The following is a 72,089-nucleotide window of genomic DNA, read 5'->3' as shown; positions in this document are numbered from 1 at the left end:
GTCGACCTAGCGAGCCGGCGCACCAGCCCATTCATCAACCTGCCCAGGTCAGTGATGCCCATTTGTTCTTCCCGGGTAAATATGATCTAAAGGCCGTGGCTTTCTACTACAGTGCTGCCTCTACTTTGCGCACCAGAGGGGAGCTCCTACTACGAGAGATCCAAGGTTGCCACGGTTCATTTTTCTGCTGACTGGGCGGGCATTGGAATGGGCCAAGTCTGGGAGAGAGGAGAGGAGGAGCTGGATTGTATGCATACGAATGAGGGGTTCATGGCTCAGTTCAGAGAAGTCTTCAATCATCCACTGGAGGGCAGAGAGGGGCAGAAAGGGGGTGAGCATCTACTTCAACTACGGCAGGATGACCAGACTGCTCCTGTGGTTCCACGTCGGTTGAGAGTCCTGTAGTTGCCCTTCAGCCTAACATCCCGGTGGTATACCATGACCTGCGGAAGGGTATTTTCCAAAACCCGCGCCACCTGTCTCTCTTCTCATCGACCCTGGCGCTGCACCATTGACCTGCTTGCAGGCTCTGCGCCCCTGCGCAGATGCATCTACCCTCTGTCGGTGGCTGAAACCCAGGCCATGGAGGAGTACATCCATGAGGCGCTTCAACAAGGTTTCATTCGCACATCGGCTGGTTTCTTCTTCATGGCCAAGAAGGATGGAGGGTTACGCCCATGTATTGATTACAGAGGACTCAATGAAATCACCACCAAGTACCGTTACCCTCTCCCGTTGGTGCCGGGAGCCATTGAACATCTCTGCGGGGCCCGGTTCTTTACCAATTTGGACCTGCGGAGTGCATACAATCTCATTCACATCTAGGAGGGGGATGAATGAAAGACAGCTTTTAGCACGATGTCTGGTCACTACGAGTACTTGGTGATGCCATTTGGCTTAGCCAATGCTCTGTCAGTGTTCCCGGCATTCGTCAACGAGGTATTCCGGGTGTATATCGACGAAATCCTGGTCTGCTCGGCTACCTTGGAGCATCACATCACTTCCGTCCGAGTAGTCCTGAACGCCTCCTGAGCGTTGGTGATCGAGGATACATTCGTCATCCTCACCTACCATCGGAACCTGGAGTACATACGGACAGCGAGGAGGCTGAATCCGTGCCAAGCAAGGTGGGCCCTGTTCTTTACAAGATTTGACTTCACGCTGACCTATCGCCCAGGTTAAAAAAACACTAAAGTCGATGCCCAGTCCCGTCTACGTTTGGGGAGAAGGTCCAGAATACACCCATAATCCATTCCTCTCGAGTCATAGCCCCTGTGGTCTGGGACATAAATGTGGATATCCACCAGGCTCTGGAGAGGGAGCCCGCACCCACTACCTGTCCTCCTGAGCGTTCCCACGGGGATAAGGGGTCGGCTGCTGACCTGGCCTCAGCGTCCCTAGTCTCATCTATCCATTGACTTTGTCATAAATCCTAAAACCTGTCGTTTTATCCCTCTCTCTGGTCTCCCTACTGCTCTCAAGGTCACTGTCAAGGTCACTAAGGCACTATTCCAGCAGGTCTTCTGACATTATGACCTGCAGGAGGACATCATCTCCGACAGAGTTCCTCTGTCCAGTGTCTGTGTTCTTTTGCCCATCTTAATATTTTATTTTTATTAGCCAATCTGAGATATGGCTTTTTCTTTGCAACTCTTCGCAGAAGGCCAGCATCCCGAAGTCGCCTCTTCACCGTTGACGTTGAGATGGGTGTTTGGCAGGTACAATTTAATGAAGCTGCCAGATGAGGACTTGTGAGGCATCTGTTTCTCAAACTAGACACTCTAATGTACTTGTCCCCTTGCTCAGTTGTGCACCGGGGCCTCCCACTCCTCTTTCTATTCTGAGACAGTTTGTGCTGTTCTGTGAAGGGAATAGTACACAGCGTTGTACGAGATCTTCAGTTTCTTGGCAATTTCTCTCATGGAATAGCCTTCGTATTCAGAACAAGAATAGACTGACGAGTTTCAGAAGAAAGTTCTTTGTTTCTAGCCATTTTGAGACTGTAATCGAATCTACAAATGCTGATGCTCCAGATACTCAACTAGTCTAAAGAAGGACAGTTTTATTGATCTTTAATCAGAACAATAGTTTTCATCTATGCTAACATAATTACAAAATTGTTTTCTTATGATTAATTAGCCTTTTAAAATGATAAACTTGGATTAGCTAACACAACGTGCCATTGGAACACAGGAGTGATGGTTGCTGATAATGGGCCTCTGTACGCCTATGTAGATATTCCATAAAAATATTCAGTTTCCAGCTAAAATAGTCATTTACAACATTAACAATGTCTACACTGTATTTCTGATCAATTTGATGTTATTTTAATGGACAAAAAAAAAGGACATTTCGATGTGACCCCAAACTTTAGAATGGTAGTGTATGTTAAATGTACAGGATAGGGGCATTCCACTCCATCTAAACAATGAATATGTAGTGTTTTGCAACTAAACCGGTTGTAATACACATCTAAAATCGAATTCCAAATCTGACAGTAATATTTTACTCACACGCATAAAGGTACCAATAAGAGGTACAGGAGTTGGTTAATAGTATTGTCCAACAGTAAATGGAGTTAGGTAATAATATTGTCCAACATTACAGGCAGGTAGGTAATGGTATTGTCCAACAGTACAGGAAGTTATGTAATAGTATTGTCCAACAGTACAGGGAGTTGGGTAATAAACTCAGCAAAAATAGAAACGTCCTCTCACTGTCAACTGCGTTTATTTTCCGCAAACTTAACATGTGTAAATATTTGTATGAACATAACAAGATTCAACAACTGAGACATAAACTGAACAAGTTCCACAGACATGTGGCTGACAGAAATGGAGTAATGTGTCCCTGAACAAAGGGGGGGTCAAAATCAAAAGTAACAGTCAGTATCTGATGTGGCCACCAGCTGCATTAAGTACTGCAGTGCATCTCCTCCTCATGGACTGCACCAGATTTGCCAGTTCTTGCTGTGAGATGTTACCCCGCTCTTCCACCAAGGCACCTGCAAGTTCCCGGACATTTCTGGGGGAAATTGCCCTAGCCCCACCCTCCAATCCAACAGATCCCGGACGTGCTCAATAGGATTGAGATCCGAGCTCTTCGCTGGCCATGCAGAACACTGACATTCCTGTCTTGCAGGAAATCACACACAGAACGAGCATTATGGTTGGTGGCTTTGTCATCGACAGGGTAGCCTGGTGGTTAGAGCGTTGGACTAGTAACTGAAAGGTTGCAAGTTCAAATCCCCGAGCTGACAAGGTACAAATCTGTCGTTCTGCCCCTGAACAGGCAGTTAACCCACTGTTCCTAGGCTGTCATTGAAAATAAGAATTTGTTCTTAACTGACTTGCCTAGTAAAATAAAGGTAAAAAAATTCTGCATTCCTGGTGTAACTCGGGCAGTTTTTGTTGCCATCCTGTAGCCGCAGGTGTGATGTTCGGATGTACCAATCCTGTGCAGGTATTGTTACACGTGGTCTGGCCACTGCGAGGACGATCAGCTGTCCTTCCTGTCTCACTGTAGCGCTGTCTTAGGCGTTTCACAGTACAGACATTGTATTTGTGCTCATTTAGCAGACACTCTTATCCAGAGCGACTTACGTTAGTGAATGCATACATTTTCATACATTTTTTTTCTTCACACTGGTCCCCCGGGGGAATCGAACCCACAACACTGCCATTGCAAGTGCCATGCTCTATTAACTGAGCCACATGGAACCACCATGGTCAGAGTTTACACTTTTGGGACAGTTCTATTGGTTATATTTTGACACGAAAGCTCAATCTAACAATGCTGAAGTATTTGAAATGATTTCAAATATTATTTGACCCAGATCTGGTTGTAATTTGATCTGGGTCTGGGCAGTAGTAGAAGCAGTGGGACTTGAGGGACATCTTCGTTAAATAACCCACATCTGTGACCCTGGTGATGTCCTCTATCTGACCACTGACTAGCTGGATAGAGTACTGTCCTCTCTATCGAGATGGGATGGGACTCATTCAACATATCAGGGCTAGAATAGATATCAGGGCTAGAATAGATATTAGGGCTAGAATATATCTCAGGGCTAGAATAGATATCAGGGCTAGAATAGATCTCAGGGCTAGAATATATCTCAGGGCTAGAATAGATCTCAGGGCTAGAATAGATATTAGGGCTAGAATATATCTCAGGGCTAGAATAGATATCAGGGCTAGAATAGATCTCAGGGCTAGAATAGATATTAGGGCTAGAATATATCTCAGGGATAGACTAGATATTAGGGCTAGAATATATCTCAGGGCTAGAATAGATCTCAGGCTAGACTAGATATCAGGGCTAGAATAGATCCCAAGGCTAGAATAGATCTCAGGGCTAGAATAGATCTCAGGGCTAGAATAGATCCCAAGGCTAGAATAGATCCCAAGGCTAGAATAGATCTCAGGGCTAGAATAGATCTCAGGGCTAGAATAGATATCAGGGCTAGAATAGATCTCAGGGCTAGAATAGACCCCAGGGCTAGAATAGATCTCAGGGCTAGAATAGATCTCAGGGCTAGAATAGATCTCAGGGCTAGAATAGATATCAGGGCTAGAATAGATATCAGGGCTAGAATAGATCTCAGGGCTAGAATAGACCCCAGGGCTAGAATAGATCTCAGGGCTAGAATAGATCTCAGGGCTAGAATAGATCTCAGGGCTAGACTAGATCTCAGGGCTAGAATAGATATCAGGGCTAGAATAGATCTCAGGGCTTGAATAGAGAAAGTGCTGTGAGGTCTGGGCAATAGTAGGAGCAGTGAGACTGGAAGAGCAGCTTCATTAGAGAACGACAGATGTAACTCTGTGGGCTGATATACCCCTTTAACTCTACTGAACCAAACCCATTCAAACTGTGACCAGATGCCTTATATCTATCAACAGGACCAGTGAGCCAGACATTTTTTTTTTAACGAACTATAATTATAGGCCAAGACCAAGACAAACCCAACCAAGCTGTGACCCTGATGCCCTCTATCTGTTGGCCAGAGGACAGACAGCTGAGCCTGGCAGCCCATCCATACTGTAAGATCTGTAAGGTGGAAGAGCCACATAGCCTATAACCTATTAGAACGTTCAGATCTACAGGTATCAGAGGGTTAAGGCCCACAGTAACTTCGTCCCCAGAGAGCTGGCTGGTGGACGACATTAGGTAGTGGAGTAAAATGTGACCCGAATAGCCTCTCTGCTTGTAGTACCTTTAATGCCCAGCAGAGGGCAGTATGTCATTAGGGCCCACAGTAGGACTGGAAACACAAAACCGTAACAACAACCCATCTGAGCAGCAGCTATGGAGGAAGGAGGAAGGTAGCCCATCTCCAAGAGGCGAAAAAAACAAAACAAAGGTAGCATCTTTTGGTTCATAACCCATCTATGTACAATACACATTAGTGGAGGCTGGTGGGAGGAGCTATAGGAGGACGGCCTCATTGTAATGACTGAAATTTAATAAATAGAACTGGATCAAACATATGGAAACCTTGTTGGTCTCTGTTCCTTTTCTTCCGTTGCAACCATTACAACTAGCCAGTCCTCCTATAGCTCGTCCCACCAGCCTCCCTTGATACCCATTGGGGGGGAGGGGGTGTTTTATCCTAAACAAGGGCATTATTAGGACAATAAATGTTGGAAATAAAGTTTGACTAGGTGTGAAGGGAAGTCCCTCACTTTGGACTAAAGCCCCTCACTTCTCTCCCCCTCTCCCTCTCTCCCCATCTCCCCCATCTCTCCCTCTCACTCCCCCTTTCCCCATCTCTCCCCCTCTCTCTCTCTCTCTCCGTCTCTCTCCCCCTCTTCCCCATCTCTCCACCTCTCCCTCTCTCCCCTTCTCTCTCTATGTCCTTCTCCCCCCTTCCCTCTCATTCTCTCTCCCTCTGGATATGTGGTTTCTGGTCTACACCCACATTACTGGACCCTGGAGGACAATATGTCAGTTGAGAGAAAAGCCACCTTTCTGTTCCTGGCTGCTCTAATAATATGATCTGTGTCCCAAATGGAACTCTATTCCAGTGGTTCTCAACCTTTTGTTACTGTACCACCAACTGAACGTTGCTCTGCCCAGAGTACCCCTGAAGTACCCCCTCTTGTGCATTCTACCAGTAAGCTTATGGTCTCATGAGTCTTTACAAGTACCCCCTGGATAGGCCAAGTACCCCCCAGGGGTCCTAGTAGGCCTGGTTGTAAACCACTACCCTATTCTCTCTGTAGTGCCCTATCAGAACCCTATCGGTCCAGTATAAAAGAGTTATCACAGGAATCCCATGGTCTGGCAAGCCTGATCCCAGATCTGTTCATGCTGTCTTGGCAACTGCTGTCATGGAGAAGGCAAGACAGCACAAACAAATCAAATCAAATCAAATCAAATTTTATTTGTCACATACACATGGTTAGCAGATGTTAATGCGAGTGTAGCGAAATGCTTGTGCTTCTAGTTCCGACAATGCAGTAATAACCAACAAGTAATCTAACTAACAATTCCAAAACTACTGTCTTATACACAGTGTAAGGGGATAAAGAATATGTACATAAGGATATATGAATGAGTGATGGTACAGAGCAGCATAGGCAAGATACAGTAGATGGTATCGAGTACAGTATATACATATGAGATGAGTATGTAAACAAAGTGGCATAGTTAAAGTGGCTAGTGATACATGTATTACATAAGGATACAGTCGATGATATAGAGTACAGTATATACGTATGCATATGAGATGAATAATGTAGGGTAAGTAACATTATATAAGGTAGCATTGTTTAAAGTGGCTAGTGATATATTTACATCATTTCCCATCAATTCCCATTATTAAAGTGGCTGGAGTTGAGTCAGTGTCAGTGTGTTGGCAGCAGCCACTCAATGTTAGTGGTGGCTGTTTAACAGTCTGATGGCCTTGAGATAGAAGCTGTTTTTCAGTCTCTCGGTCCCAGCTTTGATGCACCTGTACTGACCTCGCCTTCTGGATGATAGCGGGGTGAACAGGCAGTGGCTCGGGTGGTTGATGTCCTTGATGATCTTTATGGCCTTCCTGTAACATCGGGTGGTGTAGGTGTCCTGGAGGGCAGGTAATTTGCCCCCGGTGATGCGTTGTGCAGACCTCACTACCCTCTGGAGAGCCTTACGGTTGAGGGCGGAGCAGTTGCCGTACCAGGCGGTGAGACAGCCCGCCAGGATGCTCTCGATTGTGCATCTGTAGAAGTTTGTGAGTGCTTTTGGTGACAAGCCAAATTTCTTCAGCCTCCTGAGGTTGAAGAGGCGCTGCTGCGCCTTTTTCACGATGCTGTCTGTGTGAGTGGACCAATTCAGTTTGTCTGTGATGTGTATGCCGAGGAACTTAAAACTTGCTACCCTCTCCACTACTGTTCCATCGATGTGGATAGGGGGGTGTTCCCTCTGCTGTTTCCTGAAGTCCACAATCATCTCCTTAGTTTTGTTGACGTTGAGTGTGAGGTTATTTTCCTGACACCACACTCCGAGGGCCCTCACCTCCTCCCTGTAGGCCGTCTCGTCGTTGTTGGTAATCAAGCCTACCACTGTTGTGTCGTCCGCAAAGTTGATGATTGAGTTGGAGGCGTGCGTGGCCACGCAGTCGTGGGTGAACAGGGAGTACAGGAGAGGGCTCAGAACGCACCCTTGTGGAGCCCCAGTGTTGAGGATCAGCGGGGAGGAGATGTTGTTGCCTACCCTCACCACCTTGGGGCGGCCTGTCAGGAAGTCCAGTACCCAGTTGCACAGGGCTGGGTCGAGACCCAGGGTCTCGAGCTTGATGACGAGCTTGGAGGGTACTATGGTGTTGAATGCCGAGCTGTAGTCGATGAACAGCATTCTCACATAGGTATTCCTCTTGTCCAGATGGGTTAGGGCAGTGTGCAGTGTGGTTGAGATTGCATCGTCTGTGGACCTATTTGGGCGGTAAGCAAATTGGAGTGGGTCTAGGGTGTCAGGTAGGGTGGAGGTGATATGGTCCTTGACTAGTCTCTCAAAGCACTTCATGATGACGGATGTGAGTGCTACGGGGCGGTAGTCGTTTAGCTCAGTTACCTTAGCTTTCTTGGGAACAGGAACAATGGTGGCCCTCTTGAAGCATGTGGGAACAGCAGACTGGTATAGGGATTGATTGAATATGTCCGTAAACACACCGGCCAGCTGGTCTGCGCATGCTCTGAGGGCGCGGCTGGGGATGCCGTCTGGGCCTGCAGCCTTGCGAGGGTTAACACGTTTAAATGTCTTACTCACCTCGGCTGCAGTGAAGGAGAGACCGCATGTTTTCATTGCAGGCCCTGTCAGTGGCACTGTATTGTCCTCAAAGCGGGCAAAAAGTTATTTAGTCTGCTTGGGAGCAAGACATCCTGGTCCGTGACTGGGCTGGATTTCTTCCTGTAGTCCGTGATTGACTGTAGACCCTGCCACATGCCTCTTGTGTCTGAGCCGTTGAATTGAGATTCTACTTTGTCTCTGTACTGACGCTTAGCTTGTTTAATAGCCTTGCGGAGGGAATAGCTGCACTGTTTGTATTCAGTCATGTTACCAGACACCTTGCCCTGATTAAAAGCAGTGGTTCGCGCTTTCAGTTTCACACGAATGCTGCCATCAATCCACGGTTTCTGGTTAGGGAATGTTTTAATCGTTGCTATGGGAACGACATCTTCAACGCACGTTCTAATGAACTCGCACACCGAATCAGCGTATTCGTCAATGTTGTTATCTGACGCAATACGAAACATCTCCCAGTCCACGTGATGGAGGCAGTCTTGGAGTGTGGAGTCAGCTTGGTCAGACCAGCGTTGAACAGACCTCAGCGTGGGAGCCTCTTGTTTTAGTTTCTGTCTGTAGGCAGGGATCAACAAAATGGAGTCGTGGTCAGCTTTTCCGAAAGGGGGGCGGGGCAGGGCCTTATATGCGTCGCGGAAGTTAGAGTAACAATGATCCAAGGTCTTTCCACCCCTGGTTGTGCAATCGATATGCTGATAAAATTTAGGGAGTCTTGTTTTCAGATTAGCCTTGTTAAAATCCCCAGCTACAATGAATGCAGCCTCCGGATAAATCGTTTCCAGTTTGCAGAGAGTTAAATAAAGTTCGTTCAGAGCCATCGATGTGTCTGCTTGGGGGGGATACAGGGCCTTGCGAAAGTATTCGGCCCCCTTGAACTTTGCAACCTTTTGCCATATTTCAGGCTTCAAACATAAAGATATAAAACTGTATTTTTTTGTGAAGAATCAACAACAAGTGGGACACAATCATGAAGTGGAACGACATTTATTGGATATTTCAAACTTTTTTAACAAATCAAAAACTGAAAAAGTGGACGTGCAAAATTATTCAGCCCCTTTACTTTCAGTGCAGCAAACTCTCTCCAGAAGTTCAGTGAGGATCTCTGAATGATCCAATGTTGACCTAAATGACTAATGATGATTAATACAATCCACCTGTGTGTAATCAAGTCTCCGTATAAATGCACCTGCACTGTGATAGTCTCAGAGGTCCGTTAAAAGCGCAGAGAGCATCATGAAGAACAAGTAACACACCAGGCAGGTCCGAGATACTGTTGTGAAGAAGTTTAAAGCCGGATTTGGATACAAAAATATTTCCCAAGCTTTAAACATCCCAAGGAGCGCTGTGCAAGCGATAATATTGAAATGGAAGGAGTATCAGACCACTGCAAATCTACCAAGACCTGGCTGTCCCTCTAAACTTTCAGCTCATACAAGGAGAAGACTGATCAGAGATGCAGCCAAGAGGCCCATGATCACTCTGGATGAACTGCAGAGATCTACAGCTGAGGTGGGAGACTCTGTCCATAGGACAACAATCAGTCGTATATTGCACAAATCTGGCCTTTATGGAAGAGTGGCAAGAAGAAAGCCATTTCTTAAAGATATCCATAAGATATCCATTTAAAAAGGCAAGTCAGTTAAGAACAAATTCTTATTTTCAATGACGGTCTAGGAACAGTGGGTTAACTGCCTGTTCAGGGGCAGAACGACAGATTTGTACCTTGTCAGCTCAGGGGTTTGAACTGGCAACCTTCCAGTTACTAGTCCAACACTCTAACCACTAGGCTACCCTGCCGCCCCGGACTTTCTTCAAGTGTAGTCGCAAAAAAACATCAAGTGATGAAACTGATGATGAAACTGGCTCTCATGAGGACCACCACTGTCATGTATACTCCCCCTCTGGCCTCTAGGTCACCAGACTGCTGATTATTATCCACATCTGTCACCATCGTCACTCGCACCAGCGCTTATTGACACTCACCTGGACTCCATCACCTCCTTGATTACATGCCCTATTTATGTCACTCCTTTTGGTTCCTACCCCAGGCATTAAATGTACTCACTCCCTGAACTTGCTTGGGTCTGGGTTCTGCAGCCGGAGCAACTGAGGATGCCTCAGCCGGCTCTTCAGGTTTTCAAGACTCGGTAGGCTTGGCAGCCTCCCATGCCACAGCTGGCTCACCAGGCTCTGGCGCTTCAGGCTGCTCGCCAGGTTCCTGTGCCTCTACAGAGGCGACCGGTCCACTCCTGATCCCTGGGAATGTTTATTTAGAATTCAAGGCACACTTAACCAGCATGGCTACCACAACATTCTGCAGCAATACGCCATCCCATCTGGTTTGCGCTTAAATCAATTTATTTATTTAAAAAAATGTATTTATATAGCCCTTCGTACATCAGCTGATATCTCAAAGTGCTGTACAGAAACCCAGCCTAAAACCCCAAACAGCAAGCAATGCAGGTGTAGAAGCACGCTTAGTGGGACTATCATTTGTTTTTCAACAGGACAATGACCCCACACAAGGGCTATTTGACCAAGAAGGAGAGTGATGGAGTGCTGCATCAGATGGCCTGGCCTCCACAATCACCCAACCTCAACCCAATTGAGATTGTTTGGGATTAGTTGGACCGAGTGACGGAAAAGCAGCCAACAAGTGCTCAGCATATGTGGGAACTCCTTCAAGACTGTTGGAAAAAGCATTTCAGTTGAAGCTGGTTCTGAGAATGCCAAGAGTGTGCAAAGCTGTCATCAAGGCAAAGGGTGGCTACTTTGAAGAATCTAAAATCTAAAATATATTTTGATTTGTTTAACTTCCTGTGAACACTGGTGACATTATGGTTATGATAAGACTTCTGTATAAATATTTCCTCAATATTATATAAAGAGCCACTGCATTATAGCATCATTAGACCCAGTCAGAGCATGGCATCAGTCATTTACAAATTTAAAATCAAACTTTATTGGTCACATACACATGTTTAGCAGATGTTATTGCGTGTGTTGCGAAATGCTTGTGTTCCTATCTCCAACAGTGCAACAATATCTAACAATTCACAACATTTCACAACAATACACACAAACCTAAAAGTAAAAGAATGGAATTAAGGAATATATAAATATTCAGAGGAGCAACGTCGGCGTGGCTTTGACTAAAATACAGTAGAATTGAATACATAAAGCAAAAATATGTAAATATTACTCAAGTGACCAGTGTTCCATTATTAAAGTGGCCAGTGATTCCATGTCTATGTATATGGGGCAGCAGCCTCTAAGATGCAGGGTTACGTAACCGGGTAGAAGCCGCCTAGTGATGGATATTTAGCAATCTGATGAAATTGAGATGGAAGATGAAATTGAGATGGATGTTGTTTTTTTTCCAGTCTCTCTGTCCCAGAACCTGTACTGACCTCGCCTTCTGGATAATAGCGGGGTGAACAGGCAGTGGCTCGGGTGGTTGATGTCCTTGATGATCTTTTTTGGCCTTCCTGTGACATGGGGTCCTGTAGGTGTACAAGGCTCTACATACTGTACAAAAAGTTAATTTCTCAGACACATACTGAACTAACAGTGAATGTGTTCAGACATGATAGATATTTCCCAAATGGCTTCCTACTTCATATGTAGTTCACTACTTTTGATCAGAGCCCTGTCTGCCCAGACAGACAGACAGACAGACAGACAGACAGACAGACAGACAGACAGACAGACAGACAGACAGACAGACAGACAGACAGAGTGACAGACAGACAGACAGACAGACAGACAGACAGACAGACAGACAGACAGACAGACAGACAGACAGACAGACAGACAGACAGACAGACAGAGTGACAGACAGACAGACAGACAGAGTGACAGACAGACAGACAGACAGACAGACAGACAGACAGACAGACAGACAGACAGACAGACAGACAGACAGACAGACAGACAGACAGACAGACAGACAGACAGACAGACAGACAGACAGACAGACAGATGACAGACAGAGTGACACAGACAGACAGAGTGACAGACAGACAGACAGACAGAGTGACAGACAGACAGACAGACAGACAGACAGACAGACAGACAGACAGACAGACAGACAGACAGACAGACAGACACTAAGGCTACTTCCAAGAAGAGCATTATGCAAAGGAGGCAAAACCAGTTGAGCTAGATACAGTAATACTGTAGTATAGATGCAGTTATACTGTAGTATAGATACTGTTATGCTGTAGTATAGACACAGTTATAGTGTAGTATAGACACAGTAATACTGTAGTATAGATGCAGTTATACTGTAGTATAGATACACTAATGCTGTAGTATAGATACTGTAATACTGTGGTATAGATACAGTAATACTGTAGTATAAATGCAGTTATACTGTAGTATAGATACAGTAATACTGTAGAATAGATATGTACAGTTGAAGTTTGAAGTTTACATACACTTAGGATGGAGTCATTAAAACTCAGTTTTCAACCACTCCACAAATTTCTTGTTAACAAACTATAGTTTTGGCAAGTTGGTTAGGACATCTACTTTGTGCATGACACAAGTAATTTTTCCAACAATTGTTTACAGACAGATTATTTCACTTATAATTCACTGTATCACAATTCCAGTGGGTCAGAAGTTTACATACACTAAGTTGACTGTGCCTTTAAACAGCTTGGAAAATTCCAGAAAATGATGTCATGGCTTTAGAAGCTTCTGATAGGTTAATTGACCTAATTTGAGTCAATTGGAGGTGTACCTGTGGATGTAGTTCAAGGTCTACCTTCAAACTCAGTGCCTCATTGCTTGACATTATGGGAAAATCAAAAGAAATCAGCCAAGACCTCAGAAAAAAAATGTAGACCTCCACAAGTCTGGTTCATCCTTGGGAGCAATTTCTAAACGCCTGAACGTACCAAGTTCATGTGTACAAACAATATTACGCAAATATAAACACCATGGGACCAAGCAGCCGTCATACCATTCAGGAAGGTGTTCTGTCTCCTAGAGATGAACGTACTTTGGTGCGAAAAGTGCAAATAAATCCCAGAACAACAGCAAAGGACCTTGTGAAGATGCTGGAAGAAACAGGTACAAAAGTATCTATATCCGCAGTAAAACGTGTCTTATATCGACATAACCTGAAAGGCCGCTCAGCAAGGAAGAAGCCAGACTACGGTTTGCAACTGCACATGGGGACAAGAATCATACTTTTTGGAGAAATGTTCTCTGGTCTGATGAAACAAAAATAGAACTGTTTGGCCATAATGACCATTGTTATGTTTGGAGGAAAAAGAGGGAGGCTTGCAGGCCGAAGAACACCATCCCAACCATGAAGCACGGGGGTGGCAGCATCATATTGGGTGGGTGCTTTGCTGCAGGAGGGACTGGTGCACTTCACAAAATAGATGGCATCATGAGGAGGAAAATGATGTGGATATTTTGAAGCAACATCTCAAGACATCAGTCAGGAAGTTAAAGCTTGGTCGCAAATGGGTCTTCCAAATGGACAATGACCCCAAGCATACCTCCAAAGTTGTGGCATAATGGCATAAGGACAACAAAGTCAAGGTATTGGAGTGGCCATCACAAAGCCCTGACCTCAATCCTATAGAAAACATGTGGGCAGAACTGAAAAAATGTGTGCGAGCAAGGAGGCCTACAAACCTGAGTCAGTTTCACCAGCTCTGTCAGGAGGAATGGGCCAAAAGTTAAACAATTTAAAGGCAATGCTACCAAATACTAATTGAGTGTATGTAAACATCTGACCCACTGGGAATGTGATGAAAGAAATAAAAGCTGAAATAAATCATTCTCTCTACTATTATTCTGACATTTCACATTCTTAAAATAAAGTGGTGATCCTAACTAACCTAAAACAGGGGATGTTTACTAGGATTAAATGTCAGGAATTGTGAAAAACTGTGTTTAAATGTATTTGGCTAAGGTGCATGTAAACTTCTGACTTCAACTGTATATCTCTATATAGGTTTTTCTGTTCTGGGCCTTTTGAATCCTCAGCCAGTCAGTCAATTAGTCCAAACACATTAATACACTGATTAAAGCTGTGGATGGAAAATGTAAACTGATTAAGGCTGTGGATGGAAGAAGTGGCCCAGTTAACTGGCATGTAGACCACAGCCCACAACCACAGCCACAGCCACAACCACAACTATAACCACAGCCCACAACCACCACAGCCACAGCCACAACCACAACCACAACTATAACCACAGCCACAACAACAACAACCACAACCCACAAAGATACAGGCCCTAAAAGTGAGGACTAGAGATAGAATTGTCTTCAAATGCTCCTTCAGTTGGAATGAAGGAATCTCTCTCTCTCTTCTCTCTCTCTCTCTCTTCTCTCTCTCTCTTCTCTCTGTCTCTCTGTCTCTCTCTCTCTGCCTCTCTTATCTTTGTCTCTCTCTCTCTTCTCTCTCTCTCTTCTCTCTGTCTCTCTCTCTCTCTCTCTCTCTCTCTCTCTCTGCCTCTCTTATCTCTGTCTCTCTCTCTCTCTCTCTCTGTCTCTCTCTCTCTGTCTCTCTCTCTCTGCCTCTCTTATCTCTGTCTCTCTCTCTCTCTGTCTCTCTCTCTCTCTCTCTTATCTCTGTCTCTCTCTCTCTCTCTCTCTCTGTCTCTCTCTCTCTCTCTCTTTCTCTCTACAGAACCTTCGGGAAAGTATTCAGACTCCTTGACATCTCCACATGTTCTTATGTTACAGCCTTATTCTAAAATGTATTTATTTTTAATATCAGCAATCTACACACTATACCCCATAATGACGAAGCAAAAACAGGTTTATAGATTTTTTAAATAAATGTATTCAAAATTTAAAATAAGATTTTAGACCGTTTGCCTATGAGACTCGAAATAAGCCTGTTTCCGGTTTCCTGTTTCATTGATCACCCTTGAGATGTTTCTACAACTTGATTGGAGTCCACCTGTGGTAAATTCAATTGTTTGGACATGATTTGGAAAGGCACACACCTGTCTATATAAGGTCCCACAGTTGACAGTGCATGTCAGAGCAAAAACCAAGCCATGAGGTCAAAGAATTGTATCGAGGCATAGATCTGGGGAAGAGTACCAAAACGTTTCTGCAGCATTGAAGTTCCCCAAGAACACAGTGGCCTCCATCATTCTTAAATGGAAGAAGTTTGGGAACCACCGAAGCTCTTCCTATATCTGGCCTGCCCAGCAAAACTGAGCAATCGGGGGAGAAGGGCCTTGGTCAGGGAGGTGACCAAGAACCCGATGGTGACTCTGACAGAGCTATAGAGTTCCTCTGTGGAGATGGGAGAACCTTCCAGAAGGACATCCATCTCAACCATCTCTGCAGCACAGGCCTTTATAATAGAGTGGCCAGATGGAAGCCACTCCTCAGTACAAGGCACATGACAGCCCACTTGGAGTTTGCCAAAAGATACCTAAAGACTCTCAGACCAGAGAAACAATATTCTCTGGTCTGATGAAACCAAGATAGAACACTTTGGGCTGAATGCCAAGTGTCACATCTGGATGTGGTGGCATCATCCCTACAATGAAGCATGGTGGTGGCAGCATCCCTATGGTGAAGCATGGTGGTGGCACCATCCCTATGGTGAAGCATGGTGGTGGCAGCATCCCTATGGTGAAGCATGGTGGTGGCACCATCCCTATGGTGAAGCATGGTGGTGGCAGCATCCCTATGGTGAAGCATGGTGGTGGCACCATCCCTATGGTGAAGCATGGTGGTGGCAGCATCGTGCTGTGGGGAGGTTTTTCAGCGGCAGAGACTGGGAGACTCATCAAGGATCGAGGCAAAGATGAATGGAGCAAAGTACAGAGAGATCCTTGATGAAAATCTGCTCCAGAGCTCTCAGGACCTCAGACTGGGGCCAAGGTTCACCTTCCAACAGGACATTGACCCTAAGCACACAGGCAAGACAATGCAGGAGTGGCTTCGGGACAAGTCTCTGAATGGCTGTGAGTGGCCCAGCCAGAGCCCGGACTTGAACCCGATCTAACATCTCTGGAGAGACCTGAAAATAGCTGTGCAGCGACGATCCCCATCCAACCTGAAAGAGCTTGAGAGGATCTGCAGAGAAGAATGGGAGAAACTCCCCAAATACAGGTGTGCCAAGCTTGTAGCATCATACCCAAGAAGACTTGAGGCTTTAATCGCTGCCAAAGGTGCTTTGGCAAAGTACTGGGTAAAGGGTCTGAATACTTATGTAAATTAATTTAGTGAAACATTTCTAAAAACCCATTTTTGCTTTGTCATTATGGGGCATTGTGTGTAGATAGATGAGGGGAAAAAACAATTTAATCCATTTTATAATAAGGCTGTAACGTAACAAAATGTGGAAATAGTCAAGTGGTCTGTCTGAATTCTTCCCAAAGGCACTGTGTATATATATATATATATATTTATTTCTCACTCGCTCAATCCCAGCTTTCTATTTCTTGTCCTTGGCTGTATCTCCTCTTCTCTCTGTAGCGGATCAGCAATATTGTGCGGAGGGAGAGAGGGATTGGAGGGAGGGAGGGAGTATTGGAGGGAGGGAGGGAGGGATTGGAGGGAGGGAGTATTGGAGGGAGGGAGAGAGGGATTGGAGGGAGGGAGGGAGTATTGGAGGGAGGGAGGGAGGGATTGGAGGGAGGGAGTATTGGAGGGAGGGAGGGAGAGAGAGAGGGATTGGAGGGAGGGAGGGAGTATTGGAGGGAGGGAGGGAGGGAGGGAGAGAGGGATTGGAGGGAGGGAGTATTGAGGGAGAGAGGGAGGGATGGAGTATTGAGGGAGAGAGGGAGGGAGGGAGTATTGAGGGAGAGAGGGAGGGAGGAAGTATTGGAGGGAGGGAGGGACAGATGGAGTATTAAGGGAGAGAGGGAGGGATGGAGTATTGGAGGGAGGGAGGGACGGATGGAGTGTTGGAGGGAGGGAGGGACAGATGGAGTATTGGAGGGAGGGAGGGATGGATGGAGTATTGGAGGGAGGGAGGGAGGGTGTGTGTGTTGGAGGGATGGAGTATTGAAGGGAGGGAGGGAGGGTGGGAGGGAGGGAGTGTTGGAGGGATGGAGTATTGGAGGGAGGGAGTATTGGAAGGAGGGATGGAGTATTGAAGGGAGGGAGGGAGGGATGGATTATTGAGGGAGGGAGGGAGGGAGGGAGGGAGGGAGGGAGGGAGGGAGGGAGGGAGGGAGGGAGGGAGGGGGGAGGGAGGGGGGATGGAGTATTGGTGGGAGGGATGGATAATTGGAGGGAGGGAGGGACGGATGGATGGAGTATTGGAGGGAGGGAGGGATGGAGTATTGGAGGGAGGGAGGGAGTCTTGGAGGAAGGGAGGGAGGGATGGATTATTGAGGGAGAGAGGGAGGGATGGAGTATTGAGGGAGAGAGGGAGGGATGGAGTATTGGAGGGAGGGATGGAGAGTTGGAGGGTGGGAGGGAGGGATGGATGGAGTGTTGGAGGGAGGGAGGGATGGAGTATTGGATCGAGGGAGGGTGTGTTGGAGGGATGGAATATTGGAGGGAGGGAGGGAGTATTGGAGGGAGGGAAGGAGGGAGGGATGGAGTATTGGAGGGAGGGAGTATTAGAGGGAGGAAAGGAGTGAGGGAGGGATGGAGTATTGGAGGGAGGGATGGAGAATTGGAGGGAGGGATGGACGGATGGAGTATTGGATGGAGGGAGGGATGGAGTATTGTAGGGAGGGAGGGTCTGTTGGAGTGATGGAGTATTGGAGGGAGGGAGGGAGGGAGGAAAGGAGGGAGGGATGGAGTATTGGCGGGAGGGAGGGAGGGTGTGTTGGAGGGAGTATTGGAGGGAGGAAAGGAGGGTGGGAGGGAGTATTGGAGGGAGGGACGGACGGATGGAGTATTGGAGGGAGGGAGGGACGGATGGAGTATTGGAGGGAGGGAGGGAGTATTGGAGGGAGGGAGGGATGGAGTATTTGGAGTGAGGGAGGGAGTATTGGAGGGAGGGAGGGATTATTGGAGTGAGGGAGGGATGGAGTATTGGAGGGAGGGAGGGAGGGAGGGAGGGATGGAGTATTGGAGGGATGGAGTTTTGGAGTGAGTGAGGGATGGAGTATTGGAGGGAGTGAGGGAGGGATGGAGTATTGGAGTGAGGGATGGAGTATTGGAGGGATGGAGTATTGGAGGGAGGAAGGAAGGGTGGAGGGGAGGGGAGGGAGGGAAGAATGCAATGAATGGTTTACAAAACCCTGGTGTCAGCACAGACACCTCTTTGTCCTTATCATTTGTCCTCCCAGGGGCTTAGAGGCGAGAGGAGAGGCGTAGAGGGGAGGGGAGAGGCGTAGAGGGGAGGGGAGAGGAGAGGTGTAGCGGGAACAGAAGAGTGCTAGAGGGAAGAGGAGAGGAATAGAGGGGAGAGGAGAGGTAGAGGGAAGAGGGAAGAGGAGAGGAATAGAGGGGAGAGGAGAGGTAGAGTGGTAGAGGAGAGAGGAGAGGAATAGAGGGGAGAGGAGAGGTAGAGTGGTAGAGGGAAGAGGAGAGGCGTAGAGGGGAGAAGAGAGATTTAGAGGGGAGAGGAGAGATTTAGAGGGGAGAGGAGAGGGGAGAGGAGAGGTGTAGAGCGGAGAGGAGAGATGTAGAGAGGAGAGGAGAGGTGTAGGGGGCGGAGAGGTGTAGAGAGGAGAGGAGAGATTTAGAGGGGAGAGGAGAGATTTAGAGAGGAGAGGTGTAGAGGGGAGAGGAGAGGTGTAGAGAGGAGAGGTGTAGAGGGGAGAGGAGAGGTGTAGAGGGGAGAAGAGAGATTTAGAGGGGAGAGGAGAGATTTAGAGGGGAGAGGAGAGATTTAGAGGGGAGAGGAGAGGTGTAGAGAGGAGAGGAGAGGTGTAGAGGGGAGAAGAGAGATTTAGTGGGGAGAGGAGAGATTTAGAGGGGAGAGGAGAGATTTAGAGGGGAGAGGAGAGGTGTAGAGAGGAGAGGATAGATTTAGAGGGGAGAGGAGAGATTTAGAGGGGAGAGGAGAGGTGTAGAGAGGAGAGGAGAGGTGTAGAGGGGAGAGGAGGTGTAGAGGGGAGAGGAGGGGTGTAGAGGGGAGAGGAGAGGTGTAGAGGGGAGAGGAGAGGTGTAGAGAGGAGAGGAGAGGTGTAGAGGGGAGAGGAGAGGTATAGAGAGGAGAGGAGAGGTGTAGAGAGGAGAGATGTAGAGAGGAGAGGAGAGGTGTAGAGGGGAGAGGAGAGGTGTAGAGGGGAGAGGAGAGATGTAGAGAGGAGAGGAGAGGTGTAGAGGGGAGAGGAGAGGGGAGAGGAGAGATTTAGAGGGGAGAGGAGAGATGTAGAGAGGAGAGGAGAGATGTAGAGGGGAGAGGAGAGATTTAGAGGGGAGAGGAGAGATTTAGAGGGGAGAGGAGAGGTGTAGAGAGGAGAGGAGAGGTGTAGAGAGGAGAGATTTAGAGGGGAGAGGAGAGATTTAGAGGGGAGAGGAGAGGGAGAGGAGAGGAGAGGTGTAGAGCGGAGAGGAGAGATGTAGAGAGGAGAGGTGTAGGGGGGCGGAGAGGTGTAGAGGGGAGAGGAGAGATTTAGAGGGGAGAGGAGAGATTTAGAGAGGAGAGGTGTAGAGGGGAGAGGAGAGGTGTAGAGAGGAGAGGTGTAGAGGGGAGAGGAGAGGTGTAGAGGGGAGAAGAGAGATTTAGAGGGGAGAGGAGAGATTTAGAGGGGAGAGGAGAGATTTAGAGGGGAGAGGAGAGATTGAGGGGAGAGGGGAGGTGTAGAGGGGAGAGGAGAGATTTAGAGGGGAGAGGAGAGATGTAGAGGGGAGAGGAGAGGGAGAGGAGAGGTGTAGAGGGGAGAGGAGGGATTTAGAGGGGAGAGGAGAGATTTAGAGGGGAGAGGAGAGGTGTAGAGAGGAGAGGAGAGGTGTAGAGGGGAGAAGAGAGATTTAGAGGGGAGAGGAGAGGGAGAGGAGAGGTGTAGAGGGGAGAGGAGAGGTGTAGAGAGGAGAGGAGAGATGAGGAGAGGAGAGGTGTAGAGAGGAGAGGAGAGGTGTAGAGGGGAGAGGAGAGGTGTAGAGGGGAGAGGAGAGGAGAGGAGGGAGAGGAGAGGAGAGGAGAGAGGGAGAGGAGAGGAGAGGAGAGGAGAGGAGAGGAGAGGAGAGGAGAGATGAGGAGAGGAGAGGGGAGAGGAGAGGTGTAGAGGGGAGAGGAGGGATTTAGAGGAGAGGGGAGAGGAGAGGTGTAGAGAGGAGAGGAGAGGCGTGGAGGGGAGAGGAGAGATTTAGAGGGGAGAGGAGAGATTTAGAGGGGAGAGGAGAGATTTAGAGGGGAGAGCAGAGGTGTAGAGCGGAGAGGAGAGATGTAGAGAGGAGAGGAGAGGTGTGGGGGGCAGAGAGGTGTAGAGGGGAGAGGAGAGATTTAGAGGGGAGAGGAGAGATTTAGAGAGGAGAGGTGTAGAGGGGAGAGGAGAGGTGTAGAGAGGAGAGGTGTAGAGGGGAGAGGAGAGGTGTAGAGGGGAGAAGAGAGATTTAGAGGGGAGAGGAGAGATTTAGAGGGGAGAGGAGAGGAGAGGAGAGGAGAGGAGAGGAGAGGAGAGGAGAGATGAGGAGAGGAGAGGGGAGAGGAAAGGTGTAGAGGGGAGAGGAGGGATTTAGAGGAGAGGGGAGAGGAGAGGTGTAGAGAGGAGAGGAGAGGCGTGGAGGGAGAGAGAGATTTAGAGGGGAGAGGAGAGATTTAGAGGGAGAGGAGAGATTTAGAGGGGAGAGCAGAGGTGTAGAGCGGAGAGGAGAGATGTAGAGAGGAGAGGAGAGGTGTGGGGGGCAGAGAGGTGTAGAGGGGAGAGGAGAGATTTAGAGGGAGAGGAGAGATTTAGAGAGGAGAGGTGTAGAGGGGAGAGGAGAGGTGAGAGAGGAGAGGTGTAGAGGGAGAGGAGAGGTGTAGAGGGGAGAAGAGAGATTTAGAGGGGAGAGGAGAGATTTAGAGGGGAGAGGAGAGATTTAGAGGGGAGAGGAGAGATTTAGAGGGAGAGGAGAGGTGTAGAGAGGAGAGGAGAGGTGTAGAGGGGAGAAGAGAGATTTAGAGGGGAGAGGAGAGATTTAGAGGGGAGAGGAGAGATTTAGAGGGGAGAGGAGAGGTGTATAGAGGAGAGGATAGATTTAGAGGGGAGAGGAGAGATTTAGAGGGGAGAGGAGAGGTGTAGAGAGGAGAGGAGAGGTGTAGAGGGGAGAGGAGGGGTGTAGAGGGAAAGGAGGGGTGTAGAGGGGAGAGGAGAGATGTAGAGGGGAGAGGAGAGGTGTAGAGAGGAGAGGAGAGGAGAGATGTAGAGAGGAGAGGAGAGGTGTAGAGGGGAGAAGAGAGATTTAGAGGGGAGAGGAGAGATTTAGAGGGGAGAGGAGAGATTTAGAGGGGAGAGGAGAGGTGTAGAGAGGAGAGGAGAGGTGTAGAGGGGAGAGGAGGGGTGTAGAGGGGAGAGGAGGGGTGTAGAGGGGAGAGGAGAGGTGTAGAGGGGAGAGGAGAGGTGTAGAGAGGAGAGGAGAGATGTAGAGAGGAGAGGAGAGGTGTAGAGGGGAGAGGAGAGATTTAGAGGGGAGAGGAGAGATTTAGAGGAGTGGGGAGAGGAGAGGTGTAGAGAGGAGAGGAGAGATTTAGAGGGGAGAGGAGAGATTTAGAGGAGAGGGGAGAGGTGTAGAGAGGAGAGGAGAGGCATAGAGGGGAGAAGAGAGATTTAGAGGGGAGAGGAGAGATTTAGAGGGGAGAGGAGAGATTTAGAGGGGAGAGGAGAGATTTAGAGGGGAGGGGAGAGGTGTAGAGAGGAGAGGAGAGATTTAGAGGGGAGAGGAGAGATGTAGAGGGGAGAGGAGAGGGGAGAGGAAAGGTGTAGAGGGGAGAGGAGAGATTTAGAGGGGAGAGGAGAGATTTAGAGGGGAGAGGAGAGGTGTAGAGAGGAGAGGAGAGGTGTAGAGGGGAGAAGAGAGATTTAGAGGGGAGAGGAGAGAGGAGAGGAGAGAGGAGAGGAGAGGTGTAGAGGGGAGAGGAGAGAGGAGAGGAGAGAGGAGAGGAGAGGTGTAGAGAGGAGATGAGAGATGAGGAGAGAAGAGGTGTAGAGAGGAGAGGAGAGGTGTAGAGGGGAGAGCAGAGGTGTAGAGGGGAGAGGAGAGGTGTAGAGGAGAGGTGTAGAGGGGAGAGGAGAGGTGTAGAGAGGAGAGGAGAGGTGTAGAGAGGAGAGGAGAGGTGTAGAGAGGAGAGGAGAGGAGAGGTGTAGAGGGGAGAGCAGAGGTGTAGAGGGGAGAGGAGAGGTGTAGAGGAGAGGTGTAGAGGGGAGAGGAGAGGTGTAGAGAGGAGAGGAGAGGAGAGATGGGGAGAGGAGAGGTGTAGAGGAGAGGTGTAGAGGGGAGAGGAGAGGTGTAGAGAGGAGAGGAGAGGAGACCTCCACTCGTTCCTCCACTGTGCTTCTTGTGCCTTAAGACCCTGAATCAAGAAGGGAGCGTTCATTCACAGCTGCCACCGTAGCTACATTTAATTCAAATTTACATCACTACATTCATATAAAGCCTTTGTTAGCTTAAATCAGTACATTTTAATAAACAGCAGGAACATTAACCTTGCAACATCTGGAACTCTTTTAAGCCACATGTTTATTCAGTGTTATAACGTTTGATAATCTGACACTGATTATACCTCAACATCAGTGCTCGATTTTGCACTTTTTTTGAACGAGGATCCCACGAACTGTCAGTTCCTCTCTAATTTCACAACACTAAAAAGGTCAACTGTCAGTGTTCTGTTAACTGTCAGTTAAAGCTTAGTGCCTTCAGTTCAGTTAGCTACTAAGATGTCTCAGTCTCATTATCAAATAGACTTACATTATTGCACATTTTTGATTACACTTTTTTTTACCGTATAAACCCTAATATTAATTCTCAGTGTTTTTACCGTATAAACCCTAATACTCATTTTCAATGTTTTTTTTTTTCTTTACCCCCCTCTGCCTCAAACTCAAATACACCTCCACACGAATGTTAAAATGAGATTTCACAGTCTGTAAGATGGATCCTTAAGCTGCAAGTCGTCTAACACGTCTCCAGAATCCTTCCAATCAGACTCCTTCCATTCAGAATCCTTCTATTCAGAATCCTTCCATTCAGAATCCTTCCAATCAGAATCCTTCCATTCAGAATCCTTCCATTCAGAATCCTTCCATTCAGAATCCTTCCATTCAGAATCCTTCCATTCAGTAGGGTACCATGTCACACTCCTTTCAAAGTAGTATACACAAACATCCAGTCACATCCAGGTGCAGGTGCAAGGTACAAAAAGTAAACTGCTGGAATGTTTCTCACGCTCCTCCTCCATTGGTTGCCTCACATTCGGGAAACGACTACTATCAGGATGCCTCTGACTCCTGTCAAACAACCTCTAGTCATCTCCAAAAAACTCAAAGGAACTCAAAGGTTTCTGAAACACGTCAATGTAGAAACTCCCTTTCTTCCGGGGATAGTTAGATATTGTTGTGCTCCATCGGAGGCTTCTGTGGCAGCTGGTGCTTAACCATCTGCTCTAGTGGAAGCTGCTGCCCTTCTTGTGATGGCGAAGGAGCTGGCGGTGAGTCCCCGATCGGATTAGGATTCCCGTTCCCATTCTGGTTCTCGTTCTCCTTCCTGTCCTTCTCACTAGGCTGGTTCAAGATGGCGGATACGTCCTTACAACAGAAGTACTGCTTCCAGATCTTCAGGAAAGCGTCTCGGAACTTCTTGATGCGGAAGGCGTAGACGATGGGGTTGACGGCTGAGTTGCCGTGCGTGAGCAGTATGGCGATGTAGATCAGGAACAGGGGTTTGTCGCAGGTCGGACAGAACAACGTGATGCAGTTGATGATGTGGAGGGGAAGCCAGCTGATGGCGAACAGGAAGAGAACCAGGGCTAGGGACTTGGCCAGTTTCAGTTCCTTGTCGTAGTACTTGTTGGGGTCGGTGTGGCTGATGGTGCAAGCCTGTAAGAAGAAATATTATCTTGATTTAGTATTCTTGTGATTATAAATTAATAATCATTACGATAGGTATTTTACCCAGATAGTCAGGGAAATAATTCCTACTGCTGTAGATCGTAATGTAGGTGCCAGTCTGTTATAGATGGTAGTGTAGGTGCCAGTCTGTTATGGATGGTAATGTAGGTGCCAGTCTGTTATAGATGGTAATGTAGGTGCCAGTCTGTTATAGATGGTAATGTAGGTGCCAGTCTGTTATAGATGGTAATGTAGGTGCCAGTCTGTTATAGATGGTAATGTAGGTGCCAGTCTGTTATAGATGGTAATGTAGGTGCCAGTCTGTTATAGATGGTAATGTAGGTGCCAGTCTGTTATAGATGGTAATGTAGGTGCCAGTCTGTTATAGATGGTAATGTAGGTGCCAGTCTGTTATAGATGGTAATGTAGGTGCCAGTCCGTTATATATGGTAATGTAGGTGCCAGTCTGTTATAGATGGTAGTGTAGGTGCCAGTCTGTTATAGATGGTAATGTATGTGCCAGTTTGTTATTGATGGTAATGTAGGTGCCAGTGTGTTATAGATGGTAATGTAGGTGCCAGTCTGTTATAGATGGTAATGTAGGTGCCCGTCTGTTATAGATGGTAATGTAGGGGCCAGTCTGTTATAGATGGTAGTGTAGGTGCCAGTCTGTTATAGATGGTAATGTATGTGCCAGTTTGTTATTGATGGTAATGTAGGTGCCAGTGTGTTATAGATGGTAATGTAGGTGCCAGTCTGTTATAGATGGTAATGTAGGTGCCCGTCTGTTATAGATGGTAATGTAGGGGCCAGTCTGTTATAGATGGTAGTGTAGGTGTCAGTCTGTTATAGATGGTAATGTAGGTGCTAGTCTGAATATAGATGGTAATGTAGGTACCAGTCTGTTATAGATGGTAATGTAGGTGCCAGTCTGTTGTAGATGGTAATGTAGGTGCCAGTCTGTTATAGATGGTAATGTAGGTGCCAGTCTGTTATAGATGGTAATGTAGGTGCCAGTCTGTTATAGATGGTAATGTAGGTGCCAGTCTGTTATAGATGGTAATGTAGGTGCCAGTCTGTTATAGATGGTAATGTAGGTGCCAGTCTGTTATAGATGGTAGTGTAGGTGCCAGTCTGTTATAGATGGTAATGTATGTGCCAGTTTGTTATTGATGGTAATGTAGGTGCCAGTGTGTTATAGATGGTAATGTAGGTGCCAGTCTGTTATAGATGGTAATGTAGGTGCCCGTCTGTTATAGATGGTAATGTAGGTGCCAGTCTGTTATAGATGGTAATGTAGGTGCCAGTCTGTTATAGATGGTAGTGTAGGTGCCAGTCTGTTATAGATGGTAGTGTAGGTGCCAGTCTGTTATAGATGGTAATGTATGTGCCAGTTTGTTATTGATGGTAAAGTAGGTGCCAGTGTGTTATAGATGGTAATGTAGGTGCCAGTCTGTTATAGATGGTAATGTAGGTGCCCGTCTGTTATAGATGGTAATGTAGGGGCCAGTCTGTTATAGATGGTAGTGTAGGTGTCAGTCTGTTATAGATGGTAATGTAGGTGCTAGTCTGAATATAGATGGTAATGTAGGTACCAGTCTGTTATAGATGGTAATGTAGGTGCCAGTCTGTTATAGATGGTAATGTAGGTGCTAGTCTGAATATAGATGGTAATGTAGGTGCCAGTCTGTTATAGATGGTAATGTAGGTGCCAGTCTGTTGTAGATGGTAAATGGTAATGTAGGTTCCAGTCTGTTCCTACTGCTGTAGATGGTAATGTAGGTGCCAGTCTGTTGTAGATGGTAATGTAGGTGCCAGTCTGTTATAGATGGTAGTTTAGGTGCCAGTCTGTTATAGATGGTAATGTAGGTGCCAGTCTGTTATAGATGTTAATGTAGGTGCCAGTCTGTTCCTACTGCTGTAGATGGTAATGTAGGTGCCAGTCTGTTGTAGATGGTAATGTAGGTGCCAGTCTGTTATAGATGGTAATGTAGGTGCCAGTCTGTTGTAGATGGTAATGTAGGTGCCAGTCTGTTCCTACTGCTGTAGATGGTAATGTAGGTGCCAGTCTGTTATAGATGGTAATGTAGGTGCCAGTCTGTTCCTACTGCTGTAGATGGTAGTGTAGGTGCTAGTCTGTTCCTACTGCTGTAGATGGTAGTGTAGGTGCTAGTCTGTTCCTACTGCTGTAGATGGTAGTGTAGGTGCTAGTCTGTTATAGATGGTAATGTAGGTGCCAGTCTGTTATAGATGGTAGTGTAGGTGCCAGTCTGTTATAGATGGTAATGTATGTGCCAGTTTGTTATTGATGGTAATGTAGGTGCCAGTGTGTTATAGATGGTAATGTAGGTGCCAGTCTGTTATAGATGGTAATGTAGGTGCCAGTCTGTTATAGATGGTAATGTAGGTGCCAGTCTGTTATAGATGGTAATGTAGGTGCCAGTCTGTTATATATGGTAATGTAGGTGCCAGTCTGTTATAGATGGTAGTGTAGGTGCCAGTCTGTTATAGATGGTAATGTATGTGCCAGTTTGTTATTGATGGTAAAGTAGGTGCCAGTGTGTTATAGATGGTAATGTAGGTGCCAGTCTGTTATAGATGGTAATGTAGGTGCCTGTCTGTTATAGATGGTAATGTAGGGGCCAGTTTGTTATTGATGGTAGTGTAGGTGTCAGTCTGTTATAGATGGTAATGTAGGTGCTAGTCTGAATATAGATGGTAATGTAGGTACCAGTCTGTTATAGATGGTAATGTAGGTGCCAGTCTGTTATAGATGGTAATGTAGGTGCTAGTCTGAATATAGATGGTAATGTAGGTGCCAGTCTGTTATAGATGGTAATGTAGGTGCCAGTCTGTTGTAGATGGTAAATGGTAATGTAGGTTCCAGTCTGTTCCTACTGCTGTAGATGGTAATGTAGGTGCCAGTCTGTTGTAGATGGTAATGTAGGTGCCAGTCTGTTATAGATGGTAGTTTAGGTGCCAGTCTGTTATAGATGGTAATGTAGGTGCCAGTCTGTTATAGATGTTAATGTAGGTGCCAGTCTGTTCCTACTGCTGTAGATGGTAATGTAGGTGCCAGTCTGTTGTAGATGGTAATGTAGGTGCCAGTCTGTTATAGATGGTAATGTAGGTGCCAGTCTGTTGTAGATGGTAATGTAGGTGCCAGTCTGTTCCTACTGCTGTAGATGGTAATGTAGGTGCCAGTCTGTTATAGATGGTAATGTAGGTGCTAGTCTGTTATAGATGGTAATGTAGGTGCCAGTCTGTTCCTACTGCTGTAGATGGTAGTGTAGGTGCTAGTCTGTTCCTACTGCTGTAGATGGTAGTGTAGGTGCTAGTCTGTTATAGATGGCAATGTAGGTTCCAGTCTGTTCCTACTGCTGTAGATGGTAGTGTAGGTGCTAGTCTGTTCCTACTGCTGTAGATGGTAGTTTAGGTGCCAGTCTGTTCCTACTGCTGTAGATGGTAGTGTTAGGTGCCAGTCTGTTCCTACTGCTGTAGATGGTAGTTTAGTTGCCAGTCTGTTCCTACTGCTGTAGATGGTAATGTAGGTGCTAGTCTGTTCCTACTGCTGTAGATGGTAGTTTAGGTGCCAGTCTGTTCCTACTACTGTAGATGGTAGTGTAGGTGCTAGTCTGTTCCTACTGCTGTAGATGGTAGTGTAGGTGCTAGTCTGTTCCTACTGCTGTAGATGGTAGTGTAGATGCTAGTCTGTTCCTACTGCTGTAGATGGTAGTGGAGGTGCTAGTCTGTTCCTACTGCTGTAGATGGTAGTTTAGGTGCTAGTCTGATCCTACTGCTGTAGATGGTAGTTTAGGTGCTAGTCTGTTCCTACTGCTGTAGATGGTAGTTTAGATGCCAGTCTGTTCCTACTGCTGTAGATGGTAGTGTAGGTGCTAGTCTGTTCCTACTGCTGTAGATGGTAGTGTAGGTGCTAGTCTGTTCCTACTGCTGTAGATGTTAGTGTAGGTGCTAGTCTGTTCCTACTGCTGTAGATGGTAGTTTAGGTGCTAGTCTGTTCCTACTGCTGTAGATGGTAGTTTAGGTGCTAGTCTGTTCCTACTGCTGTAGATGGTAGTTTAGGTGCTAGTCTGTTCCTACTGCTGTAGATGGTAGTTTAGGTGCCAGTCTGTTCCTACTGCTGTAGATGGTAGTTTAGGTGCTAGTCTGTTCCTACTGCTGTAGATGGTAGTTTAGGTGCTAGTCTGTTCCTACTGCTGTAGATGGTAGTTTAGGTGCTAGTCTGTTCCTACTGCTGTAGATGGTAGTTTAGGTGCTAGTCTGTTCCTACTGCTGTAGATGGTAGTTTAGGTGCTAGTCTGTTCCTACTGCTGTAGATGGTAGTTTAGGTGCCAGTCTGTTCCTACTGCTGTAGATGGTAGTTTAGGTGCTAGTCTGTTCCTACTGCTGTAGATGGTAGTTTAGGTGCCAGTCTGTTCCTACTGCTGTAGATGGTAGTTTAGGTGCTAGTCTGTTCCTACTGCTGTAGATGGTAGTTTAGGTGCTAGTCTGTTCCTACTGCTGTAGATGCTAGTTTAGGTGCTAGCTGATTCTGTTCTTGCCAACTCTTTATAGAGTTGTCATGTTTGGCGAGATAGTACAAACAGATGTGGGGCCAGGCTACATAGATGGGAGAAGGAGGGCTGGTCACCTCACCTTCCTGTTGAGCTGCTTGTGGATCATGTAGAAGATCTCTGTGTAAATGACCAGCATGAGGAGTAAAGGAGGCAGCACCTGTAGTGGAAACATAATCCGGTCCTGGTTAGCTCCAGTACCATGTTTTACCCCATGCACTAGTTGAGCTCCAGTACCACGTTTTACCCCATGCACTAGTTGAGCTCCAGTACCACGTTTTACCCCATGCACTAGTTGAGCTCCAGCACCACATTTTACCCCATGCACTAGTTGAGCTCCAGTACCACGTTTTACCCCATGCACTAGTTGAGCTACAGTACCACGTTTTACCCCATGCACTAGTTGAGCTCCAGTACCACGTTTTACCCCATGCACTAGTTGAGCTCCAGTACCACGTTTTACCCCATGCACTAGTTGAGTTACAGTACCACGTTTTACCCCATGCACTAGTTGAGCTCCAGTACCACGTTTTACCCCATGCACTAGTTGAGCTCCAGTACCACGTTTTATCCCATGCACTAGTTGAGCTACAGTCCCAAGTTTTACCCCATGCACTAGTTGAGCTACAGTACCACGTTTTACCCCATGCACTAGTTGAGCTCCAGTACCACGTTTTACCCCATGCACTAGTTGAGCTCCAGTACCACGTTTTACCCCATGCACTAGTTGAGCTCCAGTACCACGTTTTACCCCATGCACTAGTTGAGCTCCAGTACCACGTTTTACCCCATGCACTAGTTGAGCTCCAGTACCACGTTTTACCCCATGCACTAGTTGAGCTACAGTACCACGTCTTACCCCATGCACTAGTTGAGCTACAGTACCACGTTTTACCCCATGCACTAGTTGAGCTCCAGTACCACGTTTTACCCCATGCACTAGTTGAGCTCCAGTACCACGTTTTACCCCATGCACTAGTTGAGCTCCAGTACCACGTTTTACCCCATGCACTAGTTGAGCTCCAGTACCACGTTTTACCCCATGCACTAGTTGAGCTCCAGTACCACGTTTTACCCCATGCACTAGTTGAGCTCCAGTACCACGTTTTACCCCATGCACTAGTTGAGCTCCAGTACCACGTTTTACCCCATGCACTAGTTGAGCTCCAGTACCACGTTTTACCCCATGCACTAGTTGAGCTCCAGTACCACGTTTTACCCCATGCACTAGTTGAGCTCCAGTACCACGTTTTACCCCATGCACTAGTTGAGCTCCAGTACCACGTTTTACCCCATGCACTAGTTGAGCTCCAGTACCACGTTTTACCCCATGCACTAGTTGAGCTACACAACTACTTAACAACAAATTATATATGTTTTCTGTGAAGTTCAACAAACAACATCAGACGCCCTGACTTCCATTCTTATGAACATAAGATATACTACATATAGAGAGATGTTATAATACCCAGCTGATATACTACATAAAGAGAGATGTTATAATACCCAGCTGATACACTACATAAAGAGAGATGTTATACTACCCAGCTGATATACTATATAAAGAGAGATGTTATACTGCCCAGCTGATATACTACATAAAGAGAGATGTTATAATACCCAGCTGATACACTACATAAAGAGAGATGTTATACTACCCAGCTGATATACTATATAAAGAGAGATGTTATAATACCCAGCTGATACACTACATAAAGAGAGATGTTATACTACCCAGCTGATATACTATATAAAGAGAGATGTTATATACCCAGCTGATACACTACATAAAGAGATGCCCAGCTGATATACTATATAAAGAGAGATGTTATACTGCCCAGCTGATATACTACATAAAGAGAGATGTTATACTGCCCAGCTGATACACTATATAAAGAGAGATGTTATAATAGCCAGCTGATACACTATATAAAGAGAGATGTTATACTGCCCAGCTGATACACTATATAAAGAGAGATGTTATAATAGCCAGCTGATACACTATATAAAGAGAGATGTTATAATACCCAGCTGATATACTACATAAAGAGAGATGTTATACTACCCAGCTGATATACTGCGTATAGAGAGATGTTATAATACCCAGCTGATACACTACATAAAGAGAGATGTTATAATACCCAGCAGATATACTACATAAAGAGAGATGTTATAATACCCAGCTGATATACTACATAAAGAGAGATGTTATAATACCCAGCCGAAGAAGTTGAAGTAGACCATGTAGTCCATGCTGATTACGTTCTCAAACTGACAGGTGATGATGAGATCCTCGTTCAGAGAACCGTTCTGCTGCAGCCTGCAGAGATGGATGGAGGGGGGTTATGTACTAATTGAGTATATTATAGATACACAATATCAATAGCAGAATTAGAAGCGCTGAACTATTCGACAATTCTTATTACTAATGGGCCCTGATCAAAAGTAAGCTATTTCGGACACAGCCAATGTCAAACTGCAATTAACAAACAACACAAAACAAATTTAAAATACATAGCTACCTACCTCCAGAGGTTGTTCCAGCCCAGCATGGGGGTCAAGCCCACGATGAAGGCCACAGTCCAACACACCACCACCGCCACGGCCGCTCGCTGCTTTGTCACCACACGCTTGTAGCTGTAGAGACAGAGAGAAACCAGGCGGTTAGGGAGTTAGTCTCCTCTACCGTAACACAAGGCGTTAGTCACCTCTACCGTAATACAAGGAGATAGTCACCTATACCGTAACACAAGAAGTTAGTCACCTATACTGTAACACAAGGAGTTAGTCACCTCTACCATAACACAGGGAGTTAGTCACCTCTACCATAACACAAGGAGTTAGTCACCTCTACTGTAACACAAAGAGTTAGTCACCTCTACAGTAGCACAAGGAGTTAGTCACCTACACCGTAACACAAGGAGCTAGTCACCTATACCGTAATACAAGGAGTTAGTCATCTCTACCGTAACACAAGGAGTTAGTCACCTACACCATAACACAAGGAGTTAGTCACCTCTACCGTAATACAAGGAGATAGTCACCTCTACCGTAATACAAGGAGTTAGTCACCTCTACCGTAACACAAGGAGTTAGTTTCCTATACTGTAACACAAGGAGTTAGTCACCTATACTGTAACACAAGGAGTTAGTCACCTATACTGTAACACAAGGAGTTAGTCACCTATACTGTAACACAAGGAGTTAGTCACCTATACTGTAACACAGGGAGTTAGTCACCTATACCATAACACAGGAGTTAGTCACCTATACCATAACACAAGGAGTTAGTCACCTCTACCGTAACACAAAGAGTTAGTCACCTGTACCGTAACACAAGGAGTTAGTCACCTATACCGTAACACAAAGAGTTAGTCACCTCTACCATAACACAAGGAGTTAGTCACCTCTACTGTAACACAAAGAGTTAGTCACCTCTACAGTAGCACAAGGAGTTAGTCACCTACACCGTAACACAAGGAGTTAGTCACCTATACCGTAATACAAGGAGTTAGTCATCTCTACCGTAACACAAGGAGTTAGTCACCTACACCATAACACAAGGAGTTAGTCACCTCTACCGTAATACAAGGAGATAGTCACCTCTACCGTAATACAAGGAGTTAGTCACCTCTACCGTAACACAAGGAGTTAGTCTCCTATACTGTAACACAAGGAGTTAGTCACCTATACTGTAACACAAGGAGTTAGTCACCTATACTGTAACACAAGGAGTTAGTCACCTATACTGTAACACAAGGAGTTAGTCACCTATACTGTAACACAGGGAGTTAGTCACCTATACCATAACACAGGGAGTTAGTCACCTATACCATAACACAAGGAGTTAGTCACCTCTACCGTAACACAAAGAGTTAGTCACCTATACCGTAACACAAGGAGTTAGTCACCTATACCGTAACACAATGAGTTAGTCACCTCTACCGTAACACAAAGAGTTAGTCACCTATACCGTAACACAAGGAGTTAGTCACCTATACTGTAACACAAAGAGTTAGTCACCTATACTGTAACACAAGGAGTTAGTCACCTCTACAGTAGCACAAGGAGTTAGTCACCTACACCGTAAAACAAGGAGTTAGTTCTCCACACACCTATAGCTGCAAGACAAAGTAAGAATCACACAAATGTTTCTGTAAATCTCACTTGGTCTTTTAAAAGCGTTAACAATTACTGAAACGTTGACAACAAGGGCTGAACTCCCTGCACCACAAACAAGAAAATCATAGCGGACATGTTGGACCTGTATTAAATACAGCTTTTAGACATAAAGAAAAGGAGCCATCCTCATTCTATGCCTTCTATTTCACCTCCCTCCCTCCCTCCCTCCCTCCCTCCCTCCCTCCCTCCCTCCCTCCCTCCCTCCCTCCCTCCCCTCCCTCCCTCCCTCCCTCCCTCCCTCCCTCCCTCCCTCCCTCCCTCCCTCCCTCCCTCCCTCCCTCCCCCTCCCTCCCTCCCTCCCTCCCTCCCTCCCTCCCTCCCTCCCTCCCTCCCTCCCTCCCTCCCTCCCTCCCTCCCTCCCTCCCTCCCTCCCTCCCTCCCTCCCTCCCTCCCTCCACCCCCTCCCTCCCTCCCTCCCTCCCTCCCTCCCTCCCTCCCTCCCTCCCTCCCTCCCTCCCTCCCTCCCTCCCTCCCTCCCTCCCTCCCTCCCTCCCTCCCTCCCTCCCTCCCTCCCTCCCTCCCTCCCTCCCTCCCTCCCTCCCTCCCCCCTCCCTCCCTCCCTCCCTCTTCCCTCCACCCCTCCCTCCCTCCCTCTTCCCTCCACCCCTCCCTCCAAGCACTGCATTCCAGGATAATTTTTTTATTTTCATTTGAAGCAATGACGGTGATTCATGGTTTCTAAAAATTGACTACCTCTCAATATCCTCATGCAGCACAGTACTAATGTAACCTCCAAACTGTGCGCTGAACAGAGACAGACTGCAGTGATTCTTCATTCAGTAGGCAACACAATAGCTTAAGATACCTTTATTGGTCGATTGCACACAAGGTTCGCTTTTAACACAACCCCTCTGAAAGACACACATACGTACATACACACACATGCTGCATGTATACACACATATAACACACACACACACACATACTGTACATACATACCAGGGGTTGGTACCAGTTCAGGGAACAGAACTGAAAACTGTAAAATAATGGCATTTTTCAAGGAACATAATCACAACCGGGAACGAAAGTGAACAATACCGTTCCGGAACAGAACTGTTTAATAACGTTGTTTTATGTTCCAGGCAAAAAAATATTCTGTTCCACAAACAAATGCAACAAAGCGCCTATTCAAAGCCCTCCCTCTGTCAATCAGAATCTTCTTCCAGAGTATGCCTGACAGCTGAACATCTTTGCCAGTAAGTACAGTTGAAGTCAGAAGTTTATATACACCTTAGCATACACCTTAGCCAACTCAGTTTTTCACAATTCCTGACATTTAATCCTTATACAAATTCCCTATTTTAGGTCAGTTAGGATCACCACTTTATTTTAAGAATGTGAAATGTCAGAATAATATTAGAGAGAGATTGATTTATTTCAGCTTTTATTTATTTGATCACATTCCCAGTGAGTCAGAAGTTTACATACACTCAATTAGTATCTGGTAGCATTGCTTTTAAATTGTTTAACTTGGGTCAAACGTTTCGGGTAGCCTTCCACAAGTTTCCCACAATAAGTTGGGTGAATTTTGGCCCATTCCTCCTGACAGAGCTGGTGTAACTGAGTCAGGTTTGTAGGCCTTGCTCGCACACGCTTTTTCAGTTCTGCCCACAAATTTTCTATGGGATTGAGGTCAGGGCTTTGTGATGGCCTCTCCAATACTTTGACTTTGTTGTCCTTAAGCCATTTTGCCACAACTTTGGAAGTATGCTTGGGGTCATTGTTCATTTGGAAGACCCATTTGCCACCATGCTTTAACTTCCTGTTGCTTCAATATATTCACAGAATTTTCCTCCTCGTGATGCCATCTATTTTGTGAAGTGCACCAGTCCCTCCTGCAGCAAAGCACCCCCACAACATGACCCTGACACCCCCGTGCTTCATGGTTGGGATGGTATTCTTCGGCTTGCAAGCCTCCACCACCTTTTTCCTCCAAACATAATGATGGCCATTATGACCAAACAGTTCTATTTTTTGTTTCATCAGACCAGAGGACATTTCTCCAAAAAGTATGATCTTTGTCCCCATGTGCATTTGCAAACCGTAGTCTGGCTTTTTATGGTGGTTTTGGAGCAGTGGCTTCTTCCTTGCTGAGCTGTCTTTCAGGTTATGTCGATATAGGACTTGTTTTACTGTGGATATAGATCATTTTGTACCTGTTTCTTCCAGCATCTTCACAAGGTCCTTTGCCGTTGTTCTGGGATTGATTTGCACTTTTCGCACCACAGTACGTTCATCTCTAGGAGACAGAATGCACCTCCTTCCTGAGTGGTATGACGGCTGCGTGGTCCCATGGTGTTTATACTTGCGTACTACTGTTTGTACAGAACGTGGTACCTTCAGGCGTTTGGAAATTGCTCCCAAGGATGAACCAGACTTGTGACGGTCTAAAATTATTTTTCTGAGGTCTTGGCTGATTTCTTTGGATTTTCCCATGATGTCAAGCAATGAGGCACTGAGTTTGAAGGTGGGCCTTGAAATACAACCACAGGTACCCCTCCAATTGACTCAAATTAGGTCAATTAGCCTATCAGAATCTTCTAAAGCCATGAATACATTTTCAGGAATTTTCCAAGCTGTTTAAAGGCACAGTCAACTTAGTGTATGTAAACTTCTCAACCACTGGAATTGTGGTAAAGTGACATAGTCTGTCTGTAAACAATTGTTGGAAAAATGACTTGTGTCATGCACAAAGTAGATGTCCTCACCGTCTTGCCAAAACTATAGTTTTTTAACAAGACATTTGTGGAGTGGTTGAAAAACTAGTTTTAATGGCTCCAACCTAAGTGTATGTAAACTTCCGACTTCAAATGTATGTGTGTAGGCAATCTGCCCCGCACCCTCCGAAGCGTAGCTGTAACCTACTGACGTTACAAGCGTGACTCAGAAGATAGGGAGAAGGATTTTTTATTAGAGAAGAATAAATTCAGTTTTTCAATGCTATTTCGGGATACTATAGTTATCAGATTTCACATTGGATTTATTAACTACAAAAAGGTAAGACGTGTTTTTAATTCTGGTACTGCTCTGCACAAGCAAGCTTGTTAGCTAGCTAGCTTCTTTGGTCCAACGTTATGCCAACTCTGAAGTTTAAAGACATTCTAAGTTCTTCCATAGAAGCCGCTCCTCCATAGGTATAATTCAGTGGGTCTAATTCAGATAATACACGCCATCACAAAATACCAAGCACTTAAAGCCAAGCCTCCTCCTCCACCCTCTCTCGCTCTCTCTCCCCAGCTGCAAAATACCAAGCGCTTAAAGCCAAGCCTCCTCCTCCACCCTCTCTCGCTCTCTCTCCCCACCTGCAAAATACCAAGTGCTTAAAGCAAAATACCAAGCGCTTAAAGCCAAGCCTCCTCCTCCACCCTCTCTCGCTCTCTCTCCCCACCTGCAAAATACCAAGCGCTTAAAGCCAAGCCTCCTCCCCCACCCTCTCTCGCTCTCTCTCCCCACCTGCAAAATACCAAGTGCTTCTCCCCACCTGCAAAATACCAAGCGCTTAAAGCCAAGCCTCCTCCTCCACCCTCTCGCTCTCTCTCCCCACCTGCAAAATACCAAGTGCTTAAAGCAAAATACCAAGCGCTTAAAGCCAAGCCTCCTCCTCCACCCTCTCTCGCCTCCCCCACCCTCCACCCTCTCTCGCTCTCTCCCCCCCACCTGCAAAATACCAAGCGCTTAAAGCCAAGCCTCCTCCTCCACCCTCTCTCGCTCTCTCTCCCCACCTGCAAAATACCAAGTGCTTAAAGCAAAATACCAAGCGCTTAAAGCCAAGCCTCCTCCTCCACCCTCTCTCGCTCTCTCTCCCCACCTGCAAAATACCAAGTGCTTAAAGCAAAATCCCCACCCAAGCGCTTAAAGCCAAGCCTCCTCCTCCACCCTCTCTCGCTCTCTCTCCCCACCTGCAAAATACCAAGTGCTTCCAAAGCCAAGCCTCCTCCTCCACCCTCTCTCACTCTCTCTCCCCACCTGCAAAATACCAAGTGCTTAAAGCAAAAAGCCAAGCCTCCTCCTCCACCCTCTCTCGCTCTCTCTCCCCACCTGCAAAATACCAAGCGCTTAAAAAGCCTCCTCCCCCACCCTCTCTCTCTCTCCCCACCCAAAATCCTTAAAGCCAAGCCTCCTCCTCCACCCTCTCTCGCTCTCTCTCCCCACCTGCAAAATACCAAGCTTAAAGCCAAGCCTCCTCCTCCACCCTCTCTCGCTCTCTCTCCCCACCCAAGCCTCCCCCACCCTCTCTCGCTCTCTCTCCCCACCTGCAAAATACCAAGTGCTTAAAGCCAAGCCTCCTCCTCCACCCTCTCTCGCTCTCTCTCCCCACCTGCAAAATACCAAGTGCTTAAAGCCAAGCCTCCTCCTCCACCCTCTCTCGCTCTCTCTCCCCACCTGCAAAATACCAAGTGCTTAAAGCCAAGCCTCCTCCTCCAGCCCCTCCTCCTCCACCCTCTCTCGCTCTCTCCCCACCTGCAAAATACCAAGCGCTTAAAGCCAAGCCTCCTCCTCCACCCTCTCTCGCTCTCTCTCCCCACCTGCCCAAGCCTCCTCCCCACCTGCCCCCACCTCCACCCTCTCTCGCTCTCTCTCCCCACCTGCAAAATACCAAGTGCTTAAAGCCAAGCCTCCTCCTCCACCCTCTCTCGCTCTCTCTCCCCACCTGCAAAATACCAAGCGCTTAAAGCCAAGCCTCCTCCTCCACCCTCTCTCGCTCTCTCTCCCCACCTGCAAAATACCAAGCGCTTAAAGCCAAGCCTCCTCCTCCACCCTCTCTCGCTCTCTCTCCCCACCTGCAAAATACCAAGCGCTTAAAGCCAAGCCTCCTCCTCCACCCTCTCTCGCTCTCTCTCCCCACCTGCAAAATACCAAGTGCAAAATACCAAGCGCTTAAAGCCAAGCCTCCTCCTCCACCCTCTCTCGCTCTCTCTCCCCACCTGCAAAATACCAAGCGCTTAAAGCCAAGCCTCCTCCTCCACCCTCTCTCGCTCTCTCTCCCCACCTGCAAAATACCAAGTGCTTAAAGCAAAATACCAAGCGCCAAGCCTCCTCCTCCCCCCCTGCTCTCGCTCTCTCTCCCCACCTGCAAAAATAGCAAAGCGCTTAAAGCCAAGCCTCCTCCTCCACCCTCTCTCGCTCTCTCTCCCCACCTGCAAATACCAAGCGCTTAAAGCCAAGCCTCCTCCTCCACCCTCTCTCGCTCTCTCTCCCCACCTGCAAAATACCAAGTGCTTAAAGCCAAAATACCAAGTGCTTAAAGCCAAGCCTCCTCCTCCACCCTCTCTCGCTCTCTCTCCCCACCTGCAGCAAAATACCAAGTGCTTAAAGCCCTCCCCACCTGCAAAATACCAAGCGCTTAAAGCCAAGCCTCCTCCTCCACCCTCTCTCGCTCTCTCTCCCCACCTGCAAAATACCAAGCGCTTAAAGCCAAGCCTCCTCCTCCACCCTCTCTCGCTCTCTCTCCCCACCTGCAAAATACCAAGTGCTTAAAGCAAAAGCCAAGCGCTCCTCCTCCACCCTCTCTCGCTCTCTCTCCCCACCTGCAAAATACCAAGTGCTTAAAGCAAAAAGCGCTTAAAGCCAAGCCTCCTCCTCCACCCTCTCTCGCTCTCTCTCCCCACCTGCAAAATACCAAGTGCCAAGCCTCCTCCTCCACCCTCTCTCGCTCTCTCTCCCCACCTGCAAAATACCAAGTGCTTAAAGCAAAATACCAAGCGCTTAAAGCCAAGCCTCCTCCTCCACCCTCTCTCGCTCTCTCTCCCCACCTGCAAAATACCAAGCGCTTAAAGCCAAGCCTCCTCCTCCACCCTCTCTCGCTCTCTCTCCCCACCTGCAAAATACCAAGTGCTTAAAGCCAAGCCTCCTCCTCCACCCTCCTCCTCCACCCTCTCTCCTCCACCCTCTCGCTCTCTCCCCACCTGCAAAATACCAAGTGCTTAAAGCAAAATACCAACCGCTTAAAGCCAAGCCTCCTCCTCCACCCTCTCTCGCTCTCTCTCCCCACCTGCAAAATACCAAGCGCTTAAAGCCAAGCCTCCTCCTCCACCCTCTCTCGCTCTCTCTCCCCACCTGCAAAATACCAAGTGCTTAAAGCCAAGCCTCCTCCTCCACCCTCTCTCGCTCTCTCTCCCCACCTGCAAAATACCAAGTGCTTAAAGCCAAGCCTCCTCCTCCACCCTCTCTCGCTCTCTCTCCCCACCTGCAAAATACCAAGCGCTTAAACCCAAAAGCCTCCTCCTCCACCCTCTCTCGCTCTCTCTCCCCACCTGCAAAATACCAAGCGCTTAAAGCCAAGCCTCCTCCTCCACCCTCTCTCGCTCTCTCTCCCCACCTGCAAAATACCAAGCGCTTAAAGCCAAGCCTCCTCCTCCACCCTCTCTCGCTCTCTCTCCCCACCTGCAAAATACCAAGCGCTTAAAGCCAAGCCTCCTCCTCCACCCTCTCTCGCTGCTCTCTCCCCACCTGCAAAATACCAAAATACCAAGCTTAAAGCAAAATCCACCCTCTCTCCTCTCTCTCCCCACCGCAAAATAAAGCGCTTAAAGCCAAGCCTCCTCCTCCACCCTCTCTCGCTCTCTCTCCCCACCTGCAAAATACAAAGTGCTTAAAGCAAAATACCAAGCGCTTAAAGCCAAGCCTCCTCCTCCACCCTCTCTCGCTCTCTCTCCCCACCTGCAAAGTTCCAGTTGCATCTCGCACCATCTTTCCTTCATGCATGTAAACAACTCACTGAGCTATAGATTGCCCACTCTATAGCAAACTGCTCTATCCGCACTGCATGAAATGGTGAAATGATTTATTCATGTTGAGCTAAATAGAATGTAAAAAAAAACAATTTCATACGTTTAAAAAGAAGCAGAAAGGAAAGATATAAACCGGTACTTTCCTTTGTTTCGAACCGTTTCAGAACTTTATTTTGCAGGTTGGAAAAAAGTGTAGCTTCACACACACACACACACACACACACACACACACACACACGCTGTGGATGCTGAGGTGGTGTGTGAGTGAGAGAGTGAGAGAGAGAGGGAGATAGAGACAGAGAGAGAGACTCTGCATGCAGAATTCTGAAAAAATATCCTCTGTGTACAATGTAGAATACCAAATAATGCATGCAGAGCCGAATTAGGCTGATACCCGCTAATTATCAAAATCCAGATGAAGCTTTGTTATGGAAGCGATTGCCAAACCTTCCACAACAAAGCCATCACCTACAGAGAGATGAACCTGGAGAAGAGTCCCCTAAGCAAGCTGGTCCTGGGGCTCTGTTCACAAACACAAACACACCCCACAGAGCCCCAGGACAGCAACACAATTAGACCCAACCAAATCATGAGAAAACAAAAAGATAATTACTTGACACATTGGAAAGAATTAACAAAAAAACTGAGCAAACTAGAATGCTATTTGGCCCTAAACAGAGAGTACACAGTGGCAGAATACCTGACCACTGTGACTGACCTAAACTTAAGCAAAGCTTTGACTATGTACAGACTCAGTGAGCATAACCTTGCTATTGAGAAAGGCCGCCGTAGGCAGACATGGCTCTCAAGAGAAGACAGGCTATGTGCACACTGCCCACAAAATGAGGTGGAAACTGAGCTGCACTTCCTAACCTCCTGCCCAATGTATGACCATATTAGAGACACATATTTCCCTCAGATTACACAGATCCACAAAGAATTCGAAAACAAACCCAATTTTGATAAACTCCCATATCTACTGGTTGAAATTCCACAGTGTGCCATCACAGCAGCAAGATTTGTGACCTGTTGCCACAAGAAAAGGGCAACCAGTGAAGAACAAACACCATTGTAAATACAACCCATATTTATGCTTATTTATTTTCCCTTGTGTTCTTTAACCATTTGTACATCGTTACAACACTGTGTATATATATATATATATATATATGTGTATAAAATGACATTTGTAATCTGTTTATTATTTTGAAACTTCTGTATGTGTAATGTTTACTGTTAATTTGTATTGGTTATTTCACTTATATATTATCTACCTCACTTGCTTTGGCAATGTTAACACATGTTTCCCATGCCAATAAAGACCCTTGAATTGAATTGAATTGAATTGAGAGACAGAGAGAGAGGAGACAGAGAAAGAGAGAGAAAGAAAGAGAGAGAGAAAGAAAGAGAGAGAGAGAGACAGACAGAGAGAGACAGAGACAGAGAAAGCGAGAAAGAGACAGAGAGAGAGAGAGATTAAGAGACAGAGAGAGAGAGAGAGAGATATTGTGTGTCAGTGTATTGGGGTGAGCTAATGGCCTGGGCAATGATAAAAATGAAGATAGTCAGACAGGGACTCACATTACCATGTCTATGGCTGCAGGCTATGTTGATTGGCTGCACTGTTAGCCTTGTTGTACCTCTTCTATTGTTGTCTTCTAAAAGACGAATGTGTAACGTATATGTAATGTACAGAGTATGGTGGACAAATCAGTTCAGATATAAATGTCTGAAAATAATGTATGCTGCTCTAGCTTTAAACAGAATGCTGTTGGGCTTCACCCTGTTGGGCTGCAAACTTAAAGGTCCACAATGATGTCACCATCGCCCTCAATTCTAAGCAAAGTTGTGCTGCTATTTTTATTGACTTGGCCAAAGCTTTTGATACGGTAGACCATTCCATTCTTGTACGCAGGCTAAGAAGTATTGGTGTCTCTGAGAGGTCTTTGGCCTGGTTTGCTAACTACCTCTCTCAAAGAGTGCAGTGTATAAAGTCAACAAATCTGCTGTCTCAGCCCCTGCCTGTCACCAAGGGAGCACCCCCAAGGCTCGATACTAGGCCCCACGCTCTTCTCAATTTACATCAACAACATAGCTCAGGCAGTAGGAAGTTCTCTCATCCATTTATATGCAGATGATACAGTCTTATACTCAGCTGGCCCCACCCCGGATGTTGTGTTAAATTCTCTACAACAAAGCTTTCTTGGTGTCCAACAAGCTTTCTCTACCCTTAACCTTGTTCTGAACACCTCCAAAACAAAGGTCATGTGGTTTGGTAAGAAGAATGCCCCTTTCCCCACAGGTGTTATTACTACCTCTGAGGGTTTAGAGCTTGAGGTAGTCACCTCATACAAGTACTTGGGAGTATGGCTAGACGGTACACTGTCCTTCTCTCAGCACATATCAAAGATGCAGGCTAAAGTTAAATCTAGACTTGGTTTCCTCTATTGTAATCACTCCTCTTTCACCCCAGCTGCCAAACTAACTCTGATTCAGATGACCATCCTACCCATGCTAGATTACGGAGACGTAATTTATAGATCAGCAGGTCAGGGTGCTCTCGAGAGACTAGATGTTCTTTACCATTAGGCCATCAGATTTGCCACCAATGCTCCTTATAGGACACATCACTGCACTCTATACTCCTCTGTAAACTGGTCATCTCTGTATACCCGTCGCAAGACTCACTGGTTGATGCTTATTTATAAAACCCTCTTAGGCCTCACTCCCCCCTATCTGAGATATCTACTGCAGCTCTCATCCTCCACATCCAACACCCGTTCTGCCAGTAACATTCTGTTAAAGGTCCCCAAAGCGCACACATCCCTGGGTCGCTCCTCTTTTCAGTTCGCTGCAGCTAGCGACTGGAACGAGCTGCAACAAACACTCAGACTGCAACAAACACTCCATCTCTTCATTCAAAGACTCAATCATAGACACTCTTACTGACAGTTGTGTCTGCTTTGCGTGATGTATTGTTGTCTCTACTTTCTTGCCCTTTGTGCTGTTGTCTGTGCACAATAATGTTTGTACCATGTTTTGTGCTGCTACCATGTTGTATTGCTACCATGTTGTTGTCATGTTGTGTTGCTACCATGCTGTGTTGTCGTGTGTTTCTGGGCTTGCTATGTTGTTGTCTTAAGTCTCTCTTTGTGTAGTGTTGTGTTGTCTCTCTTGTCATGATGTGTGTTTTGTCCTATATTTACATGCTATTTATTTATTTTTTAATCCCAGGCCCCCGTCCCCGCAGGCGGTCTTTTGCCTTTTGGTAGTCCGTCATTGTAAATAAGAATTTGTTCTTAACTGACTTGCCTAGTTAAATAAAGGTTAAGTAAATAAAATAAATGAATTGGCCGATTGATTTGATATGAAAAAAGTGTAGAGATAAGAACTTGAACTGAACACTAGTAGGTATTGTTCCTAAGAAACCCTACTAATGGATACAAACTGATAGCAGCTCAAACAGCAACCAGGGAGTGTCTAGTGTGTGATTAAGACACACACACACACACACACACACGGTCTAGTGTAGATAACGCACATGGTTCCCATATCAACCTGATGGTTTAATAACAATACAGATTGTTTCTTATCAAAATGATCCACACTGGGTATTGTTTCCTCTTGCATAACTATGTCCATGTGGGTACAGTATAATGTAGATATTATAATGTAGATAGTATAATGTAGACAGTATAATGTAGATAGTGAGAGGTGGTTGGAGTGGCATTTCAACTACTCTCTTTTTGAGCTCTAAAGGCCTGGGTAGATTTTACAGGTGTGGTTGAGATTGATGCATTATTTAAGTGATAATGCCAGAGAAGCCGGTGTTTGGAGGATATATTGGCATGCGTGTTGTTAGGCCCGAGACGAAGTCAAACAACGGGTTACCAACATATTCAAATAACGATTGACATATTTTCATTAAACACGTTTTGTTGATGAATTTATTCAAACTATTTCATCCTTCCACGAGATATCTTCCCGACACAAATCTAGGGTTGCTACTCAAGCTGGCTGGTCGTTCGTTCTATTGGTTCGCTTGCCAGAGACCCGACCCAGTCGTTAAGGCTTTTTTTCCCTAAATCTATGGACGTGATCCAGTCGTTGGTTCTCAATGTTCCGTTACCATGATGTCTGGCAATGTTCTTATCCCTTGCTTGCTAGCTAACCAACTTTGCTAACACAGTCACGTCAAACAGTGCAGCCAGAATAACAACAAAGTAGCTGCATTTGTGTTTGTCTAATCTGTTTTATAGTGATTTTTTTTGGGGGAGGGGGTACATCCATAACATTGAGCTAATGAGGCACAGGTTCTCCTGGCATAGAAAATGTGCTCTCTCGTCAGGACACTGTTGTTCAGAGGAGCTAGCCAACAACACAGCTAACACAATCACTTCAAACTGAATCTGGAATGACAGCAAACTGGCTGAGAAAAGCTGCCAGGCTGTCTGTCTCGTCCATTACTATCAGACAGCTGGAGATCGAATTTCAATATTGAAACAGTATTGCCAATGTAGGCAAGACAGACAGCAAGGTCAATACAAAATCTCTGTTGTTCAAAACCAAATGCTAGTCTAACAAAAAAAATGGGAGAAAATGTCTGGATGCTTTTTACAGTGGAGATCAAGTTTCTAAATTGCCTGGCTGGGCTGATGAGACAGTAGATTGCACAGTCTGATGGAACAGAGTAAATTGGCATTTCAATGTAACATCCTTTGCCGGTAATTTGTGGAATAGATACCGGCTGGAAGGTGGTTTTAACCAATCAGTATTCAAGATTAGACCCACCTGTTGTCGGATTGGGTAATACTGTCGATGATGAAGATCATATGATGTAATCCAGGGTTTTTTCTGCATCAAAAAGGGTCATAGGTGGTGGACGCTACTGTATTTTAGAAAACATTTTTGGAAACCCCATCTTGGCAGTGTAGACACATTTTATTTTTTTGCTAATTTCTTGCAATTCTACAAACGTATCCATGGAGCTGAGAGAATGTTTTGCTGTTTAATTCAATCCTATCCCTATTTAGGGGACTTTGAGCGGTTCTTGAAGGGTTCCGACTGACATTTTGGTGTACCAAATGCTTTGTGAACATCGCAGGGTCCAATACCTTATAATGCGTTCACAGATGGTATGTATGCCAGCATGCCGGAGATGAGTGGTAGTCGTGGTGTGTAGATGTGGGTGGGCGTCTATTTAAATAATCCATTAAGGAGATACACCATTAAAAATAAATCCATTCTTAATTAAGTGCAGACTGGCTGTGCCATCCAAATTAAAGCAATAGTTGGTTATTTTGTTCATTAAACAGACAAGACACAACTACCCGATCACAGTCAACACACATAAATATTATAGTAAGAATATAATGGACTATTACAAAATAAAATACAACAAATATTTTTCCCACGGAACTTGCGTCACAGGAACGTGTGGAACCGCTGAAAAGGGATGTTTTCAAACAGAGGCCATGATTATTTTTATCCACCTTCAATCTCTTTCCTACCCTCTTTGTTAGGGAGCAGGCGTAGGGTCTTATCTTCATCATGATACCCATAGAAAATAATAGCAATCTATATTTTCAAAAGTATGTGAGTCTCATGTTCATATCTCACAACCGCTGCATGTTTTCAACTTGGCACCGTCACGTTGAAAAGCTTACGGACAATGTCAAATGTGATATAGCGAAGCACCTGAGTGAGTTGGGTGCGCAATTACGCAGGAACTTTCCCGAAACGGATGACACAAACAACTGGATTCGTTATCCCTTTCATGCCCTGTCTCAAGTCCACTTACTGATATCTGAACAAGAGAGCCTCATCGAAATTGCAACAAGCGGTTCTGTGAAAATGTAATTTAATCAGAAGCCACTGCCAGATTTCTGGATAGGGCTGCGCTCAGAGTGTCCTGCCTTGGCACATCGCGCTGTTAAGACACTGAGGCCCTTTGCAACCATGTACCTATGTGAGAGTGGATTCTCGGCCCTCACTAGCATGAAAACTAAATACAGGCACAGACTGTGTGTGGAAAACGATTTAAGACTGAGACTCTCTCCCATACATCCCGACATTGTAGAGGACTAAGGTGTCCCCAAAAACATCTTAGGCTGCATGTCCATGAATTATAATAGCAGAAAAATCCCTGTAAAATCCAGAATTCAATTGTAATCCAATATTGGTGTCCTCATACAGAATAGCGACTGTATAATCAAGGAATCATTCATTGATTTATAATTGGAAAAAGTTCCATTCTAGCTTATAGTACACTGCCTGATTTGAAGTGTGGTTTTCTGTAGAAGTAGTAAAAGTGTTGTGAAGGAGGTGATGACAGGTGATGACATGAGCTGACTGAGAACTTGAGAAGGTTTAATAATAGACAAGGAAATCAAAGAGTCAATAATGACATTCGGCTATACCCCTGCCAGGAAAAGACAAGTGCATGACAAATTCCCAACAACCTCTCTATATCTCTCTCTCTCTCTCTTTTGACAAATGAACCATTCACAATCTCTCTCCCAAGTCAAAGTGACTTCGTTAAAAAAGGATTAAAAGCAAGTCGATCACTGTCTAAGAATATTCTCCAACAAATGGAGAATGGAAAAACGCCCTTCTGCTACCCGGCTTCTCTTCTCCCACATTCTCTCCTCTTCAGTCTCCCTCTGCTTCTTCTCAGCAGCACAGCCCCGAGCCTTTTGTTTCACCCTGGACATGGCAGCTCTAGTTTGGCAGCACTAGAACATGCAACACAGCACCAGAGGCTGTTCCATTCAATATGCATTACTAAAAATGTAATCTCTGTCACTGTCACAGACTCACTCAATTCCACTGAAAGAATAAACCAATATATCCTCATCTTTCAAAAAAAGAAAGGGTGATGGCATCTCCCCCAAAAAATGAAACAACAAATGAATTTTTAAATGTATAGGTGCTCTTTGAATATTTAAGTAGGCTGACGTGTTTTGACCTCAATGGTATCCTCTGTTGTATTCTTCTCTAATATCTCTGAATAAGTTCCCTAGAAAATGGTCAAGTACTGTAAACTGAACAGCAAAAAGCAGCACATTGTCAGCAGAGAAGAAAGAGTAAGACAGACAGAGATGTGATTTTCTCCACTCCTCCTCACATTGTCAGCAGAGAAGAAAGAGTAAGACAGACAGAGATGTGATTTTCTCTACTCCTCCTCACATTGTCAGCAGAGAAGAAAGAGTAAGACAGACAGAGATGTGATTTTCTCTACTCCTCCTCACATTGTCAGCAGAGAAGAAAGAGTAAGACAGACAGAGATGTGATTTTCTCCACTCCTCCTCACATTGTCAGCAGAGAAGAAAGAGTAAGACAGACAGAGATGTGATTTTCTCTACTCCTCCTCACATTGTCAGCAGAGAAGAAAGAGTAAGACAGACAGAGATGTGATTTTCTCCACTCCTCCTCACATTGTCAGCAGAGAAGAAAGAGTAAGACAGACAGAGATGTGATTTTCTCTACTCCTTCTCACATTGGCAGCAGAGAAGAAAGAGTAAGACAGACAGAGATGTGATTTTCTCTACTCCTTCTCACATTGGCAGCAGAGAAGAAAGAGTAAGACAGACAGAGATGTGATTTTCTCCACTCCTCCTCACATTGTTAAGACAGACAGAGATGTGATTTTCTCCACTCCTCCTCACATTGTCAGCAGAGAAGAAAGAGTAAGACAGACAGAGATGTGATTTTCTCCACTCCTTCTCACATTGTCAGCAAAGAAAGAGTAAGACAGACAGAGATGTGATTTTCTCCACTCCTCCTCACATTGTCAGCAGAGAAGAAAGAGTAAGACAGACAGAGATGTGATTTTCTCCACTCCTTCTCACATTGGCAGCAGAGAAGAAAGAGTAAGACAGACAGAGATGTGATTTTCTCCACTCCTCACATTGTCAGCAGAGAAGAAAGAGTAAGACAGACAGAGATGTGATTTTCTCCACTCCTCCTCACATTGTCAGCAGAGAAGAAAGAGTAAGACAGACAGAGATGTGATTTTCTCTACTCCTTCTCACATTGGCAGCAGAGAAGAAAGAGTAAGACAGACAGAGATGTGATTTTCTCCACTCCTCCTCACATTGTCAGCAGAGAAGAAAGAGTAAGACAGACAGAGATGTGATTTTCTCTACTCCTTCTTTGGCAGCAGAGAAGAAAGAGTAAGACAGACAGAGATGTGATTTTCTCCACTCCTCCTCACATTGTCAGCAGAGAAGAGAAGACAGACAGAGATGTGATTTTCTCTACTCCTCCTCACATTGTCAGCAGAGAAGAAAGAGTAAGACAGACAGAGATGTGATTTTCTCTACTCCTCCTCACATTGTCAGCAGAGAAGAACAGAGATGTGTTTTTCTCTACTCCTCCTCACATTGTCAGCAGAGAAGAACAGAGATGTGTTTTTCTCTACTCCTCCTCACATTGTCAGCAGAGAAGAACAGAGATGTGTTTTTCTCTACTCCTCCTCACATTGTCAGCAGAGAAGAACAGAGATGTGATTTTCTCCACTCCTCCTCACAGTGATGCCTTGTTAGTCTCTCATCCTTCCTTCACTGCATTCCTGAGGACATAACAGCTAATTAGAGCTGCTTTTATCGCTCTGCTATGGCAAGGTGTGTGTGTGTGTGTGTGTGTGTGTGTGTGTGTGTGTGTGTGTGTGTGTGTGTGTGTGTGTGTGTGTGTGTGTGTGTGTGTGTGTGTGTGTGTGTGTGCTGTCATGTTAATACCAGAATGTCAGACACCTTCCCTCTCCATGGGGCCTGGCAGTGAGGATGTGGGCATCCTAGTGACATGGATCCAAAAGGTGTTATGATGACCACCATGACAACCACCTGATAATCAGATCTTCCTCATCATTGTTACACCTTCTTCATCACCTCCTCCTCATCTCCACACCTTCTTCTTCTCCTCCTACTCCTCATCATAATTACACCCTCTTCATCACCTCCTCCTCCTCTCCACACCTTCTTCTCCTCCTCCTCATCATCATAATTACACCCTCTTCATCACCTCCTCCTCTCCACACCTTCTTCTTCTCCTCCTCCTCATCATCATAATTACACCCTCCTCATCACCTCCTCCTCCTCTCCACACCTTCTTCTTCTCCACCTCCTCCTCATCATAATTACACCCTCTTCATCACCTCCTCCTCCCACACCACACCTTCGTGTTCTCCTCCTCCTCATCATCATCATCATTATTACACCCTCTTCATCACCTCCTCCTCCTCTCCACACCTTCTTCTCCTCCTCCTCATCATCATAATTACACCCTCTTCATCACCTCCTCCTCTCCACACCTTCTTCTACACCTCCTCCTCATCATAATTACACCCTCTTCATCACCTCCTCCTCCCACACCACACCTTCTTGTCTCTCCTCCTCCTCCTCCTCCTCATCATTACACCCTCTTCATCACCTCCTCCTCCCACACCCCACCTTCTTGTTCTCCTCCTCCACCTCCTCCTCCTCATCATCATTACACCCTCTTCATCACCTCCTCCCACACCACACCTTCTTGTTCTCCTCCTCATCATCATCATCATTACACCCTCTTCATCACCTCCTCCTCCCATACCACACCTTCTTGTTCTCCTCCTCATCAGCATCATCATTACACCCTCTTCATCACCTCCTCCCAGCCACACCACCTTCCCCCCCATCCTCAGTAGTGCATTTTATCCACCTGTTCAATTAGAGTATAACTGGTCAGTGTAGGTATAAGACATGATGAGTTGTTTTTGTTTACCTGGTTGGAATCTTGACCCTGAGATAGCGGTCAATCGCAATGGCCAGGAGGGCCAGGATGGAACTTTGCGTCAGTACCAGCACCGTGCACGCGACCATTAGGCAGCTGTAGAAGTGAGTTTGAAGTCCGATGCTGATAGTTATCGCCAAGGGGATGACGAGGGCTCCCACTGCGATATCCGCCAGGGCCAGAGAAACGATGAAACAGAATGTTGTGTCTCTCAACGATTTGTTAATTTTCACCGCCCAGACCACCATCACATTACCCAGGACGGAAAAGACGGCAATCACCACCTCCATGCCGATGTAGAGCGCCTGGGCTGGGGCGAGTGCTTCAGGCATCCTTTAAACACTATTATAGGTCCACATAAGAGAGAACTAGGTATTATTTCAATTAAAGCAGACTTGGGAAGCGTACAAAGCAATAATTTGATTAGAGTTGCACACCTATTAGTCCAAGTGCGTTATGCGTTCTACAGTGGCAACATCACTTGGGTTATTCTATTTCCATCATAATGATGTTCTGATACACATCCAGGTTGTGGAACAATTTAGCATCATATTGGACCCCCAAAAAGCAGATATAGGAATGAATAGTTAGACCTATTATTTGAATATAGCAGTAGTAGGCTAGAAGTCCCGAGGTTATCGTGGTACGCTGCAGTTCCTGTCCTCGTTCAATACCCTGTTCCACCACTTCGTTGGATCCACCTGCGCTCGGGGAAGGGACCTTGCTTGCCCGGTATTGTTTATTATTTACCCTTGGTAATCACTTTAACATCTTATTTTATCTACGGTTTCTCGGTTATCAGTTGAAAAGCAGGTCGTAGTTAAAAAATTAAAATACATCTTCCATGGATAGTAATTTAGTGAACGAAACAGAACGGTCTCCCTGCTGTGGTATGCGGCGGCTTAAATCAAATGCAACCGGGCGCCCGTGCTCGTGCTCCGTGCTATTTCCCGTTGTCGTTGCTTTGAGAGTCAAAGCAGCAATGCGGTGACCTAATATAGCTCTCAGCGCTTGGCTCTAGCTCTGATATGTTTTGGTCACACGCGCTCTGATTTTACTTGTCCGTTATATTTATCACATCCCAAAGTGTTTAATTTTTGAAGCCCATTTCGCCATAATTCCAACTCTGTGAATTGCCATTGCAGGTGCATTGTTTCTTCCAAATGAGAGAGAAAATAGGGAGATAACTGTTGTGGTGCTGCCAGGACCGTCCCGGAGACGTCTCTCTCTTTGTGCCTATAGGGCGAATTGTGATGAAACTTTCTCTTTGATTGATCTAGTAGGGTTATTCCTAGGATATCCTAGACTACTTATTTGGAATGTATTTATTCTCCCTTCTACGCCCTAACTGCTCCGGTGTCAATTCGATTGCGTAAAACGTTTCTCAAACAATCAACAGGGTGTCTCACAGCCACGTTATGATAGGGAGTGAGACGTTATGATAGGGTGTGAGACGTTATGATAGGGTGTGAGATGTTATGATAGGGAGTGAGACGTTACGATAGGGAGTGAGACGTTATGATAGGGTGTGAGATGTTATGATAGGGAGTGAGACGTTACGATAGGGTGTGAGATGTTATGATAGGGAGTGAGACGTTATGATAGGGTGTGAGACGTTATGATAGGGAGTGAGACGTTATGATAGGGTGTGAGACGTTATGATAGGGTGTGAGGCGTTATGATAGGGAGTGAGACGTTATGATAGGGTGTGAGACGTTATGATAGGGTGTGAGATGTTATGATAGGGAGTGAGACGTTATGATAGGGTGTGAGACGTTATGATAGGGAGTGAGACGTTATGATAGGGTGTGAGATGTTATGATAGGGAGTGAGCGTTATGATAGGGAGTGAGACGTTATGATAGGGTGTGAGACGTTATGATAGGGTGTGAGACGTTATGATAGGGTGTGAGACGTTACGATAGGGTGTGAGATGTTATGATAGGGAGTGAGACGTTATGATAGGGTGTGAGACGTTATGATAGGGAGTGAGACGTTATGATAGGGTGTGAGACGTTATGATAGGGTGTGAGACGTTATGATAGGGAGTGAGACGTTATGATAGGGTGTGAGACGTTATGATAGGGTGTGAGATGTTATGATAGGGAGTGAGACGTTATGATAGGGTGTGAGACGTTATGATAGGGAGTGAGACGTTATGATAGGGTGTGAGATGTTATGATAGGGAGTGAGACGTTACGATAGGGTGTGAGACGTTATGATAGGGTGTGAGACGTTATGATAGGGAGTGAGACGTTATGATAGGGTGTGAGACGTTATGATAGGGTGTGAGATGTTATGATAGGGAGTGAGACGTTATGATAGGGTGTGAGACGTTATGATAGGGAGTGAGACGTTATGATAGGGTGTGAGATGTTATGATAGGGAGTGAGACGTTACGATAGGGTGTGAGACGTTATGATAGGGTGTGAGACGTTATGATAGGGAGTGAGACGTTATGATAGGGTGTGAGATGTTATGATAGGGAGTGAGACGTTACGATAGGGAGTGAGATGTTATGATAGGGAGTGAGACGTTATGATAGGGAGTGAGACGTTATGATAGGGTGTGAGACGTTATGATAGGGAGTGAGACGTTATGATAGGGTGTGAGATGTTATGATAGGGAGTGAGACGTTATGATAGGGAGTGAGACGTTATGATAGGGTGTGAGACGTTATGATAGGGAGTGAGACGTTATGATAGGGAGTGAGATGTTATGATAGGGAGTGAGTGGGTCGAATCACATCACTCTGATGGGATAGGTCGGTAGGAAACAATTAATAAAACACAAGGAAAAGTGGAAGAGGATTTTGTATGGTAGCCTAGACTACTGAAATGCATGTATTACACTGTTACAAGTCTGTAAAACAGTGTTAAGACTAGCAGTAGGCCTACCATTGTTTTCGTGACTACAGTCATCCAATGGACCAATCATAATGTAATTTCCAGAATAGACTACTTAACTATAAGCATATTGATTTTCAAGGTCATGAATGATCATTACAAATGAAGTTAAATGGATTATGTTCATGTTAGCACATTGGAAACAATCATTTATTTTGTATAATTGATCAAAATTAAATTCCATCTGCTCATTATTATTCCCCCAGGCCTTGTTTAAGGAAGATAATCAGAAATCAATACTGATTACAAAACTGGTTGTTTAATATTATAGACAAAGTTAAGTGTTTCCAGTCACAGTGTAGAATAATCAAGGATCCCAAATGGTATCATATTCCCTTTATATTGCACTACTTTTGACAACGGCCGATAGGGTTCCAGGGCCAGCACACTATATAGAGAATAGGGTGCTAATTAGGATGCAACCAAGAGCTTATCTCGTCCAGTTTGACTGTTTCTGAGCAGCCATCTGTGAGACACTCAGCAACGTGAGGGCTGAGATCACCATAGAGAGATTAACTGAGCTACAGCGACCTTCAGAAAGTATTCACACCCCCTTTGACTTTTTACACATTTTGTTGATTTAAAAAGTGGGAATAAAATGGATTCAAAATGTTTATTTTTTTGTCAACGATCTAAATAAAATACTCTCATGTCAAAGTGGAAGAAAAAGTTGTAAAACAGTTGTAAAAATTAAAAATAAAGAATATGAAAAATGAAACACTAATATATCTTAATTAGACAAGTATTAAATCAAGAATCAACTTTGGCAGCGATTACAGCTGTGAGTCTTTCTGGGTAAGTCTCTAAGAGTTTAGTTGTTGATCATTTGCTAGACTGCTATTTTTAAGTCATGCCATAGATTTTCAAGCTGATTTAATTCAAAACTGTACCCAGACCACTCAGGAACATTCGATGTCATCTTGGTAAGCAACTCCAGTGTATATTTGGCCTTGTGTTTTAGGTTATTGTCCTGCTCTAAAGGTGAATTTGTCTACCAATGTCTGTTGGAAAGCAGACTGAACCAGGTTTTCCTCTAGGGTTTTGCCTGTGGTTAGCTCTATTCTGTTTCTTTTTATCCTTAAAAAAAACTCCCTAGACCTTGCCGATGACAAGCAATACCCATAGCATGATGCAGCCACCACCATGCTTGAAAATATGAAGAGTGGTACTCAGTGTTGGATTTGCCCCAAACATAACACTTTGTATTCAGGACGTAAAGTTAATTTCTTTGCCACATTTTTTGCAGTTTCACTTTGGTGCTTTATTGCAAAAGGGATGCATGTTTTGGGATATTTTTTATTCTGTACAGGCTTCCTTCTTTTCACTCTGTCAATTAGGTTAATATTGTGGAGTACCTACAATGTTGTTGATCCATCCTCAGTTTACTCCTATCACACCCATTCAACTCTGTAACTGTTTTAAAGTCACCATTGGCGATTTCCTTCCTCTCCGGCAACTGAGTTAGGAAGGACGCCTGTATCGTTGTAGTGACTGGGTGATTTTTGATACACCATCCAAAGTATAACTAATGAACTTCACCATGCTCAAACGGATATTCAATGTGTTTAAAAATAAATAAATTACCCATCTACCAATAGGTGCCCTTCTTTGCGAGGCATTGGAAAACCTCCCTGGTCTTTGTGGTTGAATCTTTGTTTGAAATTCACTGTTCGACTGAGGGGCCTTAGATATAGTTAATTGTATGTATGGGGTACAGAGATGACACAGTCATTCAAAAATCATGTTAAACACTATTATTGCACACAGAGTGAGTCCATGCAACTTATTATGTGACTTGTTATGCAAATGTTTACTCCTGAACTTATTTAGGCTTGCCATAACCAAGAGGTTGAATACTTATTGACTCAAGCCATTTAATCTTTTCATTTTTTATTTAATTTGTAAAAATGTCTAAAAACATAATTCAGATTTGACATTATGGGGATATTGTGTGTAGGCCAGTAACAAAGAATCTCAATTGAATCCATTTCAAATTCGAGCTGTAACACAACATGTGGAAAAGATCAAAGGGTATGAAACTTCCTGAAGGCACTTTAACTCAGCTGAGCAGTGTGAGTTGAGTTCCATCCACAGCAGAACTCGTGTTCTCTGGCAATCCTGGCAGGCAGGCCAGGGCTGGGCTGGGCTGGGCTGGGCTGAAGACCTGGGTTCAAATACATTTGTTCTCTTTCAAATACTTTAGATGGGCTTGATTGAGCTTGCCTGGCTAATGGAATAGTCCCACAAGTGCAAACCCTGTCCAACAGGCTCTCTATGCAGGCTCAGACAAACAAATAAGGTATTTGAAAACTGTCAAATACTATTTGAACCCAGGTGTCATGGCCAATGCTGTGTGGGTTTGGTATACTGTACAGAAAGAGAGAGAGAGAGAGAGGTCCTAGATCATAAACTGCACTGCGTTCTGACACACACTTACATAACATGGAGTAGGCAGGAGGCCGGCAGGGAGCTAGGTTCAGGCAGGGCAGAGGTGTCATTATCTCCAACGGATGAAATGTGATACAGACAGATACAAAAACCAGAACTTGGCAATATAACATAATAGTGGTCAGGGTCAGGGTGTATGTCATGGTCTGGTCAGGGTGTATGTCATGGTCTGGTCAGGATGTATGTCATGGTCTGGTCAGGGTGTATGTCATGGTCTGGTCATGGTCTGGGGTGTATGTCATGGTCTGGTCAGGGTGTATGTCATGGTCTGGTCAGGGTGTATGTCATGGTCTGGTCAGGGTGTATGTCATGGTCTGGTCAGGGTGTAGGGTGTATGTCATGGTCTGGTCAGGGTGTATGTCATGGTCTGGTCAGGGTGTATGTCATGGTCTGGTCAGGGTGTCATGTCATGGTCTGGTCAGGGTGTATGTCATGGTCTGGTCAGGGTGTATGTCATGGTCTGGTCAGGGCCAGGAGGCAGGCAGGCATGGTGGACGTGCTTCAGCGACGGAAAATCAAAATCAAATCAGATAACGTTCGTAAACAACAGGTGTAGACTTACAGGGAAATTCTTACTTAGGGGTCCTTGTCCAACAGTACAGAGAGAAAGATACAGAGTGAAATAGAAATAATGACATAAATAATAATAATAAATACACTGAATAACAAAAAACAAGTAGCAGGTAATAACATAACTATATACAGGAAGTAGCAGGTAATAACATAACTATATACAGGAAGTAGCAGGTAATAACATAACTATATACAGGAAGTAGCAGGTAATAACATAACTATATACAGGAAGTAGCAGGTAATAACATGGCTATATACAAGAAGTAGCAGGTAATAACATGGCTATATACAGGAAGTAGCAGGTAGTAACATGGCTATATACAGGAAGTAGCAGGTAATAACATAACCATATACAGGAAGTAGCAGGTAATAACATGGCTATATACAGGAAGTAGCAGGTAATAACATGGCTATATACAGGAAGTAGCAGGTAATAACATGGCTATATACAGGGAGTACCAGGTAATAACATGGCTATATACAGGGAGTACCAGGTAATAGCATGGTTATATACAGGGAGTACCAGGTAATAACATGACTACAGGGAGTACCAGGTAATAACATGACTACAGGGAGTACCAGGTAATAACATGACTACAGGGAGTACCAGGTAATAACATGACTACAGGGAGTACCAGGTAATAACATGACTACAGGGAGTACCAGGTAATAACATGACTACAGGGAGTACCAGGTAATAACATGGCTATAGGGAGTACCAGGTAATAACATGACTACAGGGAGTACCAGGTAATAACATGACTACAGGGAGTACCAGGTAATAACATGACTACAGGGAGTACCAGGTAATAACATGACTACAGGGAGTACCAGGTAATAACATGACTACAGGGAGTACCAGGTAATAACATGGCTATAGGGAGTACCAGGTAATAACATGGCTATAGGGAGTACCAGGTAATAACATGACTACAGGGAGTACCAGGTAATAACATGACTTTATACAGGGAGTACCAGGTAATAACATGGCTATATACAGGGAGTACCAGGTAATAACATGGCTATATACAGGAAGTACCAGGTAATAACATGGCTATATACAGGAAGTAGCAGGTAATAACATGGCTATATACAGGGAGTACCAGGTAATAACATGGCTATATACAGGGAGTACCAGGTAATAACATGGCTATATACAGGGAGTACCAGGTAATAACATGGTTATATACAGGGAGTACCAGGTAATAACATGGCTATATACAGGGAGTACCAGGTAATAACATGGTTATATACAGGAGTACCAGGTAATAGCATGGTTATATACAGGGATTATCAGGTAATAACATGTTACTACAGGGATTATCAGGTAATAACATGACTACAGGGAGTACCAGGTAATAACATGACTACAGGGAGTACCAGGTAATAACATGACTACAGGGAGTACCAGGTAATAACATGACTACAGGGAGTACCAGGTAATAACATGGCTATAGGGAGTACCAGGTAATAACATGACTACAGGGAGTACCAGGTAATAACATGACTACAGGGAGTACCAGGTAATAGCATGACTACAGGGAGTACCAGGTAATAACATGACTAAAGGGAGTACCAGGTAATAACATGGCTATAGGGAGTACCAGGTAATAACATGGCTATATACAGGAAGTACCAGGTAATAACATGGCTATATACAGGAAGTAGCAGGTAATAACATGGCTATATACAGGGAGTACCAGGTAATAACATGGCTATATACAGGGAGTACCAGGTAATAACATGGCTATATACAGGGAGTACCAGGTAATAACATGGTTATATACAGGGAGTACCAGGTAATAACATGGCTATATACAGGGAGTACCAGGTAATAGCATGGTTATATACAGGGAGTACCAGGTAATAGCATGGTTATATACAGGGATTATCAGGTAATAACATGACTACAGGGAGTACCAGGTAATAACATGACTACAGGGAGTACCAGGTAATAACATGACTACAGGGAGTACCAGGTAATAACATGGCTACCAGGTAATAACATGACTACAGGGAGTACCAGGTACCAGGTAATAACATGACTACAGGGAGTACCAGGTAATAACATGACTACAGGGAGTACCAGGTAATAACATGACTACAGGGAGTACCAGGTAATAACATGACTACAGGGAGTACCAGGTAATAACATGGCTATAGGGAGTACCAGGTAATAACATGGCTATAGGGAGTACCAGGTAATAACATGACTACAGGGAGTACCAGGTAATAACATGGCTATATACAGGAAGTAGCAGGTAATAACATGACTTTATACAGGGAGTACCAGGTAATAACATGGCTATATACAGGGAGTACCAGGTAATAACATGGCTATATACAGGAAGTACCAGGTAATAACATGGCTATATACAGGAAGTAGCAGGTAATAACATGGCTATATACAGGGAGTACCAGGTAATAACATGGCTATATACAGGGAGGTAATACCATGGTTATATACAGGGAGTACCAGGTAATAACATGGTTATATACAGGGAGTACCAGGTAATAACATGGCTATATACAGGGAGTACCAGATAATAGCATGGTTATATACAGGGATTATCAGGTAATAACATGACTACAGGGAGTACCAGGTAATAACATGACTACAGGGAGTACCAGGTAATAACATGACTGCAGGGAGTACCAGGTAATAACATGGCTATAGGGAGTACCAGGTAATAACATGACTACAGGGAGTACCAGGTAATAACATGACTACATGGAGTACCAGGTAATAACATGGCTACAGGGAGTACCAGGTAATAACATGGTTACATATAGGGAGTACCAGGCAATAACATGACTATATACAGGAAGTACCAGGTAATAACATGGCTATATACAGGAGTACAAGGTACAAACATGGTTATATACAGGGAGTTAACCAAGGTTAACATGGCTAAATAAGATTTGTTCTTAGATAATAGCATGGTTAAATACAGGATTAAGGTAAAAACTATACTACAGGAAGTACCAGGTAATAACATGACTACAGGGAGTACCAGGTAATAACATGACTACAGGGAGTACCAGGTAATAACATGGCTATAGGGAGTACCAGGTAATAACATGACATATACAGGAAGTACCAGGTAATAACATGGCTATATACAGGGAGTACCAGGTAATAACATGGTTATATACAGGGAGTACCAGGCAATAACATGGCTATATACAGGAGTACCAGGTAATAACATGGTTATATACAGGGAGTACCAGGTAATAACATGGTTATATACAGGGAGTACCAGGTAATAACATGGCTATATACAGGAGTACCAGATAATAACATGGCTATATACAGGAAGTACCAGGTAATAACATGGTTAAATACAGGGAGTACAAGGTAATAACATGGCTATATACAGGGAGTACAAGGTAATAACATGGCTATATACAGGGAGTACCAGGTAATAACATGGCTATATACAGGGAGTACCAGGTAATAACATGGCTATATACAGGAAGTACCAGGTAATAACATGGTTATATACAGGAAGTAGCAGGTAATAACATGGCTATTTACAGGGAGTACCAGGTAATAACATGACTGTTGTTTAGCAGTGTCATGGCTTGAGGGTAGAAGGCCCCCACACCAGGCCATTTTTTTTCTTGAGGCCCCCACACAAGGCCTTTGTTTTCCTTGAGGCGCCCACCCCAGGCCATTGTTTTCCTTGAGGCCCCCACCCCAGGCCTTCGTTTTCCTTGAGGCCCCCACCCCAGGCCACAAGGAGGCCATTGTTTTCCTCGAGGCCCCCACACCAGGCCCCCACACCAGGCCATTGTTTTCCTCGAGGCCCCCACACCAGGCCAATGTTTTTCTCGAGGCCCCACACCAGGCCATGTTTTTCTCGAGGCCCCCCCAGGCCATTGTTTTCCTCGAGGCCCCACAACCAGGCCATTGTTTTCCTCGAGGCCCCCACACCAGGCCATTGTTTTCCTCGAGGCCCCCACCCCCCATTGTTTTCCTCGAGGCCCCCACCCCAGGCCATTGTTTTTCTCGAGGCCCCCACACCAGGGCCCCCACACCAGGCCATTTTTTCCTCGAGGCCCCCACACCAGGCCCCCAGGCCATTGTTTTCCTCGAGGCCCCCCCCAGGCCATTGTTTTCCTCGAGGCCCCCACACCAGGCCATTGTTTTCCTCGAGGTCCCCACACCAGGCCATTGTTTTCCTCGAGGCCCCCACACCAGGCCATTGTTTTCCTCGAGGCCCTCACACCAGGCCCCCCAGGCCCCCAACCAGGCCATTGTTTTTCTCGAGGCCCCCACACCAGGCCATTGTTTTCCTCGAGGCCCCCACACCAGGCCATTGTTTTCCTCGAGGCCCCCACACCAGGCCATTGTTTTCCTCGAGGCCCCCACACCAGGCCATTGTTTTCCTCGAGGCCCCCACACCAGGCCATTGTTTTTCTCTAAGGCCTCCATGTCTTTCCTTGAGGCCCCCTTTATTAAGTGCTAATTTCCAACTGAATTTCAGGCAGCGCTTATAGGGATATTTTAGACCAACCAAAATCTGGTTTTAGCAGTAACACAGTTGGTTATGGTATGAAGTTTGACAGCGGAAACGCAGCCCATCCAGCCCGTGACGCACACTGACCATATGACATGGAACAAGAGTACACTAATGTGATTTTGGTGCCTGTAATAGTTTGTATTTAGAAACATAGAAAAATAATGTTTTTTCCCCCCATTTCATAGTATTTGATTAAAAACCAAGCATAGCGTCCCCTCCTCTCAATTAATGCTTTTTTTGTGTCCGCCTAATGCAATCACGAAGACGTCATGACTGTCGATAAAGGAAATGAATCTGAAGCACCGAAGCTTTAGCAAGTTTCAGAGTAAACAGTGAGCTGACGTTCCCTTTTCATCTATTCACTATAGACAGTCCCACATTATTTTCCTTGGCTATGAAAAGCCAACTGACATTTACTCCTGAGGTACTGACCTGTTGCACCCTCTACAATCACTGGGATTATTATTTGACCCTGCTGGTCGTCTATAAACATCTTGAAGAACGATCTGGCCTTCATGGCCATGCACTCTTATAATGTCCACCCGGCACAGCCAGAAGAGGACTGGCCACCCATCAGAGTCTGATTCCTCTCTAGGTTTCTTCCTCACGCCAATCCCAGCAAGTGCCCCGATAATTGTGATAGTGAAAATAGCAAAAATATTTCTGCCACACCCATGAACCTATAGAGCTACCACCTGCGTTAGGTTTGTTAAAATAGAGCAGTGTGTGTGTGTGTGTGTGTGTGTGTGTGTGTGTGTGTGTGTGTGTGTGTGTGTGTGAGACTGTGTGTGTGTGCTTGTACTCTTTTCCTACAGACTAACTATGCTGTAATTCTGGGCGTTGCCTAAAAAAACAACATGGGAAACAGTAACGGAGATGAATCACTGTTTTTAATATAAAAATAGTGACTAGCCAGAGTACTCCTATAGTGTAATGTTATTACACAAGGAGTTGATGTGTTTAAGTTACGTCAAACTGTGACCTGCTGTTTTAAGCTTATTTTAAGCTGAATACTGTTTTTCGAGCCATCAAGTAATTGTTGGAATGGAATCCCATAGAGCTCCGGTCAAAAGTAGTGCACTAAATGGGGAATAGTGTGCCATTTGGGACAAAACCTTTTTTCCAGCTTTATTGAGTTCCAGAATGGGAGCCAAGGAATTGAGGTGCTGTGCTCAACATGGAGTAAACAGAGCTCCTTAATTTGAATACATTTTGTGTCTTTTTTTTTTTTTGGGGGGGGCTACTAGGAGAGTAGAGGGAGGAATTCCGTGGAGCATTCTCACTGAAGACATCACTCACTTCATATACCTGTCATAGTCTGTGAAGGAAATGAAGGGATCGTTGCTAGCTATCTGAGCCTTGAATAACGTGTCCATTTTCAATCCAGACTTTTTGATTGGTCAGATAAGCTATACCTGAGGCAGTGATACTGTATCTGGTTAGACAGGCTTTATATACCAGAGGAAATTATACTGTATCTAACCAATCTCCTCTCCCCTACAAGAACAGAAAAGTTATGACAGGCTCTCTATTAAACAGATATTTCCATGTATTCCAGGGGAAAGTGGAACTGCTTTTGTGACAGAAAGACCATTACCATTCACCACCGTATTTAAATTCATAGTCGTTGGTGAGCAATAGCTTTGGCCCTGTGGGTCGCATTGGAGTAGACTTCTATTCCATTGACAGGCATGACTGAGGCCCATTCTCCACACAGACTGGTGCACCATAACCACTCAAAGCTGCACTATCCCTGTATGCAAATAGACCATTGCCATATATTGATCTGTGCCATTCACTTTGAACTGGACTGTGTTTACAGCATGATTGTTCGCAAGTAGATGCACTTGTTTTGAGATCAAAGTGAGAGCTGCATATAGCCATATGTGCACATTTGTTCATATTCTTTGCTAGTAAGTGAATTATTATAATTATAACTATAACCTAGTTATGGCTAATTATATTTATAACTATAACCTAGGTATAGCTCATTTCTAGTCAGCAATGGGGGAGTGGTTGCTTCCTACAAGAGCATGTGCATTTCTAGCCATTATTGAAATGCAGGTAAAGAGATTTTTTTCTATCTTAAAGGGGCAGTGTTGTATTTTGAGACAAGCTTGAGTAAGCTAAGTAGCCAATAGGCAGAATGTAGCATCATTTATCTGATTCTCTGTATTAACAGTTTGAAAATAATAATGAATTTTATTTTGTAAAGTGGCTTCTTGCATCAAACAACAGAACGTGTTCAGTTACCTTGTCTGAAGGACAAGTGGATTAACAGCTTAATGTCAATCCCTACATGTGTTTTTCATAAGTCTCATGGAATGTTGTCCTACATTGAACACCACACATTTGCTGCTACTGTAGGCTGAAGGATAGAACAGATTCATCTCCATTGTTTTTTGATGGTAGGCCACTGATAAGCCTACATTATGATCAAATAGCCACGGTTATAACTGTAACAGAAAGCGTATACAGCCTCAGTGGTCACAGTAAATGTGCGCCAGAAGTTGCACAGAATTTTCACAGTGTGCTAATTGCCAATTTTTTTTTGTTAGGGAAAATTGGCAGTGATGTCAGAATGGACTGTGTACTATAGCAGTGATGTCAGAATAGATGTGTACTATAGCAGTGATGTAAGAATGGACTGTGTACAATAGCAGTGATGTCAGAATAGATGGGTACTATAGCAGTGATGTCAGAATAGACTGTGTACTATAGCAGTGATGTCAGAATAGACTGTGTACTATAACAGTGATTTCAGAATAGATGGGTACTATAGCAGTGATGTCAGAATAGATGGGTACTATAGCAGTGATGTCAGAATAGACTGTGTACTATAGCAGTGATGTCAGAATGGACTGTGTACTATAGCAGTGATGTCAGAATAGATGGGTACTATAGCAGTGATGTCAGAATAGACTGTGTACTATAGCAGTGATGTCAGAATAGACTGTGTACTATAGCAGTGATGTCAGAATAGACTGTGTACTATAGCAGTGATGTCAGAATAGACTGTGTACGATAGCAGTGATGTCAGAACAGACTGTGTACTATAGCAGTGATGTCAGAATAGACTGTGTACAATAGCAGTGATGTCAGAATAGATGGGTACTATAGCAGTGATGTCAGAATAGACTGTGTACTATAGCAGTGATGTCAGAATAGACTGTGTACTATAGCAGTGATGTAAGAATGGACTGTGTACAATAGCAGTGATGTCAGAATAGATGGGTACTATAGCAGTGATGTCAGAATAGACTGTGTACTATAGCAGTGATGTCAGAATAGACTGTGTACTATAACAGTGATTTCAGAATAGATGGGTACTATAGCAGTGATGTCAGAATAGACTGTGTACAGCAGTGTTATACTTGCTTCCCAGCAGGCAGAACCCACTTCGTTTGACCCACTGCTCATCATAATCGCACACACTACAAGCATTCACTACAAGCATTCACTACAAGCATTCACTACAAGCATTCACTACAAGCATTCACTACAAGCATTCACTACAAGCATTCACTACAAGCATTCTAGGAAGCACAAATACAAATATAAACTTTATATACGAAAGTATGTGGACACCCTTTCATATTAGTGGATTTGGCTATTTCAGCCACACCCGTTGCTGACAGGTTTATAAACTTGAGCACACAGCCATGTAATCTCCATAGACACAGCCATGTAATCTCCATTCAAGCCAGCAGCATACCACCCTGCATACCACTGCTGGCTTGCTTCTGAAACTAAGCAGGGTTAATCCTGGTCCCTGGATGGGAGACCAGATATTGCTGGAAGTGGTGTTGGAGGGCCAGTAGGAAGCACTCTTTCCTCTGGTCTAAAGAAAAAAAATCCCAATTCCCCAGGGCATTGATTGGGGACACTACCCTGTGTAGGGGGCTGTCTTTTGGATGGGATGGTCCTGACTCTCTGAGGTCATTAAAGATCCCATGGCACTTATTGTAAGAGTAGGGGTGTTAACCCTGGTGTCCTGGCTAAATTCCCAGTTTGGCCCTCAAACCATCACCGTCACCTAATAATCCCCAGTTTACAATTGGCTCATTCATCCCCCTCCTCTCCCCTGTAACTATTCCCTAGGTTGTTGCTGTAAATGAGAAGGTGTTCTCATTCATCCCCCTCCTCTCCCCTGTAACTATTCCCCAGGTTGTTGCTGTAAATGAGAAGGTGTTCTCATTCATCCCCCCTCTCCCCTTAACTATTCCCCAGGTTGTTGCTGTAAATGAGAAGGTGTTCTCAGTCATCCCCCTCCTCTCCCCTGTAACTATTCCCTAGGTTGTTGCTGTAAATGAGAAGGTGTTCTCAGTCAACCCACCTGGTAGAATAATGAATAAATAGAACAGACATTGGCAGTAGAATGGCCTTACTGAAGAGCTCAGTGACTTTCAACGTGGCACCGTCATAGGACCTTTCCAACAAGTCAGTTTGTCAAATTCCTGCCCTGCTAGAGCTGCCCTGGTCAAATGTAAATGCTGTTACTGTGAAGTGGAAACATCTAGGAGCAACAACAGCTTAGCCTCAAAGTGGTAGGCTGGACAAGCTCACAAAATGGGACCGCTGAAGTGCGTAGCGTCTAAAATGTGTCTGTTCTCGGTTGCAACACACAGTTCCATGCTGCGTCCAGCGTCAGCTGGAGAGGTGTAAAGCTTGCCACCATTGGACTCTAGAGCAGTGGAAACGCGTTCCCTGGAATTTGAATGTTTTGAATGGCTGCTGTGCTGGCTGTGCTTGGCCTGCGTGTTGACTTAGCCAACCCCTGTACTGTAATGTGTTGCTCCTGTCCCCTCAGCTGGCTGCTGTGCTGCTGTGCTTGGCCTGCGTGTTGACTTAGCCAACCCCTGTACTGTAATGTGTTGCTCCTGTCCCCTCAGCTGGCTGCTGTGCTGCTGTGCTTGGCCTGCGTGTTGACATAGCCAACCCCTGTACTGTAATGTGTTGCTCCTGTCCCCTCAGCTGGCTGCTGTGCTGCTGTGCTTGGCCTGCGTGTTGACTTAGCCAACCCCTGTACTGTAATGGGATGAGCTGAGAGGAGATCAAGCGTGTTGCTCCTGTCCCCTCAGCTGGCTGCTGTGTCTTCAACAGGGTCAAGTGAATCCCTGACAGAGGCAACATTTGCTCAGTGATTAGTAGAGCCCAGCCAATGAACTGCTACTACTGTCAATGCTGTACAAGTGGGTTCAATGGGACCCACTATGCAGATGTAGGATCTTAATTTGAGCCAGTTTGCTGCAGCAGGAAAATAATCCTGCAGCAACTGGAAATGTGAATTATAATTAATGTACATTGTTGTAGGGGTCGATACATTTTTCATAATGGAAAATCTAATCTAACATTTCAAAGTGGAAATTGGAACTTCAGAAGCCTTTTTAAACATCAAACACACTACACATTTAAAATGTGCTGCTTTGCAGGAAAGTTCTCCTGCAACAGGGTGATCAAATTAAGGTACGACATCTGTACCTGTGTTCCAAATGGCAGCATATTCCCTACATATAGTGCACTACTTTTGATGCATGGAATGCACTGTAGGCCCTCGTCAAAAGCAGTGCACTACATGTAGGGGATATGGTGCCATTTCAGACTCACAGATATAAGAACTGACTCAAGGTTATGGCTTTAGTTATCCCAGCTGTCAGACACCTTTAAGACACGATAAGAACTGACTCAAGGTTATGGCTTTAGTTATGCCACCTGTCAAACATTGACAGACACGATAATAACTGAGTCACGCATATGGCTTTAGTTATCCCAGCTGTCAGACACCTTTAGAACAAACCAGGCGTCACAAACAAGACATGATGGACAGAGCGGTGATATTGCTGTGGTATTGCAGGGGACATTTAAAGAAAAGGCACTGTGTGTACAAATGTGTGTGTGTGTGTATGTGTCTGTGTGTGCATGCATGTGCATGGTGAAATCAAATCAACGTTTATTGGTCACGTACACAGTTTAGGATATGTTATAGCGGGTGCAGCTAAATGCTTGTGTTACTAGCTCCTAACAGTGCAGCTAAATGCTTGTGTTACTAGCTCCTAACAGAGCAGCTAAATGCTTGTGTTACTAGCTCCTAACAGTGCAGCTAAATGCTTCCGTTACTAGCTCCTAACAGTGCAGCTAAATGCTTGTGTTACTAGCTCCTAACAGTGCAGCTAAATGCCTGTGTTACTAGCTCCTAACAGAGCAGCTAAATGCTTGTGTTACTAGCTCCTAACAGAGCAACTAAATTCTTGTTACTAGCTCCTAACAGAACAGCTTAATGCTTCCGTTACTAGCTCCTAACAGTGCAGCTAAATGCTTGTGTTACTAGCTCCTAACAGTGCAGCTAAATGCTTGCTACTAGCTCCTAAAAGTGCAGCTAAATGCTTGTGTTACTAGCTCCTAAAAGTGCAGCTAAATGCCTGTGTTACTAGCTCCTAACAGAGCAGCTAAATGCTTGTGTTCCTAGCTCCTAACAGAACAGCTAAATGCTTGTGTTACTATCTCCTAACAGAGCAGCTAAATGCTTGTGTTACTAGCTCCTAACAGAGCAGCTAAATTCTTGTTACTAGCTCCTAACAGAACAGCTAAATGCTTGTGTTACTAGCTCCTAAAAGTGCAGCTAAATGCTTGTGTTACTAGCTCCTAACAGAGCAGCTAAATTCTTGTTACTAGCTCCTAACAGAACAGCTAAATGCTTGTGTTACTAGCTCCTAAAAGTGCAGCTAAATGCTTGTGTTACTAGCTCCTAAAAGTGCAGCTAAATGCTTGTGTTACTAGCTCCTAACAGTGCAGCTAAATGCTTGTGTTACTAGCTCCTAAAAGTGCAGCTAAATGCTTGTGTTACTAGCTCCTAAAAGTGCAGCTAAATGCTTGTGTTACTAGCTCCTAAAAGTGCAGCTAAATGCTTGTGTTACTAGCTCCTAACAGAGCAGCTAAATGCTTGTGTTACTAGCTCCTAACAGAGCAGCTAAATGCTTGTTACTAGCTCCTAACAGTGCAGCTAAATGCTTGTGTTACTAGCTCCTAACAGTGCAGCTAAATGCCTGTGTTACTAGCTCCTAACAGAGCAGCTAAATGCTTGTGTTACTAGCTCCTAACAGAGCAACTAAATTCTTGCTACTAGCTCCTAACAGTGCAGCTAAATGCTTGTGTTACTAGCTCCTAACAGTGCAGCTAAATGCCTGTGTTACTAGCTCCTAACAGAGCAGCTAAATGCTTGTGTTACTAGCTCCTAACAGAGCAACTAAATTCTTGCTACTAGCTCCTAACAGAACAGCAAAATGCTTGTGTTACTAGCTCCTAAAAGTGCAGCTAAATGCTTGTGTTACTAGCTCCTAAAAGTGCAGCTAAATGCTTGTGTTACTAGCTCCTAACAGTGCAGCTAAATGCCTGTGTTACTAGCTCCTAACAGAGCAGCTAAATGCTTGTGTTACTAGCTCCTAACAGAGCAGCTAAATGCTTGTGTTACTAGCTCCTAAAAGTGCAGCTAAATGCTTGTGTTACTAGCTCCTAAAAGTGCAGCTAAATGCTTGTGTTACTAGCTCCTAACAGAGCAGCTAAATGCCTGTGTTACTAGCTCCTAACAGAGCAGCTAAATGCTTGTGTTACTAGCTCCTAGTGTGTACATTTCAAGAAAGAAGGAAAGGCAACACTGTGTGTGATGAATGAGTTCCCCAATGTCAATCAAAAGATCCGGCATTGAAAACCACAGCCCAGCAGTTCCCCAAAGTCAATCAAAAGACCCGGCATTGAAAACCACAGCCCAGCAGTTCCCCAAAGTCAATCAAAAGACCCGGCATTGAAAACCACAGCCCAGCAGTTCCCCAATGTCAATCAAAAGATCCGGCATTGAAAACCACAGCCCAGCAGTTCCCCAAAGTCAATCAAAAGACCCGGCATTGAAAACCACAGCCCAGCAGTTCCCCAAAGTCAATCAAAAGATCCGGCATTGAAAACCACAGCCCAGCAGTTCCCCAAAGTCAATCAAAAGACCCGGCATTGAAAACCACAGGCCAGCAGTAATAGGAGAGTTAGCAGCCACTCACATGTATTGCCTGAACACACGCAGTAAAACGGCCTCTCAGCTGTGTAACTGTATCTCAAATGACAACCTATATCCTTCACTACTTTTGACCAGAGCCCTATGGGTAAATGCACTATTTAGGGAATAGGGTGATAATTAGGACTAACCCTAATCCTTCGGGGATAAATGTGGGTTTATGTAATCTACATGAAAATCTGCCAGATAGGGTACATAATTGTAAAAGTACAATCTCACACAGCCTCGCATGAGTACAGATGCTCTCTCTCTCTCTCTGTATCTCCCCCACCTCTCTCTCTCTCTCTCTCTCTCTCTCTCTCTCTCTCTGTCTCTCCCCCTCTCTCTCTCTGTATCTTCCCCCCCCCTCTCTCTCTCTCTCTCTCTACCTCTCTCTCTCTCTGTATCTTCCCCCACCTCTCTCTCTCTCTCTCTCTACCTCTCTCTCTCTCTGTATCTCCCCCACTCTCTCTCTCTCTCTCTCTCTCTCTCTCTCTCTCCCCCATCTCTCTCTCTCTCTCTGTATCCCCCCCTCTCTCTCTCTCTCTCTCTCTCTCTCTGTATCTCCCCCATCTCTCTCTCTCTCTCTCTCTCTCTGTATCTCCCCTCTCTGTCTCTCCCCCTCTCTCTCTCTGTATCTTCCCCCCCACCTCTCTCTCTCTCTCTCTCTCTCTGTATCTCCCCATCTCTCTCTCTCTCTCTGTATCTCCCCCACTCTCTCTCTCTCTCTGTATCTCCCCCCACCTCTCTCTCTCTCTCTCTCTCTCTCTCTGTCTCTGTCTCCCCCCTCTCTCTCTCTGTATCTTCTCTCTCCCCCCTCCCTCTCTCTCTCTCTCTACCTCTCTCTCTGTATCTCCCCCATCTCTCTCTCTCTCTCTCTGTATCTCCCCCATCGCTTCTCTCTCTCTCTCTGTATCTTCCCCCACCTCTCTCTCTCTCTCTCTCTCTACCTCTCTCTCTCTCTGTATCTCCCCATCTCTCTCTCTGTATCTCTGTATCTCCCCCTCTCTCTCTCTGTATCTTCCCTCTCTCTCTCTCTCTGTATCTTCCCCCACCTCTCTCTCTCTTTCTACCTCTCTCTCTCTGTATCTCCCCCATCTCTCTCTCTCTACTCTCTCTCTCTCTGTATCTCCCCCCCTCTCTCTCTCTCTCTCTCTCTCTCTCTCTCTCTGTATCTCCCCCACCTCTCTCTCTCTTTCTACCTCTCTCTCTCTGTATCTCCCATCTCTCTCTCTCTACCTCTCTCTCTCTGTATCTCCCCCACCCTCTCTCTCTCTCTCTCTCTGTATCTTCCCCCACCTCTCTCTCTCTCTCTCTGTATCTTCCCCCACCTCTCTCTCTCTCTCTCTCTGTATCTTCCCCCACCTCTCTCTCTCTCTCTCTCTCTCTCTGTATCTTCCCCCCCTCTCTCTCTCTCTCTCTCTCTCTCTCTCTGTATCTTCCCCCCACCTCTCTCTCTCTCTCTCTCTGTATCTTCTCCCCCACACTCTCTCTCTCTAACTCAGTTGTTTTTCTGTATCTTCCCCATCTCTCTCTTAAACCGCTCTCTCTCTCTGAATCTCCCCCATCTCTCTCTCTCTCTTTCTCCCCAGGACTCTCAGCATCAGCCCTCTCTCTCAGCATCTCTCTCTGTATCACACAGCATCAGCCTCAGGACTCTCAGCATCAGCTCAGGACACACAACATCTCTCTCTGGATCACCCAGCATCAGCTCTCTCACTCAACATCAGCCCAGGACTCTCAGCATCAGCCCAGGACACACAGCATCAGCTCTCAGGACACACAGCATCAGCTCTCTCTCACAAACACACACACACACACAACAATAACTCAGTTGTTTTTCTGTATTCTTATAATTCTAAACCGCTGTGCAGAATGAATGGTGAAGGTTTTGGAGGCAATTTCCTGTGGAGGAACTGCTGAGTGTATTATCATTTTCTCCCCAGGACACACAGCATCAGCCCAGGACACACAGCATCAGCCCAGGACACACAACATCAGCCCACGACAAACAGCATCAGCCCAGGACAAACAGCATCAGCCCAGGACACACAGCATCATGCTGGTCAGCATCATTGAGACACACACAGCACCTCCTAGCTCCATGTAACTGACCAGTTTAGTAGCTCATGTCTACTGCAATCTATTTCCCCTGTGATCTATGACTGTTGTAACACAGAAACCATGCTGCTGCCCGCTGTAGCGACAACACAGGACACAACTAGTTGTACGGTACCATGCTTTAATTGGGTGGGTGCACACCTGTGGCACCTCATCTACTGCTTGAGTATCAAAACATTATAGAATTGTCACTCTAAAATAACCTTTATTCAACTAGGCAAGTCAGTAAAGAACAAATTATTTTTTACCCTGACAGCCTACCTGGAACTGTAAAAATCTAATGAGTGTAGGCACATTAAATGATTACCAGCTGCACCTTGTAGATTCCACACTTGAGCATGATAATAAACTTTGTCTGGAGAGAGAATAGAGAGAGCGAGAGAGAGAGAGAGAGAGGAGATGAGATGAGAATAGACAGAGAGAGAGAGAAGAATGGAGAGAGAGAAGAATGAGATGAGAATAGACAGAGAGATAGAGAGAGATGAGGAAGAATGGAGAGAGAGAGAGAGAGAGAGAGAGAGAGCTAGAGAGAGAGGAGAGGAGAAGAGAGATAGAGAGATAGAGGAGAGGAGAATACAGAGAGAGAGAGGAGAATACAGAGAGAGAGAGGAGAATACAGAGAGAGAGAGGGGAGGAGAATAGAGAGAGCTAGAGAGAGAGAGGAGAAGAGGGATAGAGAGATAGAGGAGAGGAGAAGAGAGATAGAGAGAGAGAGGAGAATAGAGAGAGAGAGATAGATACCAATAGTCCCTTGTAGACTTCTGCTATAGTGACACCTTAATGTTGTGAACAGAGTGCCCCATGCCGGCGGTGGGGTTATGATATGGACAGGCATAAGCTATGGACAACGAACACAATTGCATTTTATCTATGGCCATTTCAATGCACAGAGATACCATGATGAGATCCTGAGGGCCATTATCGTGCCATTCATCCGCCGTCATCACCTCATGTTTCAAAATGATAATGCACTGGAAGCTGAAAATGTCCCAGTTCTTCCATGGCCTGCATACTCACCAGACATGTCACCCATTGAGCATGTTTGGGATGCTCCGGATCGATGTGTATGACAGTGTTCCCGTCAATATCCAGCAACTGTTTTGACTACTCACCTAGGGAAATGTTTCTATCCAAATACGTTTTCTCAGGTTCACTTATAATTGGTAAATTGGTCTTATTCAGGAAATTGTCTGTATCTTTCTTTGAACATATGTTTTCAGATTGATACACTTTGTGATAAAAATGTTTTAAACATTGAGTTAATTTAAGAATAACCCGTTGTTTTACTGCCATCTGGGGGGTTTTAATGCTGTGTCTTGTACGTTCCTCCCCATCCTTCTTAATTGGCCAAGCAAGCGCTTTCATCTCACTCAACGTATTGTTGTTTGGACAAGCTTCAACGTGTTCCACTGTTGAACAACATTTCTATGCTGTGGTTTCTCTCTAAGTCGTGGAATATTCTTTTTTAGAATTTAGAATTATTTATTGGTCTTCTGTTTCGTATGTGAAGAGTAAGACACGATACAAGCTGTCATGTAATGGAGGAAGACGCCAACCCACATCCCAAGCTCGCCCAAAACCTTCACTTTCTATTGTTTCTGGTAAAAAACACACATGTAGGCGTTATTCTTCTTCTAATAGGAAAATATCTTTATTATTTGGGCAAGATGCATATAATATGCTTTGAAAGCTTTCCAGACAAGAGTTGGGCGTACTCCGTTATCTCTAAGTAACGTTTGTGTTGAAATGCCATGTCTTCGTTATTGGCAGAGTAGGTTTAAGCTTAAACGTGAAGGACAACGGTCTGTGGTCCGTAATTATTCTAGAATAATATTAGTAAATAGAAAGGATTTACATTCAAAACGACAGTCAAAGAAAGAAAAGTTTACAATGAAAAACGTCACTTGTTGAATATGAGTTGTGGACATGAGAGTAAAAGGAATATTGTCTTTCAGTTGGATGTCTCTATCTGTTCTAATAATATCATATTCCCATAACATTG

At 45.3% G+C, this 72,089-nt stretch overlaps 1 protein-coding gene across 1 annotated transcript; it reads right to left on the bottom strand.

The window, feature by feature from the left end:
• Nucleotides 1-22,615: 22,615 nt before the first annotated feature.
• Nucleotides 22,616-50,458, bottom strand: adora1b (adenosine A1 receptor b). The gene is made up of 5 exons (XM_042299754.1): nt 49,468-50,458; nt 31,322-31,432; nt 31,013-31,115; nt 28,878-28,955; nt 22,616-24,209 (listed from the first exon to the last, which is right to left on the bottom strand). Exons 1-5 carry the CDS (start codon nt 49,806-49,808, stop codon nt 23,718-23,720), a joined length of 1,125 nt encoding a protein of 374 aa, XP_042155688.1. The 5' UTR covers nt 49,809-50,458; the 3' UTR covers nt 22,616-23,717.
• Between the last annotated feature and the right edge of the window lie 21,631 nt (nt 50,459-72,089).

This window comes from Oncorhynchus tshawytscha, linkage group LG16 (genome assembly GCF_018296145.1).
Source record: "Oncorhynchus tshawytscha isolate Ot180627B linkage group LG16, Otsh_v2.0, whole genome shotgun sequence".
Lineage (NCBI taxonomy): Eukaryota > Metazoa > Chordata > Actinopteri > Salmoniformes > Salmonidae > Oncorhynchus > Oncorhynchus tshawytscha.
Note: the sequence above shows the minus strand (reverse complement) of the source record. Positions and strands in the feature narration are given on the sequence as shown.

Bases quoted from the DNA above. Each gene is read 5' to 3' on its own strand.
- adora1b (XM_042299754.1), bottom strand. From the start codon at position 49,808: ATGCCTGAAGCACTCGCCCCAGCCCAGGCGCTCTACATCGGCATGGAG. The intron at 28,956-31,012 runs GTATTATAACAT...TTTCCACTACAG, and splicing joins ACTTCAACTTCTTCGGCTGG to GTGCTGCCTCCTTTACTCCT. The intron at 24,210-28,877 runs GTGAGGTGACCA...TTCTTCTTACAG, and splicing joins ACAAGCAGCTCAACAGGAAG to GCTTGCACCATCAGCCACAC.